At 45.5% G+C, this 59,054-nt stretch overlaps 1 protein-coding gene across 1 annotated transcript; it reads left to right on the top strand.

The window, feature by feature from the left end:
• The first annotated feature begins 306 nt into the window (after positions 1-306).
• LOC128809516 (exocyst complex component 3-like protein 2) lies at positions 307-45,787 on the top strand. The gene is made up of 12 exons (XM_053981557.1): positions 307-369; positions 23,372-23,966; positions 25,619-25,736; positions 29,287-29,361; positions 31,492-31,592; positions 32,586-32,678; positions 33,943-34,075; positions 35,019-35,129; positions 36,881-37,036; positions 40,033-40,154; positions 41,783-41,968; positions 43,788-45,787. Exons 2-11 carry the CDS (start codon positions 23,461-23,463, stop codon positions 41,961-41,963), a joined length of 1,596 nt encoding a protein of 531 aa, XP_053837532.1. The 5' UTR covers positions 307-369; positions 23,372-23,460; the 3' UTR covers positions 41,964-41,968; positions 43,788-45,787.
• The last annotated feature ends 13,267 nt before the right edge of the window (positions 45,788-59,054 follow it).

Consider the following 59,054-nt stretch of genomic DNA (forward strand, 5'->3'; position numbering starts at 1 on the left):
GAGGTCCCTGTCTTGGAAACCTATCTTTTCTCTGTGTCTCAGCAGTAAGTGGAAATGCTGGTGATAGGAATCAGGGAAGCCTGGTTTTCTCAGTTTGTCTAGGTAGCAGCTTTGGCTATGGGCCTAACTGGCAACCACTACCATTATCCAGCAGTTGCATGTTGTGGTTGGCAAATCTGCCTGCTACATTTATATGGTTGCTGAAAGAAGTGGATGTGGAAGATAAGAGTCCCTGGGAGTACAGCTTCCAGCTGAGAACATGCTGTCAAAGCTACCTGCCTGTTCATAATGCCCATTAGTAACCACTGCATTTACATTTCCCTGCTGCTTGTCATAGTCAAGCTTCAGATATCAAGATCTGCCTGTGTGGTAAGTTAAATCTCTCTTCCAGTGCCACTTTAACAATCTACACTTCTGTTTTGTTAAAGAAATTGCTCAGGCCCTCTGCAGCTGTCGTGCTTTGCCAACACCTCCACAGATTAATTCCCCTTCATCCTTTTTCTTTGGCTTCTGATGGTCTGGCAACCAGTACTGTGATGATCACTATAGATTTCCCAGCTGATTTAATGCTGAGTAGTAGAAAAGAGTAATGGGTACTTAGAGTTACCTTTGGCTTTTTACTTTTCCTAAGGGAAAATGTGGTAGCCCCTGGTATTGAGAGCCTATCTCCAAACCTCCTCCCAGACTGGGGACACCCTGGAGATCTTAAGTGCTCTCACAGCCCATCTCTTGTGAGCCAAAATGTGGCTGCTGATCTTGTTTCTAGGGGTCTGCACTGCTGAGTGCAGCAAGTTTTGCTCATTTCTTCTGCCCATCCGAGCATGGAGGAGTTTCTTTGCTGTAGAACAATACAAGGGCTTTGCTGGGAGAGCTGAGCTTTTGGAGGCAGTACTGAGGCCCACGTAGGAATTAAGTTTATGCTTCTGCTGGCAGCTCTAGGAAGAGGATAAGGCATCCCAGATGCTTGGACTGAAAAGAAAGGAAAAGCCAGTTTTGAAGGCAAAGGAAAATTTTATGTTCTCCGAAACAAAACCTTTGAAGGTGCTGCTTGGCTGGTGCTGTGCATTTGGAAACGGGCAGACACATCACAGAAAATATTTTTTTCCTCCGAAATCTGATTTTAAATTCCTAAGGGTTGCCTCTCTTGTGACATTGAAGGTATTTTTCAGGGAACTACAGGTCCTAGAAGATAATGTTGAATTTGTACATAATGGCTGAGAATTTGCTACTTGTTTGGTATGTTTAATACCAAGCTGCACCAGCAGCTTGATTACAGCTGGTGCCAGCTTTTTAATAAAAACACAGGGATTACCTTTTGTAATGAAGCAAATAATACATGACTGCCATGCAGTGCCAAAGGCTTTGAATGCTTTGGTGGTTTGCAGCTCAAATATTTATATTACTAAAATAAATTGTTTGCCAAACTACAAAACAAAGCAGGGGGAGTGGTACTTAAATAGGAAAATAGAGGCAAAATCTTTGTCCTATGGTTTGCATATGCCAAGTGTTATGCATGCTTAGGGTATTACACAGACTAGTAGCAATATTAAAACAGCTAATAACACATGTTTTCCATGTTTTCAAATAGTGCTGTAATAAATTAAGTCTGGTTTTGGCCGGTGGGGATTCTTGGACACCTAATAAAAGCTGACTTGGAGCTCTAATAATGTCTCTACCTGTGAATGTCAGTGTGTTTGGAATTATGCAGGCAGTTCAGGAACAGGTAAATGGTGCTGAAGACACAAACAGGTGCATAGTGAGACACAAACACACTCACCACCATTGCATAAATCTTAGTTGTTTAAGAAATGAGGCTAAAAATATCCTTGTATATGAATCCAGGTCAAACATGGTGTTGACTGTAAAGTCCAGCATGATTTTATTGACCTAATGTAGGCTTCTGTTTTTGAGAATGACTCAGGAGACACGGAAGGGAAAACATTTTTAGAAGGATTTTACTGCATTGAGTTGTTTCCAAAATCAGTTTTTCAAAAGTCTTAAGACACAGAGTTGGGCCAGTGCAGGCTCAAAAGCATAATGTAGGGTGAATTTTCCCTTGAAGCTCAAGGGGGTTATTTGAAGAAAAAAATCTTAACCAATCTTAGTGGTTGTTTTTGAGCTTTTTACTTGGGATAGTCTTAGGATACAAGCTTTCCTGAAACAGACCTTTTCATAGAGTTAAAGGGATCTAAAATAAATGCTAATGATAACATGATTTGTGGCTCCACACTCATTTGGGAAACTGTGGCACCCACAACTGAATTACATTATCTGGTAGCTATGAACATTTTGACATTGTAATTCTTTCAGAACTTGATTTTAGGATTCCAAAATGATTGTGTGCATGTGAAATCACATGTATAAAGCATTATTTGGCACTTAGTCTAATTTATACTTATTTCACCAGTGTCCTTAAGATGCCTTTTTCTTAAGCCTTATTTGCACAAGTAATTTCAAGTTCAGTAGCATTTTGGCTTCAATGCCTGATGTAGACATGCAACAACTGAATAAACTGCAACTTCTTGTACAGTTCTCTATGGATTTTGTATCTTCTGTGTCTTCTTTGCAATAAAAGACACAAAGTAGGACTTCCTAGAGTTCATCACAATCACTCCAATGTCTAAAAGATGAGATACTCAAAAAATATTCTGGCTGTTTTCAGTGTCGCTTGCTGCATCTCACCCACAGTTAGTTTTTAATCATTCTCATGAATGATTTACTCTTCCCTTTCTATCATGTTACTTTTTCATTGTTACCTCCAGCAGACAAAAAGCTTTCAAAGCGTTCTTTAGGGCTTAATGTATTGTTTGTCCTAGATATTTGGCATGACTTATTCAGAAATGTGTAATAAATACACAACTCCTCTCATTTCTGATTGTTTGCACATCTAAAATGTATCTTTGTACTAGCCCTTGTGAAGAAAATTAACTCTACCCCAGCTGAAACCAGCTGAGACATTTGACAGATTAATGGATGACCAGATGATGGATGAATAGTCTCGAGTTAGGAAGGGTGTGTGGATGCAGGTGGGATCTCGAAGGTCATGTGTAAATACACGTGAGCTCATTCAAGTCTCTGGGGATGCAGCATTTTATACCAGTGGATAATGTGCTGGTTTAACTCAGAGACTTCACTTGTGAGGCATCTTTCCTGGTACCGGCTTTGTGCACTTACCCCTGATTATGGATATAATATTTCTGTCTTCAAGGACATATGCTTATAAAAGGTTACTTTTTGTAATCAGATATCCAGTTCTTTTGATTGGTTGAACCGAATGTGGCTAAAGAAAGCCTTTACTTTCCCTGCTTGTTTTTTTGTTTTGTTTTTTTTTTTTTTCCCCTGGTGCACTGAGACAAGAAGTACTGGTACAAGTAGTTTTGATAGTTTAGTCTATCTGCTTTGATGGTAAGTCTCTGTGTGGATCTATGTGCTCTGAAGGATGTTTACTAGTAGACAGTTGATAAAACTTCTTTTTATTTTATAGACAATGAATTGTGAATCTCAGTGCCACTGCTGCTCCCACAGAGACTTACAGTAAACAGCTGAGTCATACAGATGAAGCCTGAAATTTTTTCTCTCACAGATGTGATGGAATCCCACTGAGTTCCTTTGCAGAGAGTCCTGAGCTACTGAGTTCTGCACCCTGAAAAACATGTGGATGGGCAGGAGGGTGAACAGCTTATCCCCTGCACCTTGTCCAGCTCTGTTCTAACTCTGGTGCTCAGGAGGCATATGCTGGGATGTGTGCAGGCAGATTGCTCACAGCTCACTCACATCCTGAGCAGCAGGGAATGAGGAAAAGTGGTGGTGGGCTGCCAAGTCTCAGCCTGCTGGCCAAGTTGCTTGAGAGTCAGCACAAACCTGCTATAAAGTGAGCCACTCAGGACTTCTTCTGCCCTAGCAAAGGTCTTAAAGGCAGCTCTGTAGCTGACTTTGGGTTGTGGCAGATTCACCTGATTTTCGCCTGTTTACCTATCATGCTCCAGATCTGCAAAGTGTTGTGTTTCCCATACTGATTCTAACCTATCTCAGTGTACCTCCTGAGAGACCTTTGGGAGACATTATGGGTATTGGGGAGGTCTGTCTGTCTTCATCTGTGGACTCTGTACAGGGCTGTTGCACAAAAGGCCGTGCAAACATATTCTTCCAAAGACCTGCTAATGAGAACACGTGAATCAAAGGAGAGTTAGTAGTCATGGGTTTCCCACAGCAATCTCTTTCATAACTGATGACTGCTTCTCAACGAGTATATAAAAATATTAAATAAACCACAGAGTCTTAAGCTTGTACTCAGGACCAGCTAAACTTCAGCCATTTGCTCTGACCACTTTTGAAAGCTCATGCATTGCTTGCATGGGAGAGCTGTGCCAGAGATGTGAAAAGCTGTATATGTCTTGTGTTCTGTGTATTTTATCTTGTCCATTTCCCACTGGCACTGACTGCACTTAAAGCTTTTTAGAGGGCCTGTCATTGTGCTGTCCATGCTGCTACGGCATGGACAGACAGTATTCTGTTCTTAAATCCTGCCTTGAAAACCTCTTCATAATATGTCCCTAGAAGAAATTTCTGGTTTGTTTATTTTGATTTGTCCTTTGGCTGTGGCTGGATGCCCTGTCATGGGCCGGAATCAAACTGGCTGAGTACCAACACAGGGTAATTTGCAGCTCCTTGTAAACGACTTCAGTTCATTTTGGCCGTGCCGCTGCAGCATTTCCCAGAGCCAGTCATCTGTGCTTCAGCTGATCGGGGTGCAAGCTGAACTCTGACTTGCCTGGCTAGCTTGCCAAGAAAAGCATTAGTTTAGCAGAAACAGTGTGTGGCTAAGGGCAAAGGTGAGCATGCGTTAAGTATCCACATCTTGATACTGAAAGGATGCAGCTACAATCTAAACAGGGTAAAGGGCACCCGGCAGACAGACAGCCGCCTGAGGTGACCCAGGAGCACACGCCACGTTGCTTGCTGAGAAAGGCCTCTTTGTCTCCCTGCATTAAGCATGCCCATTTTGAGTGAGATGCAAAACAAATGCAAGAAACCAAACTATATGACCTTGATGACATTCCTCTGTTTCTTGGCATTGGTTTGTTGTGCTTAGAAAGGCCTTGAATGTGCGTATCTCATCCCCAGGCAAAACAGAGATATTTGTGCAGCTGGATTGAAGTTCCCCTCTCCCTTATATACAGTCTAGGGGATGGAGAGGGTGTCTGAATGCTGGGCCACCAGGTGAGAGACAGGATACAGATACTTAAGTTCTTCATCTGTGTTTAGGAAGGAGTGAGGAGCAAAGGTGGCAAGGAGACCTTTAACCAACACCTACCCCTTTATCACCAGTGTTGTCTTGCCAGTATTTGTATTGCTTCCCTCTTCCCATTTAGATTACAGTTTGACCACTGTGACCTGGATTTTCAGACCTTATTTTAAACACAGCTAATGCATGTCTTGCTTTGGTTGAAGCCCTGCTGTGTCCATGTGTATCTCTCAAAGAGACAGGAGAGTGTTTCTTATCAGTTTTAGAGAGGTAGTCTTACCAAAGTTCTTGTACTTCACCTGGATATGTGCAGTTCCTTTTTGTTGTGACAAGGCTTTACCACTTTGATAAATTACTCCTGCCATAGGCTATAGATAACAAGATAAAATAGACTTCACTTCAAGTTACAACTGGTTTTCTTTTCAGACTGTCTTTCGTATCTATTTCTGCACTGACAAAATGGTCAGACTGTGGACCTTGGAGTTGTTAGATTGAATGTGAGAGATACCAGTTCTGTGCTTCCATGAGCTTTGACAGCTTTCAAAAGTTTGGATGTATATCTTGACTTCCATAACTACCAAATGTATGTTTGGCAAAATAGTTTTCTTGAATGGCAGGTCCTGTATCTGTATGCAGCTTGGCACTGTTTGGTGGGGCTGTTTTGCAGGAACAAATAGCTTCCTGCTCCTGCAGTGGGTTCAGATCCAGCCAAGAGACTTGTTGGGTGAGGTAGCAGAGTCCTATAGCAGTCCTGGCTGCTATTAGTGAAAGGCAATTCTAGCAAAGTAAATGCTTATTTCTTTTAGTTGCCCCATACTTTAGTGTCTGGAAGTGACAACCTCTGAACCCGTTGGCATGACAGTAGCTTTGGTCGCTTTTGGAAATTTGGGACTGTGTGGGCTCAAAACCTCTACCTTTTTACGAGAAGGCTGAGATAAGCCCCATATCTGCATTTCCTGTGTCTTACACAGGAAAATTCCCATTTCCCATTAACTAAAGAGCTTTAAAAATTAAACAGCAAGCCTCTTCAGACTCTCTTCTTTCTTTGTCACTCTCATGTTTGTTCCCATTTCAGCTCCCTAAGGGGAAAATCAAATGTCATTTGCAGTTCACTGCTGTGTATTACATTTATTGCCCCTGTCTTGCTCTTTCAGAATATGAACCCAACCAAGTAACTTCTTATCAGTTTGACACGCTGTGACTGTTGTCCTGGTGACTGGTGTAGTTGCACTATCATCGTGTACAGAAGGCAGAGAAAGAGATGCCTCAATGTGTGGGTGTAGCTGTGCATGCATATGACATGCCAGGAAGTCACTGGGATACGTGAAGATAAGATCCAAGTCTTGGGCTGTGTATGTGAAAGATGAAGTAAAAACAAAACGGAGAAGCATGAGAAGTTAATAGCTGTAAGAGAAGAAATGGGGCTGTGTGTAGGAGTAGCAAATGCTCTGCTCTTCTCAGCATCTGATCTATGTACCCGTAACTCAGTGCAGTTGTATTTCAGAGATAGTTGCCCGCCAGCCTGCTGTCTTTTTCTACCCACTCCATTTCTCCCATTTCTTACTTAGGTTTATGGACATGAGAAAGAATAACATTAGTAACACTTATGAGTCACGTTTTCCATCCAGACACACCATGCTTAACCCATTCATACACGTCCTTGTACAGCATTGGCTCCAGTTCACTAATTACTCACATGAATCAATCAGACTGATTTTTGCAGTGCCCTCTCACAGATTATCTCCTCGGTGCTAACAGAAAGCCCTGCTTTGAGCAGCATATGATCCAAATGGATGCCAAGGAAAAACAGATGGAAAGAGATGGGTAAGGGAGCACAAAGAAATAGTGAGACATCATTACTCAGCACATAGGCAACGGTGTCAGCACACCAGCTGCCTAATGCTTGGGACAGCTTTTGCAGGCTACGTGGTGTGTTCTTGTTTTAATGTTGTCTGGTTCATGTAAATATCATCAGCTTTCAGCCATTGAAGAAAATGTGGGATGGGGTAACCTAGATAAAACAGATCCTGGCTTGTATAGGCTATGTGGTATTTAGGGGATAAGAACTTATTCAGGTTTTATCTTTTACCTACAGGTGAAAGGACTGTAGGAAACCTGTCAGTTTCTGTCCTGAGTGGGGCAGTTTTAACCTGCTGGGATGAAAGTGGGGCACAGCCCAGGGGCTCGTGTTCCATGTGTGTGCCGTGGTGTTGTAGCTGTGGTTGCTATGGGGAGAGAGTGTCTGGTTAATCCCTAACCTAGCTAATCTTCCATAGCCAATTGAGAATTGAATACATTTAGTTTACTGTAAAATCTGGGCTTTCTGGACACTCATTGCCAAGTATGACTCCACAGTCATCAACTGAGTTCTGCACTAGGTGCAAAATCATCTAGTGCAGAATGGAGGGAAGACATGCCTGATCTGCTGCCTGTCTTGTTTTGCTTGTATATCTATGCCCCCAGCATTGCCTTTGCCTGGGTTTGCTTATCTGTGACCTCCAGAGGCCTTGCAGCAGATAGGATGCTCTGCTAGACCTGCCAAATCTCTGCTCACATCTGTGTATTCCAAACAGCCTGTGTAGGGGTGCATTTCAGTGGAACACATTGCAGGCAGGAGCTGATGCAGCAGATCTGTCTCCCCCAAGGCAATGCTTCAGGGCAGGCTGTGTTTCAGGGGTGGTCAGTAGGGAGAAGGAATGGGTCTGTTAACAACATTAGTCAGACCCTGTACCAGGACTCCTGGTGGGATGTGCCACATCTTCTGGCTGAAGGATCAGAGTCCTGATGACTAACGAGGAGAGGTTTAAATATGTTCTGGGATGGAGCTTCTGTCATGTAAAATTCATGGTGCTGGCAGGCCATTCTTAATAAATAATTACCCTCTCTGAGGAAGACACGTCTTCATTTCATGTTTGTAAAAGAATAAAACAGAAAGGAAAAAGGGATATTTAAAGAATGAGTCTGATGTGATTTTGAACTTGCTCTCCCAGCAGCCTTGTATTGGAATGACACATGAACATTCTCATGAGGAAAGGTAGAGTGAGGGGAACATCATTTTGGTAAGAGGAGGAGATGACTGGTGTTTTCTGTTTAGCGGGAATAGAGGAGTGGCATTTCTCACCTCTGCAACACCTTCAGCTTCTGGGGTGGCTCTGTGATCTTCAGAGACATCATGCATGGTGCTGGTGGGATACAAAGCAGGCCTGCACCAGCTCTCCTGTTCAGCACAGCTGATAACCCAGCTCCCATTGCACCTTTCCTTCTGCTTTTTGTTGGCCTGTGACTATTGTCCTGCACTCATTAGTACTTCTTCTATTACCAAGAACAGACTGTTTTCCTTTGGGCTACTCATAACTTTCATGGGTGTTGTGAATACTGAAATTTCTAAGATACTCATGAAAGTCTTGTGTACCTTGAGCTAGTAAAACATGATTATGTAGCCCTTCCTTTGTAACATGAGTTCTTCCTCTTAAGGGAAGCCAGAGAAATGAAGAAGAAGCTATTGTTTGTTGTTACAAAAGGCTCTTGAGCTAAATGGGACTCTGGCACCAACCACCAACTGTGTAATTTCAGGAGTGTAACTGACATGGCTGGAAATCTGTTTTTGCTGCTAATGAGTGCAGTGAATAATTGCTGCTTTCAGTTCTTGTTCAAGACAAGATAATAAGATAGAGAATGAATGTGTCAGTGACTGATTAAGTATATGTGGATTAACGATCCCCCCCAAAATATGGTTACAGAAAATTCAGTGCAACATCATATGTGAGCTGTTGCAGGTTATAGATGGCATAAGTCATGTGAGTATTATATGAGGGATGGAAAAAAAAAATTGGAAAATTTGGGATGTAAGAAGCTGTCTTCATAATGTTTGTCCCAAACCAGTGGTTTCCCTAGGAGCAATATTAGAAACATGTGGCATATCAATGTTAGATGATGAGGTAGTGAAGCATGGCTAAGCCTCCAGCCAGCTTGTATCAACCAGGCTATTCCAGCTTTCAGATTATGCCCCATGTTCTTAAAACACCCCTGAGCATCATTTTTCCTCTCTGTGTCTTAGACCCAGAGCTGAGCTCCCATGCTATGCCATGTGTAACAGGGCCTGTCCTTTCCCTGCCCATCTGTTTGCAGGAGAACTTGCTGTTGCCTGCCCCAAGTGGAAGATGTAGTTTGTGTAACTCCATCTGCAGGCTGTACCTGATGCACTGTGGCAGCATGGTCTTGCTGGAGAAATAAATGTTATTTATGGTTTGGAAGGTGAGTTGGATCTGCTTCAGTTGTCTTTGCCTGTGTTGGCTCTTTTGAAGTTCTTGTTTCCTTTTGCAGGTACCTGGATGGTACCAGCTGACACCTGAGGGAGACAAGATGCTTGGGATGGGAGCTTCAGGCTTGAGATGAATTTCAAAGGACAGATGAAAGTAACTTTAATGAATTTTAGTGTCTGCAATGTGTTGATGGATTGCCAAAGAAGCACTTGAGACCCCCTTATTCTGGGGTAGCAGCTCTTGGGCAAGAGACCGAGGCAGAAAAGGTGTCAGCAAACACCAGACTCTCACAGCCAGCTCAACCTCTTGCCTTTTTCTGTGGCAGAAAAAGATTGTCCCCCTGCTTTCATCCTCTCAGCAGCACATTCTGATGTTCTTTGTGCAGCTTTGAAACCAAGAAGCAGAGGTGTTTCCCAGCTGCGCAGAAGCTCTGGGCTGGTGGTGGTGTTCTGGGGAGGCTGGCAAAGAGGATTCTATGTGGAATTTCCCTCCTGCTGAGGTGACTCACTCTAGCAAGCAACCTTTGCTGGTTCCATTGCACAATCTGCAGCACATCATGGCCATGAGCCATCAGCCATGCAGCTGACCCCGTGCCCTCACAGATCATATACATCTGTTTTTTTCATGGGAGTGGAAAGTCAAAAGATCTGTGGGCCTGGAGATGGGTTCCTGACATTCTTTATTGTGGTTAATTTCTGGAAATTCAGGCTGCGGTTCATCTATGCTGATATATGCATATCAGTGCCTGAGCTACTCACTCTGAATTCCTTCTGCTGCTGCTGAAGAGAATGAGGCAGTGCTGGTGTGCTGCTTGACTGGCCTATTTCAGATATCTGCATTCATTTGAGAGGAAGGACATTGCCTATTCCTGTGTCTTCTTTCTGCTTATAGAAGCAATTTAGTTTATCCACAGAGATGTACACTTCTTCACACTGGCCATGCAGCTAGTGGAAGGACTCACTTCCCCAGAACTTGAGTAGTCTGGTGACTTAAGCACCGGGCAAAAACTCTGGATTCCCCATACAGGCCAGGTGAAAGCCAGGCAAGTAGAGAACTGGACACAGAAGGTCCTGGCTATAGAGGCCCTCTCCCATGGCTTGTTAGTCTGATGGATATCTGTCAGGGTTGTGACCACTAGTCTGCTGAATGAAAAGCTGTTGCAGGATTTTGGTTTTGACTTGTTTCATTTGTGCCAAGGAGGTAAGAAAAGCTCTCGGAAAATAAACTTGAATCTCTGGACAGGTTTTCTGTTCACTGAATTGGGCTCTCCTGCTGACTTTTGTATGGTTGCTGAGATCTTGGGTATACCCTTTCAGGAGTTGTGAAGATATGTGTTTCCTATTATCCATTCAGCTCTGCCTGATTCTCCATCTTCCATAACCCCCGACATCTTTTCTGCTCCGTATCCTCATTCCTTGCTACCTGTGTCACTACCTTGCTTTTTCATATTCTCTCTGTGCTCTTGTCTGGTTTCATTTGCTCATTGCTGCCTGTGTTTGTTTCACTGACCGCCAAGGCATGCAGCCTGCACGGTCTCTCAGTAGTCTGAATTTGCCTTTTGAAAAGAGGCCCAAGATCTCAGCACCCTACCCATAGAACTAAAAAACCAAACTACCCCAAACAAGACAGACAGGAAAATATACAGTAGATCTTTCTGTGTGCTCATAAATAAAAGTCAGACAATCACATGCTTCTCTAAAAATAACACCCTTAGCAAGTGTTTTGGTAGGAATAACACTGACCTAGTTTGCAGGTTGCCCACGTGCAAAAAAAAAGAAAAAAAAAATTGGTGAGGAAAATCCATTGCCTGACAGAGTATTTGAATTTGCTGAACCAGATCTGAATTGAGAGGTTGTCAAGCAGCTCTTATAGTCTCTGCTTTGGACAATACTCTCGGGCACATGGTGTGACTCTTGGGGATTTCCTGTGCAGGGCCAGAAGCTGGACTCCTTGGAGGATGATCCTTGTGGGTCCCTTCCAAGTCAGCATATTCCACAATTCTGTGATTCTTGGTGGCCCCTCTGGAGGTTTCAGAGGGGACGGGCTCAGGAAATGCTCACTGGCAGCATGGCCCACAGCGGTCACTTGCCTTCTGTGTGGGCTGGATGTGTAAGTTGCACCCATGTGGTAGAGCCAGTGAAGGTTCACATAAGCAGAAATCCCCTTCTGCAGCCTCAGTCTGGGATGTTCATGTCTGGAGAATGGGCAGGATATCTCTGTGATCTGTGGACCTGAATTTGTGTATGTGAGTTTTGCTTTCTGTCTTTGTCTGTGGCACAGATTGAAACATTTTGGTGTTGAAGGAAATGGCCCTTGACTGCCCAGCTCCTGCCCACCCCACAGACTCAGTCTGTGTCCCTGTCCTTGTCCCTGTGGCCAGGACTGCAGCATAGCCCTAGGGCAGGAGCTGTACCTTGGGGCATATGAGAGAGTCATCCCTGTGTGCCAGCTCCTTCTTGTCCCTTCTGAGTGGATATTGTTCAAGACCTGGCCTGGACCTGGAACTATTCCCTGTGGGCAGCTCAGCATCGGTGACAACAGTGACAGCTGCCAGCAAGGGCTGGTATCAAGGCAGCATCCCTCACAGTGATGGACACCCTTGGATTTCCTGGAAATCACCCTAGAAAATCACTGGTCTTTTGAGTATTATTGGTTAATATGCAAGATCACTGAGATGGGTATGTGGAGAGGCCTGAGAGGATCTCAGGGAGATGAGGGCAAAGTGGATCAGCAGCAAAGGCTGGATGAAAAGGTCCTTTCCCCAGGGCTGACCCATCTTCCTGCCCCCTGAGCATTATCTTGACATTATTGAGTGCCAGAGGACATGCTTCCCCTGTGTTGGAGAGCTGGCAGAAGGAGAAGTGTCCTGCGTGGCTCACCAGCAGGACATGGCACTGCCTTATTGAGGCCTCCCTAGGTTCCCAGGGGTGATGGATGTGCTGAGTCTGCAGCTGGATCCCAGCACCGCCTGGCAGTGTGGGCTCAGCAGCCCCCTCTGGCTCATTTCCTCCTGGCGTGCTGTGAACCAGCAGTCCCCGGTCCAGCGCAGCCTGGCTGCCGGCAGGAGCTGGAGGCTCGGGAGCAGCAAGCTGGCCGCCCTGCTGTGCGCTCCTGTCCTCCACAGCCTTGGCACATCTCAGCCTCTCCACGAGCCGTGGCCTGTCACATGTGCTGCAAGGAGGGCTGCAGCCCTTTCCAGACTTTGAAATGAGAGCAGAAGTGTGTCAGGGAGTGTTCTGTGAGGATATTAATAAAGTTTTTATGGCAAATGGATGCCATCGCTGTCCCTTAAGATCATATCCTCTTCCTTATTTTTCCCATCTCTCATGATAAGCGATACATGAATTTCTGACTCTGAGCAGTCTTGATGCTGGGAAATGCTCTCATTCAAGCAGAGAATCTAGGTCAGCTGCTCATAAGAATAGATCAAGCCTTCATTGAATGCAGTGGCCAGACCTTCAATTGGATGGGTTTTTCCCTGGCTTGTTTTGTTCACAGTGAGCTCCAGAAGCTGACAGGCATTTTGTGGACAGCAGCTATAACATCCTGCCAGCAGGCTTGATGCAAGCATTACTGAATCAATGCATCATAGGGGAAAATTATTACTGTGAGGTATTAATTGTGATTTTTAATAGTTTTTTAACCTAAGATAGGGCCTTCAGTAATGAAGACCTTTATGGTCAAGAGGATCTGATTTGTAAGAACATATATTATAAAAATGAAGTCTGAACTTCTTCTCTGATTTCACACCTATAAATAACTGCTGTTACATATGGCATCTAATTATTTAATTGTATATGCAGATTAGACAGTCATTTACATGCTGTCATCAATGACAGCAACTAATACCACTGGAAGTTATTTCCAGGAGCATATGGTAATGCCAAAGGTTTTAAATATCAGTCAGTACCTGCCATATATATCAATATCTCTCCCCATCTCTTCCTTTCAAAAATGTTAGAATAAATTAATCACAAGGTGCATCTGCTTCTTCTTGGAACTAGTTGCACCATAGAAGATCTATTGTATTATATATTTTATATAAAATTGCAGTCCAGCTTGGAGTTCTTGATTGATCTGGGTGTTATGGCTCCTTGGGACTGGGAAGGAAGAGGAAAGAAAATGTTAATACACTTTTTCTCCATTTTATTTACATATGCAGAGGGTGGGGGAAGGCAGTTGCAGACATGAAGGACTCAGGTCCCACTAGTACGAAGTATGATCCACAGACATTTTTATTCAGAAGATATTTAACAGCTCTTTGGCCTTGCTTTTGTGTAGACTAAATTGTTACCAATGTTAAGGTTAATAGGAACAAGGGATAGGGAGTGCCCAGTTCATCTTCTTGTCCTCATCAACAAAACCAGTGCAGACATCTTTTTCCTGATGTGAAACAGGTTTTGAGCATGAAAGCTTATATTTTTGCTGCCATTTTACATCTTTTGCCCACATGTGTAAGTATACTGAACTGTGAAGAGTGGGGTAACAGCCAAGGAGTCCTCAGTGAACATACAATCATTATTGGGCTTGGAAGCTCCACATTAAAACTTTGTGCAGAAAATATCATTATTGACCCATTTATTCAAACAGACAAGCTCCAAAGCAGCTGCCTGAAAATCCAGCGATTCTGTGCTTTGTCAAGATCAGCTCTGTTAACTTGGTTTGCAGTTTGTGTGATTTTCAGAGGTTACTGACTCCAAGGCATTTGTTGTCATGTAGTCATGGAATGACTCTGCACCACTATCTCCTGCTCACTAAACAGATGTGCACAGTTAAGAGGCTGAATTTGAAACAAAAGGAAATTGTCAGTTACTTAAATCCTTTGTTGCAATGTGGCCTTAATGCTCTTTTTAAATTCATTTTCAAGAATGGGTCTTGGCTCTTGACAATCAGTAAATAACACATGCAGGAGATCTAAGATCCTAACAGTGCAGATAATGTGCTTGCTCATGATGGGGAAAAAATAGCCATTCCTTTTTTAATTTGCTCAATAATTTAGAAACATCCTTCCAAGTCACCTAATTTTGGTTCCTCGAGGACCACATCTTCTTCCTTTGCAGGGAGAATCTTTCTGTGAGCCATGAAGGCGGCGGAGTGGCTGTGAAGGAGGCGGCAGGGGAACAGTGCCAGTGTGCTGGCAGTTGGTGCTGTGCAGCTCTTGGGAGCTGGGGTAGTGTCTCTGGATCTTTATATAGCACTGCCTCTACTCTGCTGAGACGTGGGAGGCCTTGGAAAGATGAGATACATCCTGATACTGACAGCAGATGCATGCATTACAAATACTCTTCCCTTCCCTTTACCTTGCCTGTTCCTGATGCCTCCCTCCCCAGGTCTTGCCCATCTCTTGTTTTCTTGGTATTTCTTTCATTCCTGTAAGACAGGAATGGGTCTGAAAATGTTGAAGATGCTCAGGCAGCTTCCACATCATGAAACAGTGCTGAATTTTCTAGTGCCATTTATCTTCTAAATGCTTTTCTGGTTTCAGAAGAAAACCCAGTGATGTAGTGTAAATGTTTTATCACCATGTATTTGGGAAGCCTGCTTTATTCAGCCTGAACTGATGCTAATAAAAATTTAATGCTTCTCTTTGTGCTCATGAAGAGTTCCTCCCCAGGGTATTTTTCTGAAGTAGTTTCAGAGGATGATTGGCTCTCTCCTAGGACCCTTTTGGGTGTCTCTTGCTGCAGCAAGTCCCTCACTGTAGCTAGCAAGCTCCAGTACTAAGATTGCTAAAATCTTTCAAAACGGACCTTTTAACAGTGTGATTTGGCATCTTGGATGAGCTGAGCTTTACCAGGGCTAGTGGCTAAACCAGATTGCTGTTCACTGTGGGGTGGGAATGGAGTTCTTGCTCAGGTTGTTCAGAAGTGACAACAGGAGACACTTTATGCTGAGCTTTTCTGAAGATTAAGTGTCTATACCAAAGCTGATCTCTTTTCTTCTACCTCCTCTCCTAAATAACCTCTTCAGCCATGAGGATGAGGGCCCTGAGTAGTGTTGTTAATATACCCCACCCCATACTAATAAATGTATTTATTATATTGATATATTACTACATTACATATTTACATGTCAATGTGGTAATATAAGAATATATATTTATTTAAATGTATTAATATATCAATACACCCCATACAATAGCTCCTGTGTCAGCGCAAGTGCATGGGGCATTCCTGCCCTGGTTTGTAGCCAGACACACTTGCAGTGAATGTTGAGGGGAGAAACAGTTGAGTTTTGATATTTTGTCAATATTGAAACGTGTCTGGCTCCTGTCAGAAGTCTTGGGGTGTCCTGGCAGCTGATCAGTAGATATGATTTTTAGCCTCCAGATGGTGTTTGGCAGATGTGCCTGTGGAGCCATGTCAGTGCACTGGGGGTGAAACACTGAAGACTGGAATTTACACAATCACTGGCCTCTTGTGGCAGCAGAAAAAGCATGTAAATTATATAATGTGGATTTTCAGTCCCGAATCTCTGCATGTGCTGCTCTCTGTAGGGCTGTGGGTACAGATGTGTGTAGGAAGTTTCCTCTGAAGTTGAACCTAAAGTTTTTAGTGCTGGAAAGAATCGATGTAAAAATGCACAGAGGAATCTTGTTGATCTAAGGCAAATGAAGAGACTCAAAATTTTAGACTTGTCTGTCCAAATGTGGATGGAATATTCATAATACAAACTTTCCCAAAAACCCTCTCTGGATATAAATCATGGATAATTTTGAAATGGTAGTAGTTGAGGAAATCACACTAGCAAAAAATATCCATGATTAATTTTTTAAAAAAGCTCTTTCCATTCCTAGGAAAGAGGAAGCAGCATTTAAGTTGTAGATTTCCTCTGGCAAAGCTGCCCTTGGAGCTTTCCTTGGATAACTTCAGATAACTCGTAAGATTAGAAACCAAGCTGTTGGGTGACTGCTCTTCGACATGACCAGACTGGCAGCCTGCAGTGCTGTGGTGTTTTATGTGGCAGAAAACTTTGCTGAAGACTAAGTTGCTACTCCAAAAAGTATTGTTTCAGTCTTCTCTTACTATGTGGATTAAGATATTCTCAATGCAAGGATTTTTAGGGCCACATCAAACACTTCTATTGCTTGGCTGTCTACAGTTCTTACAATTTTGGGGATTGTGTGTTTTATTTATTATTACTACTATTGCCATTTTTGTCAAAAAAGGAAGCATCTTCCTTAAAGCAATGCTTGTTTCATTCTGAAAGGAAAAAACAGAATTAGGCAAAATCCCCAGGAATTAGCTAAAAATGTTCTAAAGGAACAGCAAAGTAGGTTATTAATTAAGTGAAAATTGAGGTCAGTTCGAAATGGGGTCCTCACAATGAGAGGAAAAACAGCGGCAGTGCAAAATTTTATATCATTTTAATGAATATTATGTTTCAGTGTTCAGGGCAGGGAAGGAGCAGTATCCAATTCTTTGGGGAACTTATTCTTTGAACTTTAGTGTGGTTGCTGAAAGTGCTGGGACCATGCAGCATCTCTGTCAATCCATCTGCCTGTCCTCTCCTCGTAAACCAAATTCCTCCAGTCTCAGGCAAATCCAGAGTAGGACAGAAGTTTCAGATTAACTCTTCCAAAATGGGATACAAATCAGTGGCTGAGCAGAGAAAAGCTACTCAAGCAAACACACTCAGGAAGAGAATGGAAGAAGCTTCTTTCCCTTTTCCTCTAAAATTGGTGGCATGTTCGGGTAGCACAGATCTCAGGTGGTGAGAGGTTGCAGCCTGGGCTGGGTATCACTCTAGGGTAGCAACTTTGTTTCATCTGTTGCTATAGATGGAGAGGCTGCCTGTATTAAATGTTCCTGCTGCTTTGTTTGCACATGCACACAGGTTATCTGGAGAGTACAGGGGGTTTGGTGAGCACCAGAGGCAAGGAAATTGTGTTTGTGTACCTTCAGACTGTGCTGCCGGGTGGAGCCTCTGATATGAAATAAAGGCTGAGTTCATGCTGTGTTCTCTTCCTTAGCAGGGGCACTGAAGGTCTATCCTCTCCTCAGATGTGTATGTTTATGAAGTGTGTAAGGATGTACTATTTTGTGTGAGTCACCTTCTCTCAGTTTGGTTAAAACTGGCTTTAAAACTGGTTAAAACTGACTTAAAATCCACTCTTGTGCATTAGGGCAGGGGATCACATGGATACAGAGATACACACAACCTTTGGCTGTGTTGTCTTGTTTCCTTAGGAAGTGGAGTTATCTTTAGGAAATAAGAATTAATGTATGCTTCTCACAGAATGATAAACATCTGACTGTGCACAATAGGCAAAGTCACCTCTTGCATACAACTGTGATGGCAACACCAGCTGCAATGTCAAATGTGAGGGGAAGGTACTTTTGTTTTGTTTCTTTGTTGGTTTGTTGGTTTTGTCTCTCTCCAAAAAAAAAAAAAAAAAAAAAAAAAAAAAACTACCTTGCTTGGAATAGAGACTTGCTCTTCTTTGATTGCTGATGAAATCAAAGGTGCTGTGTGTGAGTGGAGGAACACATTATCTGACTGCAATATAGCTTCACAGAGTGGTTTGGCATGCATTTATATCCTAGGAAGCCAACAACTCTCTGTGCCATACTCTGCATGTTTTATCATCAATTAATATTCCTTTCTGCCATGTTTCATGCCTTGGTTCAAAGCAGTGGAAAGTACCAGCATGTTCTGGAAACAAAAGAAGGAGGTGAACAACCTCTCCAGATACTGCAATCCACCTGCCTCTTAGGACCAAGTGTACTTTATATAATAGATGCTACTGAACACAAAGTTTCCATTGTCTATGCCTGACTGTGTTCATGTAATGTCCCTGCAAAGCAAGCAGGGGCATCACTGCATTGCTGGAATTGGAATATTAATGTAATTGGACTCTTGCAAAGCAATTTAATTTGTAGTGCTAATAGTCTGACTTCATACAATTAGCATCAAGACCAAGCACCTATTGTTCAAGTCAGACACACAATCCACTTGTTATGAAGAGATTTTATCTATAGAGGCAGAAGAATCGGGAAATAACAAAATAAAGAGTTAAGTCAACAGGGAAACAATATAAAAAACTTTCCAAGATATTCAGTTGTTTAATGGAAAATCCCAGAGACAAAGGAGTTACAGTTTTTCTGAGATATGAAGACAGAGTCTCAGTGATGTGGGGAGGCTGTGGACTTTTCTAGGAGCTCCAGGAAATGAGGGAAACTCCTGAATGCTGGAGATGTTCCTAGGAGACAAATTACTTCTCTTTCACAGTAAGCATAGCAAGGGTCATGGCAGGGAGAATTACCCTACTAGGAACATCCCACTGTGGATAAATGGAGGCATTGAAACACCAGGAAGGAGAGGGCTGGCTTCCAAGAAGTGGCTTTGGAGGAAGAAGAAAGTCATTTGTACACCTGACAAAGGAGTTTGTTCAGAAGCAGAATTGTCCTTGTTCTTGGTCCTGTGTCCTTGTGGTTTTCTATTGCCCTTCTTTCCTTGGAATGACTCCCCTTGGGTGAGCAGCTCAGGAGCCCATGGAAGGAGCAGATAAAACGTGGCTGTGCACCAGTTCCTTTGCCTAAACCAATGGTTTTGGACAGCAAACAATCCTCTTTGCATTATGTAAACTCTTAGTGAAGAACCTCTGCTCTAGTTTGGTCTCAACACTTCTATGTGAAGGTGCAGCTTCCCTGTGAGCTTTGCCTGTCTTGGCATAACAGCATGCATGGGAACCCTGTGGTAGATGATGTTCCTAGAGACTCAAATCATCCCCTTGTTTTAACTGCAGAATTTTAGCCTGAGCAGTAACACAGCATTAGAGACAGAGGGGAGAGGCCTGTACACCCTGCATGTGCTGTTAAAGCACACAGGCCCAGAAAAGCAGGCTGCTGGTGGCCTCTGGGCAGCTCCTTTGTGGCATGTCCCCTCCTGCAAGAGTGCATTCCCCTCAGGGACAACATCCTCCACCCCAAAGCAGTTGTGGGCAGGGGTGCAGAGTGGCTGACAATGGATGCTGAGGCATCACTTCCTGCTGCTGCTGGGCTCAGCACCCTTGGTCAGACTGACCATCCCCATCCTGCTGTCCCTTTGCAGGGTGCTCCTGGCTGCCTGCTGCTGGGGACCATGGGCTCCTCTGCCTCTGCCTGTCCCGGTTTGTGAGCGAGGGGAAGGCAGGACACAGGAGCCATGTGGGTTGTTGGAGCTGCAGTGCTCAGACTGTGCACTCTCATCCTGGGGAGTGCCTGACATTCTCTTGACTGAGTGAGTCAAGTGGTCCATGGAATAAGAGTTGGTCCTAGCCTCAGGATGTCAGTCCATCTCTGCAGTCACTCCCTGCTTTCCACAGGCTTGTATTGTATTCCCTTGAAAGAGGCTTTCTGGGAAAGCACAGCAATTCCCACACATCATGCTGCCACAGTTTAGGGCACGATCTGCAACTGTGTGTTCAAAATCTATGTACTGCAGAGAGTCTTGCCTTCAGGACTGGCACTTTGACATCTAATTTCCTTCCACAGAAAAGTCTAGGGAAATGGATTTTGTTAGAGATAGGCTTGGAAAAATGCTGATGAAGTGAAACATAAACATATCGTGTTGGAATTTTCATGGGAAAATATTGCTGAAGGGTTTCAGCATGCCTGGAATGCTTCTCAGTACTGACCCTCTTACTCCATCTTGTATTCATATACTGTGCAGCTATAACATTCCAAATGAAACATTTTAACTTCAGCTGATTACATTTAAGGTCAAAATGAAATGTGTACAAAGCCTCTCAATTTTCAACTTTATTCACAAGCTGGGAAAACACTGTATTTTGCAACCTCAGTATTTCCTACTGGCAGCAGCTCAAATGTGTGACCACTGCTGGAATTTCTGTTTCTCTTTCCAAATGAAATGTATTTATTTCCTCCTCTCCCTATTGTTACTAATGAATCAAACAGCTTTGTGATAACATGCTGGTGGAATTAAGCACTGATAAAAGAACCAGAACAACATAACATTTACTTGGTTTCCAAGTCGGAAACTAGTGGAATTTTATTATCATGAAAGTGTAGAAAATCTTGGAAGAAACTGCAGGCATTAAAGCCAGAAATATGAATTAACATATTTGAAAGAGTCTAGATGGTGTGTGGAAAAATCACCCCTTAAATTCATACTCCTGAAATCTTTGTTGCATAGTGTATGGTTTTGAATCAGTACAGCTTGTAATGATTAATACAAACTGTCCTCAGCTGATGAAAATCCTCAAGTTTTTGATTTAATAATTATAATAATGGAATGGAGAATTAAGCCCAGTTTGTAATTCTCTTGCAAGAAGGGTGTGGTAAAGACAGCATTTCAACTCCTCTCCAAGTTGTCACAGCAGTGTAGGGACTTAAAAAAAATCTATTTTAAATGCAAGCTCCTGGATTTAAAGGATACTTTCTGTGGAGGAATTTTTTCTGTGGTTTATGGTCAGAACCTTTAGCAGCCCAATATGGACCTTGTGCTAAGCAGACATACACCTCCTTTTTCTTCACTTGTGGACATTGGCTGGTGAACTGATCCATGTGTGCATAAATGTATGGACACACACACGCACACATGTGGTAAATTTAAAATAATACATAATCATGTACATAGTTGCTGGAATATTGTACATTCCAGAAGGCTGAGATTGCTCTTATCTCCTCTGAATGGTGTTATTAAAACATGGAAACCAACACCCATTCTCTGGGCCTTTAAATCCCTGGTGGCTAGCACTAGGCTTGCTGGGAGGTGAGGGAAAACTTGGCTCCAAACCCAGACGTGATCTCCCTGCCAAAGGAAAACCAGGTGCAGCCTGGTCATGCAGGGTGGGTGGAAAAGGATGTGTGTTTCATAAAGTTGTTACTAATCAACTCCCATATACTGATAGGATTGTCATCAAGATAACTGGCAGTGCAGGGATATTTTAATAGTTTAGAAAATCCCAAAAATTCCCCTGGCTTTCCCCCAGTGGTTGTGGTTAGATTATGTATGAGGTTTTTGACATTATTTACCCAGAAGAGGGAAGGATTACATAAGAGGGCTGGAAGCCTATAAAAGTGTCCTCACTTGGCACAGACAGGAACCAGGTTAGACTTTTTCAAAGGCAGCTGAAGCCTGTAGCTGCACAGAAAAAAAAAAAAAAAAAAGAAGAAGAGAGAACTTCTCTGGGAGATAGACACTAAGATTACTTTGCATAGAACTATTTCTCATGTTTTCTTCTGATAGTATTCCCAGTTGGACAGAAAGCACCTGAATCTGCTTGGATCATGCAGAAGAGAAAGCATTCCTGGGCAGCCTTTGTGGGAGGAGGCAACAAGAAGGGGGAGAAAATGGCTGGGGAAAATGCAAGAATACTGCCCAAGGCCACACATGAGGAGAGAAAGAAGCAGGAGGCAAAAAGGAAAGAGAAATTGAAAACCTTGGCAGGCAAATTGTTGAAGACTGTGGTTGGTGGGAAGGAAACAGCGGAGAAGGCTGGTGCTGAGGATGTGGCAGGGAATTTGCTGAAGAGGCCAAGCAGTAGGAAGGGATTGGAGAGAGGGACGCCTGCAGGTAACCTTGAAGTTATCTCTGGGTCCAGGCCTGGATCTTCTCTGCCCCTCCAATCCCACAGGCTCTTGTTTTTCATCAGTTTCTGGGCTAGGTGCTTTCCACTCTCCTCCTCCCCAGCCTTCACCTGAATTCTTGTCCCTTCTGAACCCTACACTTGCTACTCTGGACAGTTCTGTATTTCACTTTTTATTTGCTTCACAAATGTTTCTCTTTACTGTTCTTATTTTTATCTCTGCAAAAACTCCTGATGTGTCTTGTGAGAAAGATGATGTACATGTGACTGACACCTCAACCATGTGACTGTGCTCTTCCTCCACAGATGGGAAGGGGAGGTGGGTTGCACACAGGCTGGTTGTGCCAATTGAACATTTCCCATGTGTTGCATGTATCAAGGCAGGATGGGTGCAGCTTGTAGGCCCCTCCTGAATAACTTGCCAATTACTTTGCTGAACATCCTTGCATCAACCCTTCTCCATTTCATGTCATGTTCCTCCCTCCAGTCCTGTTTGATTTAATTCTTACTTCACATATGAGATGCTTTCATAGAGGAAAGCTAGGAAGTACATAGGCAAAATATAGTGGAAGTTCATACTCCATTCTTCACTCTACATCCAAAGTTGTATCCTGAATTATTTAAGTCCCACTGCTTCTGGCTTTACTTAACTTTCCCTGCATTCTCATCAAGTTCAATTTGTCCTCTGGGCTCTGCTCCAGATACCTTTGGCAAACCTTAACCCTTCATTGCTCAACCTTGTAATCTATAAAACACGTGTTAAAAGCCCTGCAGCTCTGTGCATCTGTTGTGAGAGTACATTTAACTCTTGTTGGTTGACTGGATGTGCTAGGTAAGATACACTGGAAATAAGCAGCACTGAAAATCTTCCTTCCAATGGAGCTTGCAGCACTTTGGTCCTGCCAGGGTTTCTGTAGAGGAGGCAGAGAATTCCTTCCAGGTTTAACTTTCAGCTGTTGGCTTGTTCAGAAGATGTCCCTCCTTTAATGCTTTTCTTCTGGACAGAAGGTACATTTCTTATGGAAAGATTGTAATTAATGAACCTTCATTGCTCACAAGAGGAGGTCTCTGGAACGATGGCATAAAGCTGCAGACTAATCTGCAGGCTTGGTTAACCTGGAGGAGAAAGGATGAAAGAAATTTAGAAACAAAAATTGCTTACCCTGGGGAAACTGAGAGGTGATACTGCTAGACCTTAAGTGGGTTTATCTTGAGTAGATCCTGAGGAATTCTGGAATAGATATAAACTAGATACTTCATGGCTTGGATATTAAAGTTATGGTCCTATAGACATGTGAACAAAGAGCAAGTTGTGTTCTTATTCTTTTGCAGAGGAAACCATCTGCAGATTCATTGAGCAAGGAAAATTTTTGGAAGCTTGTGATCAAATTTATAATCTGGAGCATTCTGGAAATGATGATATGGGGAAGTCTGAATCACTTTATGTGCTGCTGGCTGAACGAATGTGGACTGTAGTGGGAGAAGCACTCAGTGGAAGTGATAGGATGCTCCTGGAGCCATTGCAGTCAGTGGGGGAATCACTGAAGTGGGAGAAGCAGAAAGAAGCAGAGCGGCTTGGCAATGGCCTAGAGATAGATTCTGTTTCCACCTGGAGCCCAAACTTCTGGAGGAAAGATCTGGAGGAAAAGCTAATGCAGTACATGACCGCCCAGATTCCCCTGTTTGCTTCCTCTACTAACACAGATGAGGCTGCACTGAAACAGCACCTGAGTCATCTGGAAACGACGTTTCTCCCCAGCCTGGAGCACAGAAGTGACGTCTTCAAGGAAGCAGGATTGCTCATCACCTATGCCCACTGCTGTCATGCCTCTTTGTGTTCTCACCTGGCCACACTTACTGACAGTAACTGTTTCAGCTTCAGCCAAAGCCTTTTAATTTATGGATGGATCATTAAAATGTACAAAAGGTATGTCTGAAGGGTTTTTTTCCTATATTTTTCTATATCTCTATTTTTTTTTATTTCTGAAAACAGTCCCTCTTCCTGATAACACAGTGATGATCAGGACACTTGCTGAGTTTAGGTTTTCCCACTGCTTCTTTTATCTTTGTGCTCTCAGAACCAGAGCCTTTTTTCATTGCAGTACTGCCTCTTTCTAAATTCTTATTACCAGATTCAGGGGTTTACCTGAGGTGGGCAGGTATTTTTCTGCTGGACTGCTGTTGGACATGTACAATTTTTCTTTTTTGAACCATTTCTTTCCTCACATCAAGCCTTTTTTAACAAGGTCCATAATACTCTACTTACCCAAGAGTAATTTTCCCTGGCCTTTATGTCAGCATGGTGCTCTATGGATTTCTCTTGTTCTGCCCTTCTCTTGTTCTCCCGCTGCTTTATCTGCCTTGTAGTTTTCCCAGTTGTTCCTGTATTTCCTTCATTAATGTTCAGATAACAGGAAAAGCATGTAACACATCATTAAATTCCTGCCCAAGTTTGAGGAAACAGATCTGGCTTTCCCTCTGAAGAGTGGCACATCTGAGACCCTTTGGCCCAATGTGAATTCAAAGCCTATGGGTGTCATCAAAGCCCAAAACTTTCTTGTGATTTCTTTTTTTATGGTGGATGAGGCTTTGGTTCTCTGTGTCCATGGTTTAATTGCTACTCGGCATCTCCAATCTTCTTAATAGTTCTCAGCCTTTTTGGATTATTTGATTGCTTTCATCCAAGCCCACAGCTTCTCTGTTCCTTGTATTAATTACACTAATAAACCCTTGATTAGCTCATTAGCAGTTCATCAGGTGGTCTCTTCCCCCAGCCAGCTCCTGAAGGAGGGAAGCTGTGTGGTGGGTATATGCTGGTTGTCATCGGGCACATGGTAGATGTGGTCAGGAGGCATCCCTTTTACAGCTGCTTTTAAAATAGTGAAACTTTGGAGTAATGGATTAAGGAAACATTCAAAACTTTAATAAAATTGGAGGTGAAAAATCATGTAATTTAATTATATAAAGAAAAGTCAAATATAAGAAAAAATGTATTCTATAAATGCAGAATTCCTTCAAGAAAAAAAAAAAACAAACAAGTAAGACAGTGACTCTTTTAGTGAGATGGTAGTGAAAAAAGTAGAAATGAGAAGAGTAGAGATGCCAGACTTCAGCATTTTACTTTTCCTCTCTAAATACAGTTACAACCTCTATGACAGCTCATGCATAGATGTGGTTGTCTTGGTATATAGCTGCTTCCTATTCCATTCAGAAAGAATATGTGACACTTGCAAAATTGTGCATTCATGCAAGTGTGCTTGGGAGACTCTCCCCAGGCTTAAGAAGGAATAGAGCAGCAGCAGTGAGGGAAGGGGAGAGGGGAACAACAAGCAAAAACCTTAATTTGGGCAGCAAATGTAGGAAGAAGGAAAAGAAACAGCACAAAAGAAAAGCTGGCAAAAGGCCATTGTAAAGATCATCTACTGTGCTGTGGCTGCCCAAACTTGGCAAACACTGCTGGGTTCTTGCAGGGCGCCCTGTTTGCTTAGTGTGAGGCTGTGGTGCCAAGCAGGGGTGCCAGGCAGGCGGAGGACCCGCGGGAAGCTGCCCCTCTGGCTGAGCTCTTGTTTCTGTACACAGAGGCAGCCAGGCATGTGAGAGACCCGGGCACAGCCCCCAGCACAGCCTTTCCCTTGGTGCACAGTGCCTCGTGTGGATTCTTTTGAAGACTGAGGAAAAGTTACTTGCAATCGCACGGGTAAGAACTCAGGAGTTTTACCCCAATCTGCCAGTTTTATTCCCGCGGTTTTAAATTAAGGGTGCCCTTGTTAAATAGCCAGCTCTGCCCAGGCATGTGTGAGTCCCAAGGTCTCCATCTTGACTGAGTTTCATTGCAGAAGGTGTGAAGACCCATGTGATTGTGTGCTGCCAAAGGGAGGCTGCCCTGTCCTTGCTCCTTAGCAAGGAAATGTTGGGACATTTGCAAATCTCTCTTCATCCTATTGCTGTATATTCAGAGGGCTGCAATCTGCTCTGCTCAGAAAGCCATTTATCCAGAGGAAAGGGAGACTATGGGTGAAACCCACTTCCTTATTGAGGGCCATTTCAAAATGTTGTTCATCTTCTCTCCATCTGTTAATAATCCCATCGTGTGCAACAATTGGGGTGTTTTTACAACCCCTTTGCCTCAGCTGTGCAGGATATTGAGGCTGCTAAATTTGTCTGTGTGTGGACCCCTCACAATCCTCTCCAGCCTGATGGACTGACACTGCTGATGTTAGAGCAAAGATTATTTCCAGAGCTCAGCACAAGAAAATGTGCAGCTGGTGCCCACCCAGCAGCCCTCCACAGAGAATCCTGTCTTGTGATCCCACAGGTGACCCCAGCCCTGCAGCATCTTTCTTTTCTCAGCAAAATTCCCCCTTTGAAGAATTCTGTTGAGACATGTGGAATACAAACGAAGCAGGGAAGATGTGTTGTAGCAATGGGGAGTTCCAGAGGAAACCACTTTATTTGGAAAACTCAGTGGGGTCTCTTTTATTCAGCTAAAGCTGAAATGCAGCAGCAGGAGTTACCACACTCAGCTCTCTTGCTTTCCATTTCCACCAGCCCCTGGGGAGCAGAGGAGGGGAAATTCCATGGCAAACTGCTGAATCATCTCTGGGAAAGTACTCTAAATTGCAGAGTTTTTCCTCAAGAATTATTCCCTGAAGAACATGAAGGTAGTCACAAACATAGAAGTGCCAGCTGGTGACAATATGCTTAAAGCCTACTGGTTTCAGTGTTTAAGTATCTTTATGGGCTGTTTTTAATCATTACCCTGGGGAAGACCATGTGTTCTCAAGCTCTTTTTTTAGCATTTGTTTCAATGAAGGAAGTGACTTAGGGTAGTGCCACTGAGGTTATCCTAGAGCAAGTCACTGAGTCATTGACAAGCCTTCAAAGATGCTGACTAACGGTGATGGGAAATTTAACTTTTTTTAGTTCCCTCTAATGTAATAGCTGAAGAATGCTTTTGTTTAACCATGGGCTTTCTGTTTTCCTGATACACCATGTGCTGAACAGGCTCACTTCAATCTGGTTATGAACCTTTGTGCCATACAGCCCTGAGTTTTCATGCCACCTTTGATCCTGAAGCATCACAGCTCTATGTGGTGCTGAGTTGTACAGAAAGAACAGAGCTGGAAGTGCTGGACAGTGTAGCACAGCATTGCCCCAGCTTGCTTCAAACCTGGCCAGCTTGGGAGCAGCTCCAGATTCAAGCTAATGAGCTTAAGTGACATAAGCTGACTCCATATGGAAAAATTATGGATGACTCTTCAGCTCAGTGGCATAGCTTATAAAACCTGCTTTATCCCTCTATTTCTGCTTCTAGGGTATCAGCCCCTCATTATGCTAATATACAGGAAGTTGTTATTGAGCAAATATCCTGCTGTTATCTCTCAACTATTGTCATATATTATTGTGCCTAAATCACATGGTGTGTGTTTTGCCACTTCAATGGATGACTAAAATTTCAGAATGAGAAGATCCTGACTGGAATAAGCCACGGTTTGCTTTGCTTATGAATACCTAGCTTATCTTTGGGTGTGGCAGCCTGATATCTGTGCAAACTAAAAGCACTTTAAACAGAAATGAGTGGTGAGAACTGTGAGCATATCTAAAGGTGCTGAGAGCCCAGATGCCACGTGGTGTTCAAAACCACTTTGAAACTCCAATGTGGGGAACTCGGTCAGCTCTGCATGCAGGCAGCCTTCCCCTCAATCTGGACACACCTGGGGCAGGGGAGCTTTGTGCCTTTGAGGTTACAAAGTTGGTGAACTGAAAATGCTGTTGCCATCAGTTGGGTTGCCAGTCTGCAACCTCTGCCCTTGTTGTACTGGGGAATTTGACAGGAGGGCAAGGCAGACCTTCCAGCATGATGCCAGGGCTTATTCTCATAGTCATTTACACTGACCTGCAAAGGATCACTTGGGTCTGTGTCTTCTCACCACCACCCCTCTATTTTTTCAAATGGACAGAAGGAGGTCTGAGAAGTTTGTGTTCTGCAGTCAGCACAGGTGTACTGACCATCCACGGATCTGAAGCCTTGCAACATTTTGGTCAGACAGGAAGAAACAAGAAGTAAACTGGGCCTGTTTATTACAGCAGAAGTTTTGGTCCCCTCCACATTGGAGCTTTGGTGCCTGACGTGCTGGTATCAGTACAAGAGCTACAGACAAGCAAGCTGTTTCTAATTCAGACACATAATCTGATCCAAAACAACTAAGTGCTGTCCTCAACAAGTTATTAATTGCCTTGCAGTTCCTCACTAAGCCATGCTTTGTCCAGTTGTGGGGGGCAGGCTTGAAGTGTTTGTGCAGCTCAGCAGGGATGTGCTATCTCAGCACATAGTGTTCACACATTTGCTCACAGTCAGGTGATGGCACTTGTGAGGAAAGAAATTTTTCTGGGTTGTTTACAACTGCTTATTTGTCTTTGATTAGCACTTTTCAGTGAATATGGGAGAGCAGTTGTTTTGAATATAATTTTGATTAAATTCTTCAGCTGACAGCCACAAATTTCCTGATTCATCAGCCAGAAAAGAAGAAAGACCAAAACAGGAGATCAGACTTTACATTCCTTGGAGGAAGATTCAGAAATAAAAGAATAAATAAGCAAGCCAGACTTTTGAGTTTAAAGCTTCTATAAAGGTCAGATCATGTTTTAAGCAACAAGCCCTTTCTCTGCAGTGCTAGTTTTGTTTTTACAGCCATTCAAACTAGCATAAGCCAGCCAAGTCTTGGAAATTTCCCATCGTGCAGCCTCATGGGGCCCATCTCACCATGACAGTAGCTCTAAACACTAACCCGGCTCCTCTTTGCACTCACAAGTCCCTGGCTCAAGCAAGGGAATTGTTTTAATTAATGCTGGCTGGTTTCTGTGGATGCTGGTTGGAGAGAGGAAGGGTGGAAAATCTCAGCTACAGTAGCTGGCAGCATGGAGATATATCTAAGCATTGTTTTGCTGTGTGGGCGCCTTCATTGGGTGCCTAAGTTAACTAGGGAAGACTGTAGATGACCCAAGCTGACACTGGGATGAAAGCAAGCTGCAAATCATTTAAACTCAAACAAACAATGTAGAACAAAACAGAACAATGTTATTAGGTCAGCTGGAAAATAGCCAGGCTTTAGGTTAAATGAGATAGCCATAAAAATGGAGGCAGAAATTAATCTAGTCCAAATGGATAATGAGAGGCTGGGAAACCTAACTTGTTATGAATGCCATTTTATCTTAACTGTACTTTTAAATTTTCTTTTCTCATTTAGAAGGAAGTAGGGAAAGCACTGAAAGAAGCCTTTGATATTGGGAAACCACCTTGTGCAGACGCTGCAGTCATTGAGGTAAACTGGGGGGAACTGAAAAGCTCCTATACTTTGGGGCAGTTGTTTTTGCACATAAGTATGTAGGTATTTGGCAAGACCCAGTTTTGCATGTCTCAGTCTAAGCTCAATGTATTAAAAGCCTGCAAGCTGGCTGCCATACTTAAGCTGTGTCTGTTTGCTCCCAAACCTGTTTTTGCCCTGAGCATACATAAAGAAGAAAAAAACCCTTACTAAACTAAGGATAAGCCTGAGCTAATTCAAGCTGAAGCTGCATTTTCATACATGCTCCTGGATCTTTACGTAACCTTTTGGAAAGTCGTGGTGTTACCCGGTCTGCTCTGTGTGAGCACTGCAGAGCACTTTTCTAAAAGCAGGGCGAGCTGCCGAGCCGTGGCAGGGCCCCGTGGCTGCAGTGCAAAATGCAGGCAGGCTGCTCCCTGCTTGCCCCTGCTGGCACTGCTGCCCTGGCGGGCCAGGCAGTGCGGGGGATGCTGCAGGGCACAGCGAAGGCGAGCGCTCCAAGGGCACTGCAGGAGCACACCCTGCTGATTCGTGAGCAGCGTGTACTGTGGGCAGAGGGTGTTTGGATCACGACCTGCAGAAGGATTAAAATAAATCCTGGAGTTTACATGTGGGCTTAAGTGATGCTGGAGATCAGGGGCATGGCTGTGGGCTGTCATGAGTGTATCTTTCTTCTCCACTTACACCACCTGAGTGGCAGTCCCGTTTTGGGTCATGAGAGAGGGAAATAGCTCCATGGTCCTTTGGGATGGCAGACAACCTCAGGCACTGGAAGCATTGCAGATCACCAGCAGCTGGTTTTCCTTGTGAGGATACAGCTTTAGCTGGCAAGCACTGGCTTTTCTGGCTCATCTCAGACCCAGACACGTATGCAGAGCTCACATCAGAGACGGTTTCCTCCTTGCCTTGCCCTGTACCTGGAGCAATGATGTGCCCAGTGATGTACCTGTGCTAGGGTGATGTTTAGATATCAAGATGTTTTTTCTTTCCTTCTTTTGGCTCACAGTGGAAAGTTTTCTAACAGGAACTAGGACAAAGCATGTTTGAATCCCATAGCCCTCGTATCTGTAACATCTGGCAATGCTTCAGCATGAGTGGATTCACTCTGTTGTGTATGCAACTGACAGGTTTGAATGCTCTGGGGTGGGTGATGGAAAAGCCTGGATTAATAGGAAAGCCTTATGAAATTACCACCTCCTCAATTTTCTCAGGCTGACACTTAAACTTCAGATAGAAAATGAACAAGGTGTCATGGAAACTCATCAGCTATGGTTTTCTGACACTTTGGGTGTATTTTCTCCTGCCCCTTTGGGTGAGCTTTTGCATCTGTTATGAGCAGTGGAAAAACCCATTCATGACGTGAGTCACCCTTTGTCTCTGGCAGATGAGCACTGTGAGGGCACAGCATATGGGTCCATCTGTCTCCTTTTATCCATCTGGCTCTCCTCCCCTTGCAAGCTTTTGTTTCCACAGAGCAACTAATGGGCAGCATTAAGTTGCCACCTGCTCAAGCCTGCCCGATAAGGGGTGAATTTTGAGCTGTCTGACACAGCCCGCCTCCTGCAGACACCTGGGCCACCCCACTGGGGTCAGTGGGGCAGGACATTTGTTGTAGGGTTTAACACACAGAGCTGTGTCAGGCGTGAGTGGTGGTGGCTGGGAAGGTGACACTTGCCCTCTTCAGGAATCCCATGTAGAGACCCTGGCAGAGGTGCAGGGCACACAGTTAGGTCTGCATAACCTTCTTTTTAGTGGCTGCACCCAAATTTATCTGCGAGGCTGAGTCAGGTAGAAGCACAGATGCTCCTGCAGATGGCAGGTCTATGTGTGAGCTGAACTGCCAGGCTGGATGTGACCAGCAGAGAACATCTGCAGGGACAGGCTTTTACCCAAGCACAGGCCTGCTGACCACAACAAAAACAGTGGAAGCAAAAGTGTAGTGTTAGGTATTCAATAAGGCTGATGAAAAATACATTTATTTCCATAAGGACTCTCAAAACTGAAGCAGAAGTTGGTGCCTAGGGCAGAGGGATTTGCTGCAGGGTGAGCAGTGGGATGTATTCCTGTACACTGTATAGGGAACAAATGACTTTGGCTAGTTTTCCTCTCACATATTGAAATCCACAGATACTAACAGAAAAGACAGAGACTGCCAGGCGAGTCAGCGAGAGCCTGAGTGAGAAGGTGGAAGCTGAATGCCTGGAGGAGTGCCTGAGGTTCCTGGAAAGGTAGGAAGGATGCTGTTTTCCTCCTTGCTAACATTCTTAATGCTCAAAAGAAAGAAATCCTGATGAAGCAGCTGGTGATGCTGTGTTCACCTGGATCTTGATGGCTGTTTCCCATTAAGCTGTAACTGGAGAGACAGCACTTCACTGCTGTTTGTGTGCTCAATATTTGTAGTTGGACTAAAGCTGAGGGAACAAAGGGCATCTGGAGTAGCTTATACAGGATAAAGCCTTGCGGGGAGTTCTGGAGAGGCTCAGACCTTAAACACACCTGGGAAGAGGGGCAGCCAAGTGTCCAGTGCCCAGGCCTGGCCCTTCCTACCCTGGCTGTGCATCCCAGGCACTATGCTTTCTGCTGGCTCTGTGGCAGGGTGGGGAGATCTGCTCTGTCCTGGTTCTCATAGCAGAATGAATATCTTCTCATCTGGCCTCTCACCACTTCCTCTGGCTCCCTTCATCTGCTTTTTGTTCTTGGGTATTTCTCTCCCCATGTATCCCCCACAGCAGAAAATGCCAGGACTGCTGGTTTAGGTAGTATTTCAGAGGGAGATTTGATTTAAGATCCTTGGCCCTCCACATGATGACAGGAAGGAAATTTCTATAAAATGGAGTCGTCCAGAAGCCCTTTGTGAGACTGAGACTGACAAAGCAGTTCAGAGACCTTGTGGGTTATTCACATACACTGAGACTTTGTTCTGCAGCTTTATTGGCAAAGCCTGAGTTGCTTCCCAGAAGGAAGTGTTGCAAACCAACCTCCTGCCTCTTGGTCCCTGGCACAGGTACTTAGGCAGCTCCAGGGCTCTCCCTGCTGTTCCTGTCTTTTTCTTCCCCATCAGCTGGGCAGGACAGAGACTTTGTCATGTTGTAGATCCCACCTGGAGGATTGAAACCGTGATATAAAAAGACAATCACAGAATATTTCTTTAGTTTGCTATTGATGTTAGATGTGTTATGGAGCACACCAGATTAAAGGAACTTCTTCCTGTTTTAATTTAGCTATGAAGATGACGTAAGAAGCTTTCTCCAGCTTGATGGCTGCCCACAGATCTGCAGCAGCTTACGAATCCTGGAGAATTGCTGCCTTCTCAGGTTAGAAAACAGAGCCTCATGACATGGGGAGCAAAACAAGTTTTCTGCTGGTCTGATCTCCTTCTGATTCTGGTATGAGGCCAATCTTGCCTCCAGCTGGGTATGGTCATCCAGCCCTGTGCACACCAGCCTTTAAAGTTGGAGGAAGCCAGCTGCTGTCAGCAAGACTTCTTCAGAGCTGCCCTTGCTGCCCCAGCAAGAGGGAGGCTCAGATGGGGGCTGTGACTGTGGCCAGGGCCACAGGGCTGTACTGCCACTTTTTGCCTGCTCCCAGGCCCTGCAGGTGCAGGGGCTGTAGCCATCTCCCCCTTCCAGCACTGAGCAGGAGGCAGGCAGCAGTGCTGTGTCATGTGTGGGGACACTATCCTGGCTAACCCCACTGTGGGTTGTGATGTCGTTCCTTTCCCTGGCCTGATCATCCTCCAGCAGGAAAGCCTCATAAAGGTTATGCTGAGATGTGTGTGCTACTGCACTTGGTAGGTGCAACCTTAAGTGCTTTGCTGAATGAAACCCCGTGGAATATGCCAGGCTCTCCCTGGGGTTGCTAGGAAGGAGGGAAGCAATAAAGCACAGAAGGGTGGAGGAGGATGTTTGCACCTATGAGCTAATTTCAGAAGCACTTGCAGCATTGGAGAAAACAAGGTTGCTTCTCTTCTTTCTGTGTAAAGTTATCCAGGGATCTCTGGAGTCAGCAAAATGCCAAAATCCAACATATGCACAGTGATTACTTGACATCAGAGCCTTGTGTTGAGCCTAGGTAGCTGCTTTGTTTGTTGTATTTGCATGTTGCTGATGCTGGATCCTAGACTGAATACTTATGAGTCTCTTTTATGTGATCTTTCACAGCTTTACTGAGAATGAAGTTGTACACTGAGCCTTTACAGAAAGTAGAATGTCTGGTTTCAAGCTGGTAATAATTTTAGCCAGGATTTGCTGACTGGAAGACTGCTCTGATGGAAGATAATTATTTGTCTCGTATTTGTAGATTGTGGAAGGCACACAGGATGCTCACCCAGACTCTGTTTGTCAAGACTGCTTCATGCTTGCTCATTTTTGAAAATACTAGAATTTTTTATTGACACTGCCCTTGTGGCAGTGTCTTAATGAGTGCACAAATGCAGGTCACTGAGCTAGCTTTGGACCTGAGCATGTGTCCATTCAATGACTCAGGCATCTGTGATGGTTACAGTAGAAAGAGTTTTGATCTGAGAGAAAAGCGTGATTTGATCTGATCAATACTTTCCATATTTATTTTTTTAAACAGAACTGTCTGGCATAAGCTAACATACATTTGCAGTGTCAGCACTGACCAGAATATTAAGGTAAATGGATTTCTACACAGGATGGAAGATGACACTATAGAACATTTTCTGCAGACCGTCACTACTAAAGTCAAGGTATGGAAGACCCATTTTAATTCTGACTATATGCAGACCATATGGCTGGCATGCACTTCCCTCTCATGTCCTGATTTGGAAAAGGTGAAGCCATAGTTTGGCCTTCAAGTCTAGTTTTCTCCTCTGCCTTGTCAGAATCTGTATATGGACAGCTTCACATTTTCCAGTTTTGGGACTGCAGTTTCCCAAACTGCTTGTAGTGTTTGCTGTTGTGCTGCCCAGACCCCAGAAGATGAATTTCACCCAGTACCTATTCATTCTCAGCAGCTGGGCATCTTCCCAGGACAGTGATAAATCACAAAGCCCAGGGCTGTGCTGGGTAGTCAGGATATAGAGAAGGCTGACCAGAAATGTGTCCCTCCCTTGAGATAAGGTCCCCTCCCTTCACACTTTCTAGTATCAGTCTATTAGCCCAGACACCCTTCACCCTTGTGTCTGGAAAACACAGAATTCCAGGCTCCTGACAGTGTGTGATCCTGTGCATTTCCCTGGGAAGCTCCCCTGAGCATCTTCAGCCTCATTGCACAGGCTCCCTCGGGCACACGTGAGGCAGCAAAAGGAAAACGACAAGAGAAACTCTGGCTACACTGTGCAGTTTTGGTCTCCAGAGCTCATTGCCAGCCTGTCCCATGGGCCCACATCTATGTGGGAACAGGGGGTGGTTCTGACAGAGCATCTGGCAACCCTGGGGGGGAACAGGAGGCCCAGGGCCCAGGTTTTCAGTCTTCCAGGTTTGGCCTTAAGAACTTAGTACATACTTCCTGAGTTGGAATTGTTTCTTTCTTTCATGTTTTGATTTTCTTTGAAAGAAAAACACAGGATGCTGCAGTTGGTGGAGAAGTCTGTTTCCAAGAGCAGAAAGAGCAAAGACACAATAATCTGTGTCTGTTGTTTGTCTGGTGTCTCTACATGTGCACCCTTTGACTCTGTCTCTTTTCCTCAGGGAACACTGAAGGACCACTTCAAAAAGAGTGACAGTGGTTTTGACCACATCCTTGAATCTTTAAAGCAAAACTTTTTGACCTTTGGGAAGAAAAAAACGGATATATACGAGGTAAGAAATAAGTAAGAAAGTGAGGACAATATGTTACTCAGGAAATCATCTTACAAGAAAGATGGAGAGGGATTTTTTTCCAAGGGCATGTAGTAACAGGACAAGGGGGAATGGATTAAAACTGAAGAGTATAGGTTTAGATTAGATTTAGGAGGAAATTCTTTGCTATGGGAGTGGCGAGATGCTGGAAGAAGTTGCCCAGAGAAGCTGAAGATGCCCCACCTCTGGAAGTGTTCAAGGCCATGTTGGATGAGGTACTGAGCAACCTGTTCTGGTGGAAGGTGTCCCTGCCCATGGCAGGGGGGGTTGAACTAGATGATCTTTAAGGTCTCTTCCAACCCATACCATTCTGTTCAGTGGAATCACTGAAACTAGTAATTGTGCTTGGGATAGCACAGTAACTAGAAAATTAATCTAAATTGCAGTTTTCTCTGTTGTCAAATGGGTTTTTAAATATCTAGTGGTCTCAGTTCAGTACCTCTATCCACCAGGGTTGGGTAGTGACAGCTGGGACCTTTCTGTGATTTCAGCAGAGAAACCAACAAATGAAGAAATGTGGAAACTGAATGTACTTCCCAAATACAGAGGGACTAGTTGGACTCCCTCCTCTCCTACCATTGCCCCAATACCATTATATTGTAAATCTTCTCAGCTTCTAATGTGCTTCAACCTTATTTGTAAGGATTATTGATCCCTTTGATGTAGAGTGGACACAGAGAAGTGAAAAGTCCAGATTCTTAAAGGGCATGGTGTCTCATGCAGAGTAACTGGCAAACAACCTCACAAAGTACCCAAGTTTTTTCACCTTTACAGTAGCCTAAGCAACTTGTCTAGGATCTTACAACACCCTTGAGTCTATCTCTTCAGCAATGAGGTTGGTACCTGGGAAACCCTCTCTTTTGTGCAGGCTGGATTTGCTGCTGCTACATGTGCCACGTGTCCTCCTAAGCATGGGACTCCTAGGTCTGCAGTCTCTTTGTCAGTGATGATTTTAATTAACATTTTGCAATATGGAAAGGTAATGGAAGAGAAAAAAGTAGGATCTATTCTGCTGTTCAAAGCCTGTCACTGGACATTATGTCACATTAGTGCTGGGGCAAGCAGCAGCTCAGTGGTGAAACGCTGTGCCAGAGCTCTCTGTCTCTTGCTTTGTCTGTTTTGGACAGAGCTGAGGATTTTCTGTACCTTTGGACTGCAGCCTCACCCTGCTCTGATTTCAATTGCTAACAAAACGTGGTTTCTGTGCAGCAGCCCACCCCCCATCAGAAACACTCACTGTCCCTGTCAGGCACTGCCTGGCCTCTGACTGGGGTTCCTCAGCAGGTAGTGGGAGATAAGAAGGAATTGCCCAGGTGACTTCTCTGTGCCCAGACGCAGCTGTGTGCCCAAGCACCCTGTGTCAAATGTGGATGCTCGAGGGAGGCTGCATCTGGCTTTGTCTGTAGCCCAAGCTTTCCCCAGGTGATGTATTTGTTAGCCAAGCCAAGCTGCAGCTCTGTGTGAGTGACCTCTGGCTCAGCTAACTGGTACCATTGCTTTTGATTTGATGTCTCCACACTTACCATCAAGGTTTGTCATCCACATGCAGCTTGGAGATAGTCCAAGTGTTAGATCAAGCATTTTAATACTTAAGCAAAGAAATGGGACAGCCATCTGCATAGGCAGAATATCTGCTGTCTGCCCTGCTATAGGTGTGGCTGAGCCTTGCTCAGTGCAGGGAAGTTAATCTGAGTATCTTTGCTCTGGAACAGGCCCTTGTCAAGGCTGTCAATGCCATCATTATTACAGAATACATGCAGGCCCTCCTGACCACTCCCAGGAAACCATCTGCTATGCAGAGGAGGAGGATTGTCAACAAGATAGAAGAAGATCATAGGATGATGCAAACCATCTTTAAAGAGTGCTTAGTAAGTCTTTGATATGGTTACAGTTTTGCTCTCTGTCATCAAGAATGATACCAGCAGAGGAAGACTCTGAAAACTACAAAAAAACTTAAGAGTTTTTACCACAGGGGTATCAAGCTTCACTGAAATGACATTCAGATGTGCTGACAGCCCTTCTGATCTGTCAGAAGCTGTTAGCTCATGGTTTTGAAATGTGTGACTGGAAGATGCAAGTTTTGCACTGCTACCACTGACACAAGAATGAAGCATGCTCCTCTGAGCTGGTGAGACAGCTCTAAAGCTGCCAGCTCCCCGCATCAGGCCTCTGGTACATGGAGTGGCAGTGCTTTCCTTTGAGCCTCTGGAGTGATGAACCAAACAGGCTGCTCCACAGCTCCACCTGCTCTGTGGATTGCCCTGTAAGGCTGCTCCTCCCTGGACATGGGGTGTGCATTGCTACCCCTCTGTCCGGCCTCCTCCCTGCCTACAGGCCCTTCCCAGCCCCTCAGACTGGGATGATGGCTGACTGAGCCATTTCCCTGTGCTGTGGCATTTCCTCATGGCAAAAACATGCTGATGCTGTTGTGGTTGCTGACAGCTGTGAGGAGGAACGAGTCTTCCTGCAGGGGTAAACACTTCACACCATTAGGAGGTGAAGGCGCATTGCAGAAGATTGGGTGTAAAAGCAGAGCCACACCTCTGAAGAAAACTTGGGCAGAAGTGCTGGTTCTGATTTGCAGAAACAACTTCAGAAGCTTTAAAAAGTCTCAGCTCATAATCTGGTGTAATTGGCAGTGCTGCACGCACTGCAGCATCTCTGGATGCCACCAGGCTGTCGCATGAGTCCCCTGATTACCCAAGGGCAGGGACTGCACTGGCAGCAGCGTCCCCTCCTTCAGCTGGTCCAGTTGGAGAATCACTGCCATGCAATGTCCCTGGCATGGCTCATTAGCAGATGAAGGCTGAGAGTGCCCAGGCATGGTGCTTCATCAGGGGCTGGGCTGAGCAGCACAGCAGTGGTTGCAAAGTCAGTCTGGTAACAAGACTCAGATATGGCAGCATATAAACCCACTTGGCTACACTGGTTTTAATAATTTCACAAATGCTGAGTAATTCTCACAACTTGCCTATTTAAGTGCTAGGGACTGAAAATCTATTTTCTCACAGATGAGTCCCTTGCAAGCCATATGTCAGCAATTCTTACCTTGTCCAATGAATAAAATGAAATAAAAATGATCGTCTGTAGGCTTCTCTAAAATCCTCTCAGACCCATTATAATTAATGCATTAGATTCATGGCAGAAAGCTGGAAGCTGCCAGTGCTTTTAGCTGAAGACCCACCTCTTGGAGTGATTGATGACACATTAATTAATGCTTTCAGCAATTGAGACATGGGGAATAGCAGGAAGGTTTTCTAATCTTAACTTTGAAGTTTACCAGAAATGCTGTTCTCAGCATCAGCTTTGGATGTATTGTGCATGGAACAGTGCAAAGGAAATAGAGGAAATCTAATTATCTATTAAAACCCTACATTAAGCTTGGGTGAAAAAGGACTGCATCTGGTTAGAACGGTTTCCCCAGTGTCCCCAATGTGTGCACTTTCTTACTTGATGTGAGAACACTGAAAGCCTTGGAGGTGAAATGCACGAGTGATTTGCAGAGGACTGCCTGCTCCTTAGTCATGAGGCTCACGGTTATGCATGCGAAATATGAACTCTGCTGCAGACTGAATTTATTGTGCAGTTGTTGCACAGGCTGCACCTGCTCCCTGCCCTGCTCTGCCCTCTCTTTGGGCTCTTCCTTCCCCTCTGTTCTCAAAACACATTAGGAAATACCTTGCTTCTCTCCTAAGAGCAGTATGTGCCAAAGGCACTTAAACACTGCTGACAAAACACCTCTTTTTTTTCCGTTTAGACTGCAGGCTGTTTACCTCTGACCTTGCCTGCCTATGTAGGGCTTAACTAAATCTGACGCCTTCAAATTAATTAGCATTTTGTAATAATGCGCTTGCCAAGTATGAAGCAGTACAGTACCAGTGCCTCAGGAGCTGAGTACAGCTTGTGCACTGAGCAGAGCTAGACGTGCTGTGTGCCTGCAGTGCAGGGGGAGACGGGGAAGACTGTCTTCAAATATTATTATTATTTTTAATTATGTTCATTGCAGAGGTGCCGCATGGAGAATGTGACCTGCTGTTTCTAATGCCCCCTGCAGATGAGGGGAACCTGGGCTTCTCCTGCCCCAGTTTGGCAGCCCGTTCTCCAGGTTTGCTTTGTCACAGAGTCTCTGCTGACGTGCTGGCATCAATAATTCAGGGAAGCAATTTAATTGCATTACCACACTGATGAAAAATGTGAGCAAGACCTGAAGCTCTCTCCTGGTGGTACATCTGCATTCTACTCCTCCAGCTCTGCTAAAAATGCTGTGTGTTTTTTGATGAGACTTTTCTTCTCCTGTGTGCTCCAGATTAGAGGGAGTTCATCGTGTGCAACATCTACCAACCATGTCATGTATTTTACACTGTCCAGCCCTGTTTCCCACTTTTTTTCTATTGGAGGATCTGTGTCTCCTCATCTTCTCCCTAAGGTTGCTTTTCTGTCCCTGGGCTTGCTTTGGGGCAGCAGAAATGCCAGCATGTTTGGCCAACAAGACTGTTTTCACATTGGTCAAGCACAGGGCTCTGCTTACCTCCAGAAGCAAACCACATCCCACAAGATGAAATGGCCCTGAAAGGACAGGCAGTTTAGGGAAAAATGAGGTACACTTGCCAGCTTTGCCAAAGGAAGAGCAGGAGAAGACTCTGTGCTGCTGAAGATGGTTGTCCAGCCATCCAGGAAACAGTTTGTGACTACTCGCCAGGTTCTTTTCTGCTACCCTGGGGTAAAATCAGACTTCCATACATGCACAGACTCTCCTGCAAAGCTCCTAACCCACACAGAGAGATCCCCAGTCTGACACAAGTCCAGCTCTTAACATGCTGTGCTGTTTCCCCTGCCCTGAACACAACATTGCTTTTCTCCCCAGGGTCCTGCAGCTGGTTCTCTCAAGAATCCCATAAAAGCAATTTTAGAGCTTGTTCAAACTTCTGATCCTGAGGGGATGAAAATAGCACTTCTGCCCATTCTAAAAGAATTTCCTGACCTCAGGTAATGTCTTTGACTGCTTCAACCTCTGTGCTTTCTTGCATGATTACTTGAAACTAGAAGACCTACAGCAATATTAGTCCTGTGGTACTTTTGCAGTGTGTTGGGCCAGGCACAGTGACCCTTTGAATGTACTCACTGGTGCCTGTTTTAAATCTTTGTCAGACATGAACTGGTGAAGTTGAGATGTCCTTCTGTAAAGGTGGAGGAGGGATGAAATTGCTGTCAACAAAACAGAAATGCTGTGGAAAACTACTACCTTAATGCAGAGTTTACAGGCACATATGCATCAAATGTGGGTTTCAAGAACATCCTTAATTTGGGCATTTCATAACTTCCAAACACTTGGCTTTTGTCTCCAACACTTCGCCAAACCTTGCATAGCTATTTTCAGAAGTTTCTAGGTGTATTCAGCAAGACTATACACTTACATTTCTTACAGGAAACTTAACAGAATTGAAACACAGCTTTTACTAGGAAGGAGAGATCTTAGGTAACTGCATTTTTTTCCAAAGCCTGTGGTTTACTCCATCTATCTTTTGTTCTCATGTTCTGTGCCTGTGTTTGTCCAGCTTAACATGATTGCAGTGTAAAGCTCTCTGTCACAGGATGCTGCGAAGGCCAAAAATATGAATACCTTCAAATGTGGGGCAGACAATTTGTGGTAGATAATTACTTCAGTGCCTATTCAACATGAAAGTCATGATATAAACCTGCAGCAAGGGAAGTTTCTAGACTTTTGTAGGAAGGACTGCTGTAGGCAAAGAAAAAAACCCAAAGATATTATGTTATGCTTCATCTGGCTTCTTACTTCTTTTTTACTTTACTACTTTTAAGGGTGCTATTGAAGTAAAAAGCTGCTTATCTGATACAGCATAGCAATTTTATATATATATATATATATATATAATATATATAATTTATATATATATTATATATATAAATTATATATATTATATATAAAATATATATATATATATATATATATATATATATATATATAAAAATATAGAAAAAATACATATATATATATATAGCATAGGAAGTGGGCATAGAAATTCTCAGAAGACCCAGATATCAGAGGAGGTCATCCTGGTGTGAGTGGTTGCACTCTTCTTGTCTACAACATATTTCTCTGTTTCAAACTGTTTGGCTTGGATACATTTGCCTTATATCCAATACAGTATTTCCCTGCTCAGGGGAACAGTGCACTGTAGAACACAAATCCTGTAACCTTCCAGATGAACAAGAATAAGCTCCATTTGAGGGGAGAAGAGATATCAAAAATGCCTCCAAATAGTCAAATGTTGAGTTATCTGAAACCTATTATGATAGATACAGGTCTTTTTCTAGGAATAACCTAAGCTGAACATTTTCAGTACTTCACAGGGATGCTGTGTGACCTGGGCTTGGGACCCATGAGCTCAGCCCTATCCCACACAGCTCTTGGGATATGGCCTCCCCCTTAGATAGCCAGAGGGTGTCAAAAAGCAGCTTCCAATCTTTGGTCTGGTCCAGCAAAACTGAGGGATAGGAAACAAGCTCTTTTTTTTTTTTTTTTTTTTTTGTGTTTGTTTGTTTGTTTGTTTCCTTGACTCATTCACTTACTGTCCTCTTGTCCTTCTGGAAAGGAAGGAACATCTGAGTGCAGTGCTGGACATCAAAGATTCACTCAGCCGGGAAGACAGAGCTGCTCTCTTGAAGGCGTTTCATGATAATTGCAGGGAATCGGAAACAGAAGCAAACATGCTCTTTGCAGATATAGAAGTAAAACCTAGAAAATATGGACTCTGTGCCTGCCTCTGCTGTTAGCAAAGGTGGGTGTGTGTGAGTGTGCTTGTGTGTAAGGTGTACCTACCCAGGCACACTTCTTACAGGGAGGTGGAGCTGTAGCCTCACCTCCCCAAGGTCCTCATTGCTCCATACACTGGCTCTACTTCCCTCTCTCTGCCTGCAGACTTCCACACCCTGGAAGATTGGGCTCTTCCTCCCCATCTTGCACTCCTGTCTGTGTGTCCCTGCAGCAAAGTCCCTCTGCAGCATCCCCTCCCTCCCAGCTCTTACCCTCTGCATGGGCACGGTCTCCCAGGCAAGTGCTGTTGCCTCCTAGCAGGACAAGCCAAGGAGGATCTTCTCAGTGATCCTCCTGCTTCTCTGGTGCTGAGGGGAGGGATATGTGAGCCCCACCACTGCCTCCTCCATGACAGCTGCATTAATTAAAGCAGGCTTGCCCCATTTAGGTGACTGTGTTGTGCTGTGAGGCAAGTGTGCCCACCATGTGCTGGCAGCAGCAACAGCTCATGGCAGAAGGGAGGAGGGTTAAAATCAGAGGGATGACTGTCACTGCAAGGAGTTAAATCCAATGGTGAGAATTGCCAAGACTAATCTGGGGCACTTGCAACCACCTTTCAGTCTCCCAAGTGACTCCTTCATAATCACAAATGGGCATTTTTATTTTTTTCTTGGCAGGGTGGGGGCTAAGTTGCAGCAGATTTCAAAGTTAAGCAGTTCCTCATGGATTTAAAATACTGCTTAGTAGAGAACATATAGCTATTTTCTTCACTTTAAATAATTGACAACTTCTTGTTAGTCCAAAGTTATCCAGCTCCAGCTCAGAGGTGGAGAATTTTGTTTTATGTTGGCTAGGTCAGAGCCTTTAGCTATCAGAAATAGTCCCACTCAGTTAATAACTACAGGTTGTCAGCAGTTACCTTCTGTTGCATAAGCTGACTAGACTGAAGTTGAGAAGCACAGTCCCTTTCCTGCTCCACTCTCAGGTGTCACTATTTATTTATAGTTACCCATGTTAGCAGATCAGGGATGAGGTATGCAGGATTCTACCCTCCAGGCACAGGCAGACAGCAGGCTGCCCTGGTAGCAGGGAGAGAAAGCAATTAGAGAAACAATTAATAAGCACAAAAGCTTCCCCTCCTAATGAAAACTGACTCTGATATAATGAACTGGCTGTCAGCCACCCATGTTTATACCCTGCTTTAAAGAAATTACCCATAGTGTCACCTTTGCTTTAGTAAAGATATCGAGGAATATATTTTTAAAGAGTTGTAAATCACTTAATCTCCTATTTGCTGAAATTCCCTGGGTAAATAGGCTCCCAAATCCCAGCAGACCCAGCTGAGTGTGCAGTGTGGTGGACACAGATGGCTAGCACAGTTTGGTGGCCTCACCTGAGTTTGGAGCTATCAGTAAAAGCAAAATCAATTATGGGATGTGCCACCTTCCTCCTTCCATCCCAGCTCTGTGATTTTGTTGCCATGCTCTGGGATGTGACCTGTAGGCTCTCTAGAATCAGCTAATTCCTCCTAGCCAGAAACATATTTCTCCCTCCTGTACATGGAGGTGGCAGGACTTTAGAAAAGCACTGGTTTTGGTTGTTTCATGTTAGCACAAAATGTCCTTCCAGAAGAGCAGTGAGAAGGTTTGGCTGGGGAGGGCAGGCAGCAGTGGGAGTGCTGCCCATTGATTGCTTAGCCCAAGAAGTGGAGGATTTCAGCAGGTAAGTCTCGATACAGCTTCATGCAAGAGTGTGCACAGGAGGGATGTTTCTGCTGTTTGACTCCTGCACATGTTCTGACAAGTGCTATTTAATTACCCTGCTGTTTTCTTGCCTTCCTTCAGGCCTGCTGGGAGAAACATGAGGCCTTGCTCTGTTGTGCCAGCATCTGCAACCACATCTCCTTGAAAGCTTCACATGCAGCTGGATGCATGGAGAAACCTGTCAGCCACGGAAGACAAAATTCCTGCACTTTTGCAGGAAAACCATGAGGCTCAAATCCTAATCTTTTATGTGAAGTCCAGGAGGAAGATGAATGGGATATGGTCTAAAGACATTTCTTCAAAATTTTCTAGAGACTGCCATTCAGATGAATCCTGATAGTTATTCCCAGGATGGGGCAAGTGTGGAGGAGGGTTTCCCCTCACTGAATTCTTCTGTTTGCATCCCTTGTTCCATGAAATCTCTAATGAAACCAGGGACTGCTGCACCACATGGTGTCCCAGCATTGCAACCTCCTGAGGGATCCAAGACCTCAGTTAAGGAATATTGCCTGGCTGATTGTGCTGGCAATGCCTGCAGGTCTGGGCACCTCAGTTTACTCCCCAAAGCCTGACCTGCACCAGGAGGGTGCAGACAAAGCTGCCTCTTCCCTCTCTTTTGAAGGCTTGACCTGCTTTGGGGGCAGCCTGCCATGGTGAGGTGTGGGATGGGGAGCTCTTCCTGTATGAGTAGCTGGCTCAGGAGCATAGTCTTGCATTAATTTTTATACCTTCGTTACTGGAAATTTCCTCTTGGAGAGGGAGGGGGAAACCTCATAGGAAGCAGGCAGTAAAAGGAGCTGTTTGTCCCAGCCTCTGGAAAAGGTCTCTGCTAGTTTTCAGATGTAAATAGGCAGTTCTGAAGGAAAAACACTGACTTTTCTTCCTGGTTATCTATAGGCTGGTCACAGGCCCCAAGCTGGATGTTCTTCAAGGCCCTCCTTTGCTATTGTGTGAATATAGGCCATTACTGCTCCTCTCTGACACTGTAACCAAGCAAAAAACTCTACCTCAGATGTGCCAGTGCTTTTCTGAGCAGCCATTCCCTCTCAAGTCTGCTTCCCTAACAAGAAGAAGGAAAATTTGTGCATAACTTGTCAATGTGTGTAGCAGTGGACATGTCATGCCCTGGTATCCTGAAAAGTGCAGGCCCAGCTGGGTGCTGCCACATTCTGCAGTGCTGTGCCATCACCCCAGGGACACAGGTGCCCCTTCCCAGAGCCCTGAGTGCAGATGGGGTCCTGTGAGCTGGAAAGGAGCCAAGGCTCATTTGTAATTGTCATTAACTTTGTTCCTGGTGCAGTATTGAGCGTGGGGTGAGTGCCAGAGGAGAAGGAAGAAACAGGTTCCTCCATCTCCAGGGGAGTCCTCTGTGTGCTTTCGGGGCACCAGACGACCTTGGCACTGTTACAATTTGTCCCTCGTGAGAGCATCCCATGGCCTGCCTGCCCTTCCTGACTGCCTGGCTGCTCAAAAGGCCAGTGCAGGTGTCCCTAACATTTCATAGCTGTCCATTGTGGCTTCAGTGAGACCTTCCCTGGGATGTGGGAAGGCTTGGGAATCTGGGGGAGCTGCAACCTGTCTGGGTGGGCATGGGTTGGGCTGCAGGACTGGATGAGCACCTGCCTTCTGAAGGCTGTCAGCCCTGCCAGGCACTCTGGGCTGGTCACCCTCCCCTCCTGCTCAATTGCACATTTTTTCAAGGATGGGAAGGGATGTCAGACCTGGATGACAGACCCTATTGTGATGGCAGGGTCAGGGACAGCCTCTGCCAATGGGCATTTCAAGAAACAAACCTTCCAGAGAAAATAAATAAAACCCTCTCTGACATTTCCATCACTGTCAGGCTAAAAATAATCCTTCAGCATGTGGACAGCTCTGGCCATGCACACATCAATGTCGATGTGTGTCTGTGCTCTTTGACATCTGCAGCCAGACAAGGGTGTGCTCCGCTTGGAATCAGCAGCTGGGAGCCCTGAGGGTCACCAGGCTTGTCATTGCTGTGTGCAGATCAATGATGTTTTGTAGCAGCAAGTTTTTGCACCATGTGTGAAGCATCCACTCATGGAGAGAACAAATAAAGACTTGAGTTTGTCCATGAGGTTTAATGAAGTTTTCCAGAGCCAGAGGGCCCAGGGATGTTGGCTGGGGGTGATGGGGAGGGGCAGGCTGGTGTGGAGGAAGATGGTGTGGGAGGGATGTCCTTGGGCACCCACAAGTGACCTGCAGAGAGCAGATGGTGTGTGGGGAGGTTTCCTGGAGGGGAGGCAGTGGCAAGGGAGTGCTGGGTCACTCCCTAGGACTGTCTGAGGTGAGCAGGGAGGGGAGGAGAGGCTGCAGGGAAGGTGGATGAGGGATTTTCCTTGTTTGACAGAATGGATGATGGATTTTAACCCACTTGATTGTGTGACCTGAACTTCCCAAGTGATCCAGCCTGCTCCTTTCTAGCTTTCACCCTAACCTAGGGTTAAAGCGCTTGTGTGGGATTTGTGCCACTCTCTGAAGAGGGCTGGGAAACAGGGTCACACTCAGGATCCTCCTGTAGGATTATCTTGTGGCCTTGGGTTGTGGGCAGGGACAGCCCTGCCATTGCCACCAGCCTGCCAGTGACACCACGGAGCTGTGCTATGCATCTCCCACTTGGCCTTTGTTCCAGTGGCTCCACCTCTGTGAGCAGGACAGGATCACTCAGAGGCTCCCTGCACAAAGTCCCTCTCCCACTCCCTTTTCACGTAAGGTTTCACTGGGATCCCCTTGGCACAAGGGTTGTGCCACTGTCATGCTCACCCATCACCCAGACACACCAAGCCTGGGATGTGGGCAGGAAGGAGTGACAAGCTGCTCTGGCTCCTTTGGAAGCTGTGCTCCATCACCTCTTCGGCTCTGCTCTGGACAGAAGTGTTGTGTGATGAGCAATGATTTGTCACCTGAGTGCCCCACAGTGCTGGGGGCCAGGGTTTGGCTGGCTGCTTTGAAGTGCTGCTATGGGGCCTCACCAGCCAGTCCCTTCATTTGAGCTGCCATCTCTGAAGGTCACCTTCAGGGCTTGATGCTGAGGGCAGTGGAAAGCAGATGCTCTTAATTATCCTGCAAGGTCTGAGGAAAGACCTGACATTTTGCTTCCCTGGTTTATTTAGTCACATCCTTTGCCAAGGATGTGACAGGGAATGGAGGGCTTGATAGTGAAAAGCACAGGTAATACTCGGACATGCTGAGCTCTGTTGGATATCAAATGTGCATGAAGAGAATCAGTTCCTAAAACTGTGAAACCTCAGAGAAGGCAAACATTCTGATTGCAAAATTATGTAGTAAATTGTGTTTTATTCTAGTCCCTCCCAAGAGGAGTCTTTTTTCCTGTCAGTGATGGGAAACTAATATGTTAAATCCAATATTAATCGGAATAACTTGCACCCACCTTTGAGTCTTTCCTCTCCAGCACCCAGCTGGGAGTGATGCCTGGTCCACAGGTGGGGAAAGGGGGGTGTGTGCAGGCAACATGGCAAAAGCCACCACAGGCTATTCCCCTCAGCACATCACTAAAGGTTGGATTTTAAGGCTGAAATGCCTGCCTTTACTGCAGGACCCCAAGGTCCATGAAGAAAAGACGACGAGGAGGCACTGGCGTGTGCTGAGATCTCTGATTCTGTGGCAAGGAAGGCTGGGCTGGATTCCCCCAGTTTCCCGCAGCGGCCGTGGGAACACCCGGGCTGGGAAGGGTACACTCCTGGTGCCATCTAGTGGCACTGGAACATGGAAAAGGCCGTGGCTCCTTTATGTTTATTATTTGCATTGTTATTAGGGGGCATTACAGGGAAATATGCCTATGTGATGTATCAATTGCGTGGGCTGTGAGTGGCCCCTTACCAGAGTGTGAGACTTGCAGGACAACAAAACGCTGGGAACTCAACTCTGCTGTAAAGTAGGATGCACAGGGCGCTTTGATGTGTCTGCCTGCCAAATAACCAGCAGGTTTATGGGAAGATTGTGAACGGCAGTGATTAGCAGGATAGGTGAGATATGTCCGGTGCTTTACAGAAAGAGCTGGAGCTTGTGAGTGTGGAGAGGAGAGGTTGAGAGGCAGTGCTGCAGAACCAAGGACCCAGGAACCTGATTTTTTCCCACTCCACAGCAGCTGGGCTTCCTGCTGCAGAAAAGGGCTTTAGGATAAGGTTTTAGTTGGCTTAATCTGACCTAAGGCCATATGGGCACCTGAAGATGGGTTTCTGCCCTCACCCCTGTGTGCCTCCCCACCACCTTACCATATGGCTCCACTGTCAGCAAATTAGCAGCCAAAATAAACAATCCTGCATGAGTTTGCCTTTCCTATTTGCTTTTCAGAAGCCCTGGTTCCATCTCTCTGAGCTCCAGCTGCCAGCTTCACACCTTCTAACTCTCCTGTCTCCTATTGCTATCCTGGTTTTCAGCCTGGTCCCAGTTGCCTTCCCCAAGCTTCCCCCTTGCAAGCTCCAGGGGCTGTGGTTGCTCTCCTGTCCAACTTGGCTCACACAGCCTGTATGGGACCATTGCCTATTGCCCCAGTGGGATATTCTAAAAGGGGTGCCAGTCTGCCAGCAGTTTTAAAAAATGGACTGAGTTTAAAGCAGCTGCTGGGAAAACCCCTGTGTTTCAGGGTGGGGACAAAGTACTTGCAAGAGCAGACTGTCTGGAGTTGTTTGTTATATCGTTTACCCTTGCAGGGTTTTGGAAAAATTGTAAAGTCGATCTTGGTTCAGAGATGAGTATTAGATTTTTTTCTTCACTGGATTCTGCCCTCTGAGCTTCTCCACACTGGTCTTTTGTGCTTAACAAAGTGGGCTTGTGCTATGAGGAATTATGTCATTTTATTCCCTTCCAGGCTGCCCAGTGCTGAGAAAGATTCAAATTCTCAATCCCAGATGCTTGCTGCAGCTCCTGCTGATGGTGCCACATGGCCCATGGCCCATTATGCTCATGTCTGCTGGGGTCTCATCCAGCATGGTCCAAACTTTGGAGGGAGACGAGGGTCCGGGAAGGGGGAGGATAAGCCCAAACTGAGGTGTTGTAGCTCGGGAAGAAGCTGGGGTAGATGTTAAACATGAGTTTTTCACTGAGAGCTCTGTGGGAGATGGGGGAGAACCCCTCAGAGCGCAGGCTTAGCCGTGCAGGTCCCCTGGCAGAGGGCCCGCGCTCAGGGCAGCCCCCAGCCCCTGCCCTGCCTGTGCCACCTCGTCCCCTCAGAGCGAGGGGCTCTGACCGCCCCAAGCTGCGGACCCCCGGGATGCCTTCTCCTGGCTGCCGAGCGCCGTGTGGAGCCGGGATCCGCCGCTAGATGGGAGTAAAACCTGCGGGAACGGCCGAGCCCACGCGTGGGGCCGCGGAGCGGGGAATGTCCCTCAGGGCTGGCACGGGAGCGTTTCTCCTTCCAGACCCGGCCCGGCGCCAGTGCCCATTGACACCGTGACTGTCGCCCGCTGGCAACTGGTAGCTGATGTTCCTGAGCCCTGTCCCACCGACTTTCAGCTTAAAAACTCAGGACAGCGGAGCTGGACTCACTTGTGGAGACAAATCTGCCTCCTCTTCAGACCATCGTGAGTCCTGACCCAACACCCAGCTGGGCCCTGGGGTGGCTCCCTGGTCCCTCAGCCTGAGGGTCTTCCTTCTCCTGTCGTGTTTACACTTAGGTGTCCCACAAAATTCTCACCCATTTACTTGTCTTTCCTCCCTGGGATGTCAGCCCTGGCAGAAGTGCTGTGCCCATCCTTGCTTTGCCTTGTCCCTGCCATGGGGAAAGCCCTGCAGCCAAGGCCCCCTGCCTCGATGGGCTTTGCTCACCCCAGGGCTGCTGCAGCTGTCCTGGCTGTCCCTGGCTCAGGCCTGTGCCCAGAGCACAGCAGGTGTCCTGGAGAGTCCTGGGGCAGGAGTTTGTGCTGCAAGGGGAGAATGCCAGGAGGAACAGGGTGCACTGTGTCATAGCTCAAACCTGTGGTGATTTCTTTATAGAGGTTGTCCCGGGCTAATGAGGATGAAGCTCCTGCTGTTTCATGTCCTGCATGGTCATTGGTAACTGCCCTGTCAGCAGCACTTGGCTCCTTCTTAAACCAAACAAGCCCAGGCTGGTGGAGCTCAGGCCACAAGATCATAATCAAAAATAGTCATGCCTGAAATGTTTTCCCCAAGAGTGCCTGATAGCCACATGGACAGGGATTACTGCGGGCACAGTGGCAAATGTCTCTGCATACCAAACACTTGTTGCAGGGAGGGAGGAGAAGTGGCAGTGACTGCCAAGTGCCCACGTCCTGTGAGCCAGACTGAGGCTCAAGGAGCAGAGCTCTGGCATCATCTTCCCTACAGCTTACCTAAAAACCAGGACCCTGAAGCAATGTGGAGTTGCCACCAAACCTTGGGCATTCCCAACATAAGAGGAAAAGTTGAGTGAGTGGTTTCTGAGACTGATCAGGGAAGAACTGCAATCACAGGACAGGGCTTGGTATCACAGCCATTGTGGAGCTGAATTTCCCTGAAGACTGCTTTGCTTCCCTGATTTGCCTGCCCTGCTTTGCCTTGCATTCCCTTTCCACTACTGCATTTATTTCTAGAAGTAATTTTAGTTCTTTGAGGGCCAATATCTTGTCTAGGCCTACTTTCTTTTCTAAATTAAGCTGTGTTGGTTCCTTCAGCTTTCTCAGACATCACATTTCTGGTCTGTCAGTCATTCTCCCTTTTGCCTTTTGGACTCTGGAATGCCAAGAGTGGACACTGCACAGTAGCCAAGCTCTGGCAGTAACAGCTGGAGTAGGGGAGTTTCTTTCTGTGCTGTCCTGGTGACACTCCTTTTTGCATTTCCCAGTTGGAGGCTTCCTTTTTCACAGCAATGTGCTGACACAGCCCATTCATGACTGTCATTACTCCAGAGTGTTTGAATTTTTGCAGAGGTATTACTGAATGGGCAATTTCCTCCCTGTGTTTGTACAGTTGTTTACTTCTGTTGCATTGCCATATGCTGTTTTTGTTGTGTTTGAACTGCATCCTATTGTTTTTTGTTTTTTTTTGTTTTTTTGTTTTTTTTTTCCTGGATAATTCTGAGATCAGATTCTGTGTCCTATTCCTGGTGACCGTGCTTGCAGTTCCTGGATCTCTCGTAAGCATTCTCTGCATTTCAGCATTCAAATCATTAATGAGTCTGGCTCAGACAAGGCTTCTGTGGACTTGCACTCAATACCCCCTGCAGTTTTGCTCTGATCATGGATCTCTGTCCAGTTTTGTGTCTGCTTCCCTGAAGCTTTGCAAGAGCAGACCCTCAGCCCAAGGTCTGTGTGCCCAGAGGTGTGGTGCTTCCCAGACCTGTGCCAAGCCACAGTCAGCCCTCACTTATTTACATGAATGGTACTTGTGACAGTGTTAAAACCCTTGTTAAAGTCAACAGTCCCAACCATCCCACCTGACCATGAACAAGAACTTCCTTACCGTGAGGGTGACTAAGCACTGATTTTCAAAAGGAGCTTGGACACAATCCTGAGTAACGTGGTCCAGGTCCTGCTTGAGCAGGCAAATTGGACTGGATAACCTTCATGGTGCCTTCCAACATTACTCATTCCATGATTCTGCAATCCACAGCTGCTCTGCTTTCAGGGAAGTGAAACTCCTGCCCTGGAGGGAAAGCAAACAGATTTAGGCAAAACAAATTTAATTTAAAACAATCTTGGTGTATTGTCTTGGTATCATTCTCATGCTGCAAACTCTTTAATTCTACTGATATTTTTCTAGGAAATGTCTTTTATGATCAGCACTGCTTGCTCTTGCCTAGGGAGCTGCCTCCCTCTCGGCCACTGAGGTGGATGGCTGCAGGAGGGCTTTTCCAAATACACTATGCTGGGACAAGTTGGGTAGATGAAATCCACCTCTGGAAGTCTCTATTTAGGCTGCAATGGGTGCACAATTTGTTAGTGTTATCTTATTTCCTTTACTTTTTGGCAGCATCATTGACATAAGCAGCCCTCTCTGCATGTGTGACCTCCCCTGGGCTAGTGCAGCTCTTGGGGGCTGGGCAAGTGGTGAGGGGGATGACAGAGCTTGCTCAAGCCAAGGCTGCTGCTGGAGAAGATGCACCCCTGAGCACTTAAAATTGTGTTCCTGTGGTGTTTCTCATGCCTCAGTACCAGCATCTGTGCTTCAGCTTTCCAGTTGCTCCCCAGATGCCCGTGACACGGTTTTACATTCATCTCCTGGAATTTGAATTGCTTGTTGTCTTCATGTAATTCCTTCTTCAACTTCAAGGGATTAAGGAATTTATGATTCAGCTGAATTCCGAACATGCTGCACATCCTCCTACCGCACTGGGAGGTTTCTTCATGCCTTTAATATTATGTTCTGAGGAGCTGCCTGCTCATCTAAATTCCTCTTTCCTCTTAGACCAACGTGCCCCAGGGTCTTCCCTGTTTTATCTGTGTCTGTAATCTGCCCTCATTTACTTCATTTTTCCTGTTCCTTCTGTCCTGAGAATTGACATTTCTCTGGCCTTCCCGTACCTGGTCCTGTGTTCTTCTGCCCAAAGCTGAATCCTTTCTCCCACCCATGAAAAGGGGGATCAGAAAAGCAGTACTGAGCCCTGTGTGTACTCAGTGCAGGGGTAAGAGCACTTCTCAGGGCATCTGTGGAGGCTCAGGCTCACAAGGGGCATCCTTAGAGTTGAAGCAGGGCAGCCCCCAGGTACAGCTAAATTGAGCTTCTCTGGAAGGAGTGAGGGCGACAACAACAGAGCAGGGAACCCTGGAAGGTAAGTGTGGTCTCTCCAAAATGTCAGACTGGGGGATATAAGAGGTCTGAGGAGGAGGATAGCACAGAGGCTGAGGGCAACCATGCCTCACCCACATGGGTGTCTCCAATGCTGACAGGCTCTGCCCAGCACAGGGCTGCTTTGGGAATGGGAACTATCCTGAATGGGTGAACTCCAGATAAACCACTCCTGCAGCTGAGCTTCACGTTGAAAAATCTATAGGATCCCTGGGGACACTGAGGCACATGGCCCTGGGCATAGCTGTCACACATCAATGCTGTGCCTCAGTTTCCATTCTAAAGCTGCAGTGCTGGTGCTGCACGTCCTGCCGTGTTTTGTCAGGTGTGTCCCCACTGTGGGAAGGTGCAGGGGTTTGTCTGTTCTGTCTCATTGCAAGGCCCTGCAGGCAAACCTAAGCTGCTTTCTGGCTCATTTGTGTCCTGGGATGCAGGAAAAGAAGCGATTCTGGTAAATCACATGTCTCAAGGATTTTGAAACTGTCCAGGCTGCCAGACATGACACAAGCTCAGATTTCAGCATGCTTTAAGCACCATGTCAATAGCAAGGCTGTAGCTACCAACAAAGGCAGAGTGTGGCCTGAGTAATTTGCTTGGAAAATCCAGATCCCAGCTCTTCCATTTGTGGACAAATGACAGAACACTACCCTGGAGGAACAGCATCAGTGTTTATGACACTGCACTGGAGGAACAGCACTCTGGGTTCATTTAGATGCCATCTGATTTCTATTTTCATAAAAGCAGAGATGTTTATGTTAGCCTCAAATGTTTTACACAATGCTGGGCTGCTATGGTTTCAGCACTGATGAAATTTCCCTTTCACCTCAGATAGGAGGCAGATGGGTGCCTCTCTCCTGGCCCTAAGTGAGGGCTGGGGACAGTTCCTGTGCTGGCCAGGTTCTCCTGGGACTGCCAGGCTCTGCCAGCACAGGCAGGGCAGCACTGCCATGCCACTGAGGTGCTGAGACTTTGATACCAAGAGCAAAGGCTGTTCCCCAGCCAGGGCTGACACCTCCAGCATCTTGCCCAGGACTGTGCTCAGAGCTGATGTCAGGGGGCTTGGACACAAGGCCAGCAGCCTGTCCTCTAACAGCCACTGGCTTGGGGAAGGCACTGTTGTTGACCAGAAGGATCTCCACTGAAGTCTCCACTTCATGCTTCTGTGCAGGAGAGACATGTCCCAGTAATGAATGTGTGGTCAGTAAAGGGTGCAGTGGACGGGTCTAGAACATGAACAGAGGTTGCAGAAGCTGGACTTACTTAACTTGGCAAAAAGGAAGATAAAGGATAATTTGACAGCAACCTACATGAAGGGTGGTTATGATGGTGACAGAGTCAAATTTTTCTCAGTATCAGCAGGTGATACACCAAGGGAAAATGGGCACAAGTTGTAGTTCAGAAAGCTCAGGTTCAACACCAAGGAAAAACTTCTTCCCTAGGAGAGGATTCAGCCCAGAGAGGTGGCAGACTTGCTGCCTAAAGGTTGTTCCAGACATCTCTAGGCAAAGCCACAGGATAACCTGAGCTAGTGTTGGCAGGGGTCCTGTTTTGAATGGGAAGGTGGAGTGAAGCCTCCAGAGACCTCTTCCAGCAGTGGTGTCATCCTGTGAGCCCTGTGGCCAAGCCAAACTGACTTACAGCTTGTGTATTTATGTGTAATGGAGCATCACTTCTCATCTGACTGAAAATAAACAGGAGGTGAGGGCTCTGTGGGCTTTTTGGCAAATTTCTTCCCAAGCACGGTACAACAGGGAGGTGGATGGAGCAGAGGGCTGGACTGAAGGACACATCTGTAATTTTGTAACATTGACCTGATGTACTAAGAGAAAGGGCAAACAAAGAGAGGGAAAACATAATAGACTAGAGGAGTTTGCATCTCCTCAAAGGCAGGAGTCTTTTTCTTCACCCCACATCATGTGGGACAGACAAAGTCCCTACCAGGGACCAGATAAGAGCAGAATAGAAGGATAGGAATTTTCTTGTGTCACTGAATGGTCCTTTCCAGACTGAAGCATGCTGGCATCAAGGACCTACATTTTTGTATTGCTTCCTGGGAAGCAAGGCCTCCCAAGAGGCTGTGGCAAGGCTGGAATTTCCCACAAGGCCTTGCTTTCTCAAGTCATTGAACCAAGAAGTGGTGCTTGCTTGGAATGTTTGTTCTTGTTGACATGACTGAAGAATAAACACATGTCCCAGCTGCACACAAGGACATGAGGCAGAGCTCCAGGCTCCCATTAAGACCAGAGCGAAAAGATTTGGGAGTTTTTTATGAAGTAAAGTTGACTGGAATTAATAAATGCAATTTATGGGATTTATAAAGGTTCTCTTGTAAAGACATTTTCTATATTTAACATAGCATCATATTTGTTTTGTTTTTCTACTGGGTGACAAGAAGAAAGAGAACAGAAGACAATTTTTGTGAAGAAATATGGGAAGACTGATTTACCAATGTGACTTCTTACACTGCTTTTGGTATTGAAAATGAGGTTTGGCAATGTCTCAGGGTGACCTTTCACAGTGTCACTCACTGCTTCTCTTGAATCTCTGGGAACTACACCAAAATTATTAAAATAAACACAAATTTCAGGTAGTATGGAGCCAAATGACCCAATCTGCAAATCTCAAACATCTGGGGCATCTGGGAGTGCGTGCAGGATGTCAGCATGGCTCAAGCCAACCAGCCCAGCATCCTCTCCATGCCAGTGTCAAGAATAGAGATAGCTGGAGTGGTGGGAGAGGCACAATCCACCCTCTTATACTCCCCATACCCCAACATTTTTCAGCTTACACATTTCCTGAGACAGAGCAGTGTCTATATTTGAGAGCCCTCAATGTTGTTTTGTTCCTTCTGTCCCTTCTTCATCCCTGATTGTTTCCTGCTTTCAGCTGAGCTTTTAGCAACCACAGCATCCTGCAGCGGGAGATGCTGCAGCCTAATTACACCTTGTGCAAAAAAAAGCTTCAGTTTTCTGTTTTTGGGTTTTGTACCTACTGTCTTCATCCAAAATCTTTTGTGTGGGAAGAGACAGTTTTCCTCTTTTCATCCTATTTAGTATTCCACTATTCTGCAGCCTCCCATCCTCAGCTGGCCCATTTCCAGCCTGAGGAGTCCTGCCCTGCTCATCCAGAAGCTCTGCAATGTCTCTGCTCTGGACTTTCTCCTCTGCTATCACCTCTTCAAGGTGAAGGGACCCAAATGGCACAATTTTTGAGCTGGGGCTGCCATGAGTTTTTGTTATGACATGATTTTCTGCTCCAGATTTGTTTGCTTCCCCCCCCCCTCCTTAGTAACTCCTCACATTTAATTTGAGGTTTCTTCTCTCTTCCTTGCATTAGGTAGAAACTTCTACAGCGCTAGAAATGTTACCTAATGCCCAGGGTCTCATTTGGCTCCCCTGTATTGCATGTAAAACAAGAATTTGCTTCCCTTTACATAATCTCCTCTGCCACTTGAACACCGGTTTGCTAGGCATCAAAAGGTCACCTTTACTGCCATGAACCATTTGGTGTCATCTGCAACAGCTGTCACTTGCCTGTCCACCTTGCCCAGGTTTCTGCTGACATCCCAGCACAACCCTGCATAGAAGAGCAGCCCTCCAGTATGAAAATTGCACCTTATTTCCTATCTTTGCTCTGTTACTTGTCCTTGTGAGACCCTCTCACTCACCTATTGCTCCCCAGTTTCTCTCTAAGCCTATGGCAAGAACTTTCCAAATGCCTTTTGGAAACCTCAGTAGGCTACAGCCTCTCCCCTGTGCTCCCTTGCTCCCCCTCCACAGAACCCCTGGGGGCTGCTAAGGTGCCAAGCTGGGCTGGTTCTTCCCTGGTGAATCACCATGAGACAGGCCAGAAAGGTGCCTGCCAGGTGCTGGTGACGCCTGACACAGGGGCTCAGACTCTGTGGGTGTGTTCCAGGTTATTTGAAGGCATCCAAGAGCTGCCCTTGCTGCAGGGTCTGTGCCTGCCACCCTGCAGACCCTGATCTGGAGGGAGCTTGCTGGTCCCTGCTCCAGTGAAGGACAGTTCTTGGGCATGGAGCCACACTGCAATGGGGATAATGATGCTCTGTGCTCCTCCAAGGCTCACCAACAGATTTAGGCCCTTCCCACTTGAGTCTGCTCCAAAAGGAGACAGATCTGCCAGGTTTCCTAAGTCTTTGACACTCATCTGTCCAAGCATATCACAGACTCACTCTTTCTTCTTCCACACATTACATTTGAGCTTTGCATCTCAGGGCAGATGGTTCCCTCCAGTGTTTTGAATTTTGTTTCATGAGAATCACAGAGCAGCAAATGGGGACTTGCTGGTGAGGCTGCTGCCTTACACCAGGGATGTCCCAGATGTGGTCTGGAGCCCATGGGGACAACCCACTGTATCCATGACAATGGCATTCCTCCTTCCTTCTGGTGATCCTGGAGCTTGTTCACTCAGTTTCAAGCAGATAGGCTTTAAAGCTAAAGCTGTGAATACAGAGAGGGTCCTCACCTTTAGATCATGTAGATGCTTTTTTTCAAATTTAGAAATCAATAGGGGAGGGGAACATTGTGGCAGAGAGTAAATGTGTCTGTGGAAATGACACACGAATGATAGCTGAGGAAAACAGATGATTTTCTGGGGTTACCTAATAGTAAAAACAGTAATTTTTGTTGTGGTGGGGAAACGACCCATTTGTGAGTGGGAGGGAGTGCACATATTTGGGGCTGCTGTTCATGTGACAGCTCTCTTGGTGTGTCCCATGTGAGGCTGGCCCCTGCTATTGGCTTACAGCAGTGCAAAGCCCATGGGTTCCAGGGAGGCCTTTCAGAGTGAGATGCAGACAACTTTGAATATAGGAAAGTGATTTAAATTGCCAGATTTCCAGGAGCTGCCAAAAACAAAATTGTTTCAAAGCAGTAGAGTTTCTTTATGTGGGTCCTGAGGCCCTGAGTGGGAGTGGAGGTGGCCAGCTGCCCTGGGGCATGGAATGGAATTTGGGTTATTTCCTCTAGCCTGGCTTGGCTGGGTTGTTCTCCCTGGCCAAGGACACAATGACCTTTCTACATCCCTTCCTTTCTGTAAGGTAGTTAAAAACTTGCTTGTTCCAGCCTGCAAAAGCTAATTTACAAATTAAGTAAAAACCTCTAAGGCTGTGATATCCAGCCTTCAGCAAGACCAACACCTTTTTGGAATACACCAAAGAAGAAAATTCTGCCTCAAAGCATTGACTTCCTAGAGCTAAACTTCTGTAGGAAAATACAGTCTTTCAAGACCTAATAACCTTTCATATCCTGGTCTTTTCCCAGCACAAATAGTTGCCCTGTATTTTCTGGCCAATTAACCTGTGTTGATTGAGATGCAGGTTCAGCTTGGCAGTATGAACAGACATGGTCAGGGAGAATGGAAAATTTTATGTTAAATCCTGTGGTAAGAATTCACCAACTTTATTCGAGGCTGGAAACTTTCAGATAGAAAAGTGAAACTGAAACACGTGAAACAAGAGAAAAATTGGAGTTATCCACTGAGTAACAGGGAACGTACAGGGGAAGTGACCTGTTGTGGCAGAGCTGTGGTCTTGCTGCACCAACAAGATATTGCAGGATCTTTACATCTTCTCTGATTCCTGTGTTCATCATTTCTGTTATTCCCTGAGTATGACTATTTTTAAAGGTGAAGACTGGCACCAGAGGCATATGGGCCAGCAAGAGCAGAAGGCAAATATTATCTCTAGGTCCTTCTGCAAGGGTGATGAGGTGTGTTTCATCACGCTGGAGCAGGAACGCTCTTCCAGGTTGACTCTTCATTTTTCACACAGATCCCATCATGCATCTGGTCAGGGATGATGATAGAGGTGCTGGGAGGAGAGGAGATGAACAAGAATGGTGGCAGTGTATGGTAACAGCATTGTCTGATGAGAGTCCTGGAATAGCTATGATCCAGAACATCTGAAACCATCCACAAAGTGTGATAAGACTGGTTGGCACTATTCATGAGCTGTCTGTTTCTCATTTGCACTGCTGTCCCTGCCACATCAGTTTTGAAACAGTTGAAGAAAAAAACAAACAAAACCCAGCCATTTGTGGTGGTCAGGGAAGGAATGTGAGACTCAGAATTCCTGCAGGGATGCTCTCTGTCGTGTCCATGCCCCAGCAACATGCAATGCTGGGATTTTCCAAGTCACATCTTGCATCTCCTTGCTGGTGCCTTTTACATCACAATTCCCCAAGTGTTGCACAGTAGATATCAGAAGGGAGGGTGGCGGTGGGAGAGTTTGCTCCTTTTCCAAACTCATTGCCTTAGCCTGATTGAAAATCTAAGCTGGTCTGGTGGCCAAAAACTGCCCAGGGGCCAGGGCTCAAAAACCAGCTGCGAGACCATGACCAGTCGTAGGGCCGGCCACATCTGTGTTTCATGTCCTGCTCTGTAAAGTGCAGAACAGCCCCTTTTCCCAGTGCACAGAGAGAATAAGCACTCATCGGTGAGCTCTGATCCTGGGCACAAGGGACCATCTAAATAGATGGTTGTTCCAAGGAGGGATGAAGGCAAGAACCTCTTCTCCCACTGAAACAGCAGTGAGGTTTGAGTTGGTGGGAGCAGAGTGTGATT

Source organism: Vidua macroura, chromosome 6 (assembly GCF_024509145.1).
Source record: "Vidua macroura isolate BioBank_ID:100142 chromosome 6, ASM2450914v1, whole genome shotgun sequence".
NCBI classification, from domain to species: Eukaryota; Metazoa; Chordata; class Aves; order Passeriformes; family Viduidae; genus Vidua; species Vidua macroura.

Excerpts from the sequence above, each read along its gene's own strand:
- LOC128809516 (XM_053981557.1), top strand. The coding sequence starts at position 23,461 with ATGGGGAAGTCTGAATCACTTTATGTGCTGCTGGCTGAACGAATGTGG. Across the intron at positions 29,362-31,491 it reads CAGACGCTGCAGTCATTGAG|ATACTAACAGAAAAGACAGA; the intron begins GTAAACTGGGGG and ends TGAAATCCACAG. Across the intron at positions 37,037-40,032 it reads CCATCTTTAAAGAGTGCTTA|GGTCCTGCAGCTGGTTCTCT; the intron begins GTAAGTCTTTGA and ends TTTTCTCCCCAG.